General features: G+C 37.6%; 1 protein-coding gene across 1 annotated transcript; it reads right to left on the minus strand.

The window, feature by feature from the left end:
- Positions 1 to 37,343: 37,343 nt before the first annotated feature.
- On the minus strand, positions 37,344 to 59,894 carry LOC149084254 (uncharacterized). Its single transcript, XM_089235284.1, has 2 exons — positions 58,842 to 59,894; positions 37,344 to 37,415 (listed from the first exon to the last, which is right to left on the minus strand). Exons 1-2 carry the CDS (start codon positions 59,892 to 59,894, stop codon positions 37,344 to 37,346), a joined length of 1,125 nt encoding a protein of 374 aa, XP_089091410.1.
- Positions 59,895 to 60,948: the final 1,054 nt, after the last annotated feature.

Raw genomic sequence — 60,948 nt, forward strand, 5'->3', positions numbered from 1 at the left:
GATTAACTCACCTAAAATTTTTAACTGCGATTAGCAATTGATCGATTAACCGATCAGCCCTAATTAAAATACGCTATATTACCTCTCTCTCTCTCTCTCTCTCTCTCTCTCTCTCTCTACCTATACGGGGAAAAAAATCACGAACGCTTCAGAAGTATGTAGCCTATAAGAGAAATTATGAACTTGGTAAATCCTTACGCCGGCCTCTTTCTCAATGTATCAAATGCACACATCATTATTGAATCTGGAAAGTACCCATTGACGGCCCGTCAATGGGTTCCATCCTGCCCATGAAAGATTTTCCGATAGAAAAAAAAAAGTATCAATACACACACAACACAACTAGGTTTATCATTCGATGAAGGAAATATGATAAACCTAGTTGTGTTGTGTGTGTATTGATACTTTTTTTTTTCTATCGGAAAATCTTTCATGGGCAGGATGGAACCCATTGACGGGCCGTCAATGGGTACTTTCCAGATTCAATAATGATGTGTGCATTATATACATATGTGATATATATACATATATATATATATATATATGTATATATATAATATCACCAATTATCGCGAAAAAATTCTCTCTGTCAAGTAAAATTACCAATTAAAACCAAAAAAAAAAAAAAAATTGCCAAAGGCAAGTAAAGTTGTCGAAAGGCCAAAATTGCTGAAAAACCGACCATGGCGGAAAATAGAAGGCTGTAAGTCACAATGGGAAAAAATGTAATCAACCAAAAAAAAACAAGCATATATATGTTAACATTTCTTTTGCAGAAAAATAAACACTAACACGATGAAATCACATTTTACCTGATAGATTGAACGTTGTAGGCCTGTTGCTCTCTGCGGCGAGACTTTTTAACGGAGAGATCGGCTCGCATTCGCGCCCTGAAGTTGGGAACCACAGATAACCAACTACTTCAGTCGACCATCACTGTGGTGACGGTGGGGTTCGAACCTGTTCGTGAAGCTGCCAGGTGCTTGGGCTTACCACTATCCTCGATACGCAATATTCTTCATGGAATCCTTAATCTGTACCCATACAGATTGCAGTCGTGCCATGAACGTTTACCAGCGTATACCGTATACACGAAAGACCCGAGTCTCTTCTCCAGGATGTGGGGCCATGGTTATGTCCATTCAATATTCTCCAATCATTTATTATTCACGCAAATTACGTCAACGGTTGATCTTCTCCCGGTCATTTTCATTCCGAGAAAAATTTAAACTATTTTCTTTTGGTGAGATGATCTTTGGCGTTAATGTGAACGTAAGGCGAAAAAAGCCATCTTATTTCCCGATAAAACAAACGAATGCATAGTACATAGACGTAATGTAAGTGTATGGTAATAGAGAGATCTTGTGCCATTGTTCGAATCGTATTATTGAATATCTCAGTTTTACGAAAACCGAGCACGTTATGAATCTTTGAATGGCGAGATTTCGGTAAAGTTGAACGTAAAAAATAGGAAATCGATAGGCGCAGATCAGAATATGAATACGTTTTGAAAATTTCTCTGGAGTGAAAAAGTAAGTTTCGTTGTATATAGTATTGTCTTTAAAAACGTATCACTTTAAAATGAACATAATTATCATATGGAAACGGCTGTTTCATCAAAGATTTAGCAGATTACGGTGCCGCACACTCGTGCACGTACATCAGAGATTGAATGTGCGCAGTATGGACGTTATTGACATGCACAAAGGAATGTATCAAACGATAGCAAACAGGATGTTGAAAAATGTTTTAATAGCATCAGAGAGCGATATATCAGAACGTAGTTCTGCACTAAGAGAGAGTTCATTGAATATATTCAATGAACTTGATTTTTTTTTTTTCGTTTACTCCTATATTAAAATTAACTTACTCTTTTTTTGTTCTGATATCCGAGATCGTTCCTATAAAACAGTGTGTTTATCTAAAGATGAGTTTTGTTAATAGAGAAAGCATAATATATATATATATATAGAGAGAGAGAGAGAAAAGCGCAGGTTGAACAAACTCGTTGGTTCTTCGTTCACTGAACGCGTCGTTGACTGCATTCCTATCGTTTTACACTGACATTTTTAATAAATAGTTCCGATATCTTCTCTTGTTGTCCTTTTTTTTTTCAATCGAGTCAGTGCTGATTGTGATCTAGAAAGGATGGGGACGTCTGCTTTAGGGGGTGATAATCAGAGGGAAGTGAATTTATGGCTTCCCGTCTGCTAAATTATTCAAGTTTTGTCACTCTTTTACATCGTTCTAGTTTAATGTTTTTTACCAACAAATTACTTAAATTTGCCGCCCTTTCGAACCTACCTCCCTGGACTATTGCCCTCCCTCCCTATGAATGTGCCTCTGATGGGAATCACTACAGAAAATGCGACATTTCTCGTGAATTGTAACAGATCTCTTTGTGTCGATGGGGTCTTGCATAACACGAACATTCAGGCATCGGTCATTTCACTTCAAATTATGGAGGCCAGATAGCAGCACCAATCGAACAAGAAACGTACATAGCTCTGACAACAAAAATATGTTAGGTCTACTATAACACATGTTCCGGCATGTAGTAACTCGTTAGAAATTCTGAAGAACAATGTTTACGAGTTGCATGTACGGTAAAGTAGTGGTAGTCTCGGTAGGGCCTCTTCGAACTTCGATACGCGTTCGGCATTGGCTCTCCACAAAACTCTTCAGATAAGGCTGCGGTGGTCAAGCTCGTGTGTCGGATGTCATATATTTTGAAATATATGACATTCATATTTGTTATGGGCATCTTTTTCTCAGCCACCTCGTTGGGCATTTTGCCTGTTGTGGCCTTTTATTTGTATTGTATTGTATCGAGTGGTCATAGTGACGCACTCGCATCGCGAGGTCCCGGGTTCGAACCCCACGTTCACCACAGTTGGTTTTCTGTGGTTCCCAACTTCAAGGTGCGAATGCGAGTCGATCTCCCCTTTAAAAAGTCTCGCCACAGAGAGCAACAGACCTACAAATGTGATTCAATCACTTCACTTCTGAAATATAGATGGCAGCACTAAAAATTCACGCAAAACATTGGATAAGCACTCAAGACTGCTAGGTTCACATGCACACTTCCGGCGCAACAAATTCGGTAGTAAATTGCTCATGGCGATAGACCGGAGTTGTGTTTGATTTAGAAGAAAGGAAAAAATGAGTCTTTTCATGAAATTTTTCCATTGTTCCTGCATATTCTGGGGTAGTGTTTGCCGTCTACAGAGGACGTCACAAAAGCATTTCCGATAAATTTGAGGAGCGGTAAAAATGCAGGCCATACCCCTAAAATGCCGTACAATCACTTTCCAATTCACGCCATTGCTTTGTGTAGGCTAGCTTAGATTTTCATCCTTACACATCGTAAAATGGCTTTTACGACACAAATCCGCTGTTCCTTAGCAATCGTCAAACAGTGTAAGCGCATAAATGAGAAAATCAGTTATAAAAACATTGTGTGCCCTGGGACCTAATGTGGTTGTATTTGTGTTCATGTCTTGTCTTTTCTATGTGGTTCTTCTTTTCGTGTTTAGAGTGTATTTTGTGTTTGTTTTTGAAAAAAAAATACATTCATCAGAATTATATGCATACTCTATACATGAAATGTTATTGTTTTGGCAGCTCATATCGAAGGAAATACCATGGCCAAAGGGAAGAAGAAAGGTAAGAAAAAGGGCAAGAAAAGAAAGAAAGCCGGGAAGGTGCAGCGCCCGGAGCCCAACCTGATGTCCGATGACGTCGTGCATGTTACCTACTACATGTGTTCGAATGCCGCTGCCTTCCTAACCATAAGAGATTGCCCGTGGCCTTTAGCTAAGAAAGGCAAGAAGAAGAAGAAGAAATGAATCTTCCCATAAGTGGGCTAATTAAACTTTAATTGGCCATGGGTTTTGACTTGTTTTCGCTTTTGTTTTGTTCCATCACTTATCTCTAACAGCAGTTACCTATGTAAAAGTAGGTGAGGGTAGTCTTTATAATTTTGGTAAATGGCTTCATTCCGGCCACAAGTCATTTTCAACCAAATGTTTTTTTTTTTTTTTGTAACGTGATGACCATGAGCACAAATTTTAAATTAAATGTAAACTAATTTTCAACCAAAGAATATACGGACTAAGGAGAGCACAAAATAAGTTGGCCTATCCACAGCCTTCTGCGGCTTTAACCAATATTTACGTCGCGAATGCGAGCCAATTTCCTATTTTGAAAAGTCTCTCCTCAGAGAGCAATCTTACCGACAATATTATAAAAATTCACGCATAATACAACACAAGTAATAACTGCCGAGTTGTTCACTTCCGAATTCGGAAGCCAGATGGTACATTCTGACATTTACCAATTCATTAGAAGTTCTACATGACGAGGTGCATGTGCGGTATAGTAGTAGTATTAGCTTTTTAACCAATAGTTGGATCGACACAAAAAATCTGTTCACGTGCCTAATATAGATGCTGTTTAACGATTCTTCATTTTAAAAAAATCATCGGGTAGAGCATGGGGTGGCCCATCTATGTGCGACACGAAGAGACTTTTTCCAAAAATTAAAGACCATCAATTTTTGAGTCGAAGAAATTCTCTGCGGTGGGGCATGCCATATATATATATATTGAAAAGTTTATTTAACATGAAAAGAGAGATAGAGAGAGAGAGAGAGAGAAATGGTACATGAGATGTGAGAAACAAATTCATCAAGAGATCTCGCTGCAGGGACCCTATAATATTGGATCCTATGTGATCACTCAGGAGGGGGGGGGGGCGATAAGAAAACAGTTTTTATTAGCGATGAACAAAAAATTTGGAAAACTCTGAGGGTAGGCCTTCCAAACAATAAGTAGACAACTTTTTTTCCACCCTTTGCGGTCCTATGTAAAGATGGACTCGGCATCAGGAAAAAACGGTACTTCATTGTTATAATGCACCCGTACACTTACAGAAAGGCCCCTGCAAATTCGGTGTTTCACATCAAAACTCATAAGTTCTTCAAAAAAAAGGCCAAAGTTATCATCCAAGGGTCTTTCTGTAATTGTGATTGCGAGGGGGAGGGATGAACTATAAATGACAAGCTATTATGTACCAATGAAGTACCGAAAAACCTTTATCGCAAAGGGCTAGTGGATTTCCAATTAGAGGCACTGACATCGAGGGAAAACTTCGAAAGAGGGGGAAGGGGAGGATTGATTGCCAAAAAAATAAAGTCCCAAGATAAATGTGGATGTGAACCCACACCATCAAATGCCCTCTATCGTGTGATTTTGGTAGAATTTTTTTTCATTTCGCAGAGCTGTCACATAATTCAAACGGTATGTGCACAAATTTTAGTATCTATCAAATACGTAGAACGTATTTAAATAGACCAACTTATTTCATGGTCACTGTGGATGACAAAGGGTACGTAATTTGTATGCACCTTTGAACTATACGCATCACCGAAGTCATTGTCATCAGGAGATGATTCGCAATTATCAATCCTGTCGATTGAAAAAGTGAAAATCGTTTTTACTAATGTGTGGCCAGTATTCTTGTAATAAATGGTTCGGGATCTCGATTGGATAGTTGTAGGTTATCGTCGCGAATCAGTTTCGTGACCAACTCCCACTCAATGATGACATGTCTCTATTCCTCCAGTGAGAGAGGTTGAAAACAAAGATGGTTAGTACGATAAGATTCGACAAAATCCTGACGATTGTAGTATTAGCCGTATGAAAAATGTTCCACTGCAATAGTCCTAATGTTGTTGAGTGGAAGCAGAAAGTGACATTAGTAATAGGCCTAATCTTTAAATCGACGATAAGAAAGAAGCAAAAACCTCAATCTTAAATACTTGGGAGATAAATTATTCCCGAAACAAGTGGCAGATTCATCATGATTATCGGTGATGAAATCTCGCCGTAGCATATAGTCACGTAGCACATTCGTTCGTATAACATATTCACTGATTATGGGATTATGGGGGGGGGGATTAAGTAAATTTGCCACCAAAGAGGAAAATTAGGGGTTTCCGCAACGTTCTGTGAACAAAGAAAATGAAATAAACACGTCTTTAAATCAAAATATTGTAACATCACCATTTTCTCCACCATCACTCACTTTTGATAATTACTTGTGACCGGGGCGTGAACCCCAAAAAGAAATTTCTTCACGTGCATAACATCCACGCGAAATATGCAGAATGGACGTATTTTCAGAAAACAATAGTGACTTACATTAATCTCCAGGTGACCCTGATTGTGACCAAAATCCCTACAAGACTTTTTAAAACTTCATAAAAATCGAACAAATTATCATTGGAACATGAGGTTCGTGTAAAAATTCGTCGTGAATTCGAATGTCAATTGATGAAAGAAAATTACTGTAATTTCTGGGGAAAAAAACATCAGTCGGGACAACTTAATTTCATGAAGTCAGTGACAGCCCAACCAACCAACTCTTTCATTTCAGCTGTTGAAGAATATGATAAGTTCATTTCGGGTAACAAGATCCAACACCGGAACAAAACTCGATGAAAACCGGGACATAATGCTAATTTCTTGATAATAACTGGTACATCTTGAAAAAATATTTCTCAGAGAGAAAATACAATGACGAATTACACGGCAATGGGTAAAATTGCCTATTGGTGATGAAGCCTGATCCTTGTAACACGCATATACAGCACCCACGGTAAATAATATCTACTCTATAGGAGGTGTTGGTCTAGTACGCGCGGTTTATTCAGTTCAGTGTCGAATTGCAAACCCACAATGCAATAGAAATATTGTGCAATTGTATGGGCATAAGATTATAATGTTCAGACGAATAAAAAACCCTACCTTGTGATTAGTGCTAGAGTTTGGACAAAGCCTAATAGAAAATATGAATTGAAAAATTGAAAAATAATTTTGTACAACAAACAAGGTGGTTGCTCTAAAACCACGAAATGTTCCGAATATTTTGAATAATATAACAAACTATCAAAAATAATTTTTTCTAAGAAGGAATCCGAGATTATATTTTCGCACTGGGTCCCCCGCGTCTCATAGGAGCAGCCCTGAGTTTGAGTACCAAGTTGGCCACTCTGTACCATTACGATGCGTAACGTGAACTCGTTTCCGTCGTCAAAACTTGCGAATGCGTTGATGACATTCCACTAGATTCAAAGCTAAAAAAAAATGAGTAATTTGACATTTTCGAACACGAAACAGTTCTGTCAACTAAATATTAAAAAATAATATAATTTATTGAATCTTAGAACATGTAAACTGAAAACCGGGACAAACAGGCGTCCCGAAAGCACTTCGGGACAGTGCACTTTTTAGCAAAAAAACCGGGACATCTGGCCACCGTAAGTCCATTGAATGAAAGAAAGAGATCACTCATCTTTGATACAAATTCTTACACACATTTCTCACCACTACTCTGGTGGACAAAAAAAAAAAATGAACGAAATCGATAGACTTTGATTATTAATCGATTATTATTAACTATCTTAGCAGTAGGCCTATCGGATTCAAATTATTGATAGTTTTCTATTTTTTTCTACGAACTTAAGGAGAAAATAACAATGATGAATGTGCGAACCAAAAACTAAAAAAAGAAAGATCGAAATGAATTGCAATAATTACGTATGACTTATGTTTCAAGATAGTAAAACACCCGATTTAACATGATTCCCACGAATCGGAAAGAGCATCTTCCGGGTGAGGAAGAGGACGCCTCACTTGTAGAATGAAAAGAGACAATTCAAAAGACTCGCGTTTCTTACCTACCGCCGCGTTATACGTATCCGAATGTGGTTACGCTGAGGTAAGCGTAAAGCAAGCGTTTCCGAATCGTAAATAAACCTCGGTATTCGATTTCCGACATTCGTAACTGCGTCGTCGTCGTCGTCCCCCCAAAAAATTTGCGGCAATTTGAGATTGTTCTTCTGTAACCAATAACGCACCTCCTTCGGAATCGATGTGAATGCAGGAATAAGCTAAAATAGAAAGAAAAATTTACGGAGGAAATCGATTTTGAAGGGCTTCGGCCTTGACCTCAAACTCTCGTATTCGTTTGAGAGGCTTAAACGAAACAACACGACATGATTTCTGGAAAATCCCACAGACATCTGTAATTCATGCGTGACATTCGCGATCGACGAGAATCGATGGAAAAGTCGACCGTTTTGCTCAAGGAAATGAACTTAATCCGAATATATGCCGCGCGACCTGAACTCAGAAAGAAAAGTCTACTGGTCTCCGCTGGGAATCGAGCCCCCAGTCCTCTTCCCGTCTTAACCTCGGCAAAATATCTTCAAAAAGTTGATGTATTAGGATGAAAATCTCACTCTGTCTTCTGCTGTCACCTGGGAGGGCGGGAGGCATTTGCTGAAGTTAAGGAAGGTTGTTTAGTCTATATTTCAGCGCATCACGCCACAGTGTGTGTGTGTGTGTGTGTTAGAAAGCGAAGTCGTATTTCCAGTGTATGAAAACGTGCTTGTGCCCGGATTGCGAGAGGACTGAGGAAGGCCAGGACAAATCTATTTCCCGACATACCCGGAGCATGTAAAAATTGACCGGGCACGTATTTTTTTTTTTACTACATGCCCGACGTGGGCATACACATATAAATTTAAACACGTTCGTTTCTTTAATTTTAAGATTACTCTTGACCATTTCTATGTGTCAGGAGATTGAATTTGTGACCTTGAACATTGATGATAAAAATTTTGTACCGATTGTGCCGACAAAAAATTATGTATAGAAGAGAATACTGCATGTATATTGCTCTAAATAGATAAATTTTACGCTGGTTGGTTGATTTTTTTAATTAATTTTTGTGTGTCGACGACTTTTGGCCCACCCTGTATATCAAATTTGACAAAGTTTTTGCCAAAAAATGTTGATGACTGAGTCAGGACACGTTTTTTCCACTTACGGGCTAAAAATGTTTTGTTGCGTCAACAACTTGTAGGTTTCTGTTGTTGCTGTTTGTTTGAGTGAGAACTTGGAGCCATATCGTACCTCGGCCGACCTACGCGGCTTATCAATTCACAATCTACTTTTCAACAGGTGGGTTGTTAGCACTTCGTTTGCGGAAAAAAAACAACTGCTTAACCCATATATGTACTATACATGCATATTGTAAAAGTTGTCGTCTCCTGAAATAACGATTGCATCGTCGATGTCAATCCCCACAATAGAATTGGCGATCAGAAACGGATATTTCAGTTACCGGAGAGGTGATTAAGGTTATCGCCATCATTATTATTATTATTTTTTCATCACCCTATGAGCTGTCGGTGATGACAGCTTCGGATGCCAACGAGCTAAAGAAAAAAAAAATCGTTGTGATTATTATACAGGCAAAACAGACAAAAGCGGCTCCTTGTATGAAGAATGTATTTAATCCGCTGATCTTTATTTATTTATTTATACGAAATGTATTTTCTGGCAAACTTCAATTAATGACGTTTGACGAAGCGGAACCGCAACAAATGAAATAACGTTTCTAATAATAATGAATGCGTTTGTCACTGATCGTGTGGGCGAAACTTCAAGACGTGAGATGTGATGCTATCTCTATCTTTTGTTGCACCAACACCACCAATATTGATGTGGTGGTCCTTGGGAAAAGTCTTTCCTTTTCTATTTTTTTTTAATGTACAAGCTAGCTTTTCTTATCTCCGGAGGGAAAAAATGATAGTTTAATGCGGCGTTTCTCAACCTAGGTTCCCCGAAATATATTTGGAGCTTCCGCGAGAATGGTAGATGTAAATACTGCAGTTATATAGTGTTTTCCAAAGTAGGTATAGAATGTACTGAAACAGAGGCCAAGAGAGGGGCGGTGGAAGCTGTAGACATAAATTGATCTAATGTCGTAATTGATCTAATGAAGTATTTATATGAATTGGCATCATTATCATCCTGCTTCCCTCGACTTTGAAGTTTTGAATTTTCATAATTTGTGAATTGCGTAAAAATGTATATGACTATATATATAAACACTCACTTTCCACGCGCAATTTTTTTCTCTCCATGAAATACATTTAAATTATTGCAGACTTGCTACAGCACGATATTTTTCATCAATTTCTCTTATTTATAAGCAGTATTTGTCAATTTTTCCTGACAATGATACCTTTTTTTGACGAGAATTGACGACTTCACGTACATACGTTTACAAATGTTTAGGCTGACGAAGATTTTTTTTTGTGATTTTTCTGCCTCGACTAACGAACGTTTTCGTTGATATGGATGCACAAAACAGCCGGTAGTGTGAGCTGAATTTTCACGCCAGTCATCATCAGAATTGCTCTTGCTCGAGCCCGATTAACTCACGTTCACCTCAGAATCCTTTTCCAGATGTACCTACAGTTCTCTTTCTGAAAATTTTTGAACCATTTCATGTAAAATGAAAGATTCATCCAATAGAAAATACATTGAAAGAAAAAAAATTGGGGCAGGCAGTGTCACATAGGCACGGCCGCCAGATTTGTCGGAATATGTTTTTGAGTCTAGCCTCGCGTGGTAGGTACTGACTTAATGCCTCGCGAGGGTTGGGCTGACAGAGCTCCAACCTGGGAGCCTGGGATAATTCTTGAATGTTTTGTTTTTCCACACTATAAATTACGAATCAAGGCAACGAGCCTGATGCCCAGAAGGGATTATATATCGGATTTGTCTTTGCAATGTGCATATGACGATACTATTGCTTTGACGTGCGTTGCGTACTTCCTGAGATATGAGCGTTGAAAGAATTTCGTCACGCAACTTTTTGCGAATGCTCCCAGTTCGTCAGAGGATTTAAATACGTATTCACGTCAAAAAAGAGCCTATGTTTTCAGAACGCGTTTTCCTTCAGTGCAGGACTGAGCATCAAACTGAACAGTGTGCATATTCTAGGTAGAAGTTTATCTTTTCCATCTGCAATGTATCAGACGCAGCAATGAAATTAGCAAATGGATGGGGACACCTACAAATTCGACGGGGTTGTATCAACACTAGCTTTAGTAGACTGAAAACTGATGTTGGTTGTGTGTGCATGTACATTAGTGTAAAATAAAAAGATGTTCAATATCTCTCATCTTCCTGTAGATTATCATTTATTCAATTTTAAAGCTGTTCTTCCCCCCCCCCCCAGGCTTCAATCAGTTTTTTTTTAAACTTATTGCCTTGGTGTTTTAAAAACCTTATCTTTAAATTTTGGGCAGAAGCTGAAACGAATCAAACGATTTTCAATACTAACCTATGGGATAACGAACGTGATTGCAGAACGAATCATCTTCGTTAGCCAAGCAGTGCCGTCTTAACGCATGGGGCCCACCCGTGCACGCCCAAAAGAAGAGGGGCCTCACAAAAATAAGAAGTGGTTAAAATTTTCTGGAATTTACCTGGTAGGGCCTAAAAAAAACCACTTGGCCCGGGGGGCCCATGATGCTTCTAAGACGGGCCGGTATCACTGTATTCCAATTTTTCGTATTTTTCTCAATCCCTAATCCTAATTAAATACAATTTCATTGCATCTGATTCTATTTTCCGTGAAAATATTCTTGAAAACGTCAACCTCGGTTACAATGACAAATTTTCTTGACATGTTGTTATTAGTTTTCTCGTTTCGTTATGTTATTTGATGTCATCAAGCTAATGTTGACACACACACTTCATTGCATAAACATTTCAATACAAGATTTTCGGAAGACTGGTAATATCTGTAGATGATGTTGATTTAGGAAAGAAAATTCACCTCTGCCTCCACGGGGACACGAATCCCGGTCTCTAGAAAATTCCGCGTAGACGCAGAGATGAATTTTCTTTCCTAAATCTCATCATCATCTCCAGACATAACGAGTCTTCGAAAATCTTGTATTAATAAGTGGAGAAGAAAAGATACCTTTCTCTGCAAAAACATTTTATTTTCTAATTGTAAAAATCTATTTTCCTCTTCAAAAGGTGACACGAAATGAAGCGAATCTATTTTTTATTTTATCATTAGCAATGAAAGCGTGCTAAGAACATTCTAGATGCCATTTTAGCCGAGTTTTACTGTATGTATAAATTGAAACGCTTCGTCTATTATTAATCGAATGACGCCATCTTTGAATTTTATTCAGCCTCAGAAATGATTCGCATCTAGAGGGAATTCATATATAATGAGTGTCTCCCTTCTAATTTATTACGTTTGATTCCGGGCCTGACTTTTCCATTTACGTAATCATTACGCAGCTAATTAAAATCAACGTGATCGATCAAACAAACGGAACATTTAATCGCGACGTCATTAGTCCAAACGTCCAACTGATTTGTTTTTCTGTACGCGATGAAATGCATAGAGTGATTCCGATGAAGCAATTCTTGTGAAATCGACCGAGACGAACGCGAATCGGATTTCATCTATCTCAGTCGACAAATTAATGATTAAAATGCGTTTTAAAAACAAAAACATAAATTCCGACGATTACATCAAGAATCGAAATAAATTGAATCGATTCTTTCGACTTCTTGTGACTTCCTGTGACTCACTGCCAGGGTCTATTACACCGCGGTGCCACAAAAATTTTAAGTGGTAGAAAATACTTGAATACAGAAAAATTCTTCTATGGCGCTGTTATTCCTTATTGTGAGAAAGAATGTTTTGCTCTTAATGCACTACCTTATCATCAGAGGTTAATTCTGTGTACATGTTCCGGTAAAAGTGATATTATATCCCGGGAGGGACAGAGCCCGGGTCGTGTCCGGTCTGTCGGTAAAAGTGATAAATTCAGTTAAATTATGCATAATCACCGACCATTTTGGTGAGTTTGATAAATTTCACTAAATTTGTCACTTTTACCGACGATTATGAACAATACCCCGAACGTCGTTGGTAAATTTCATAAGTGCTGGAAAAATTGACACTTTTACCGGAGATTTTGCATAATATCCAAGCGTTGGTGAACATGATAAATCGCACTAAATTCATCACATTTACCAAGTTATTATGCATAATAATCGACATTTCGTGTATTCAAATATGATAAATCGGTCCCATATGCGTGATAAAATTTAACATTTAGAATGACCGCACTTGTGAGCCAGTGTCTGAACCGGATATAATAAACTCTGATTTAATGAATTTTTCCTAACATCCCCAAAATAACTCTTCCTTGACGAATTCTGAAATCGGACCTCGATATAGCTAGTTTTCGTTCAACAAATTTTACGATCGTACCTCAATACTGTATAATGGACTCTAATTTAAAAACTTAAGGTATAATAAACTCCTAATTAAGAAATTTTAGGATCTTATACCCCAATATAACGAACTCCCATTCACAAATTCTTTGATTTAAGGAATTTTTAATAATGAAATCCCGATTTTAATCGTTAAAACTCTAAAATTCCTTAAATGGGAGTTCGTTATATCGGGGTCAGACCATGTTTATAACGCATACGAAACTCATTTTGGATTGGGATTTTTTTTTTCATTTTTATCAAATTCATCAATTAAACTACGGTATGATCACTGGTAAAAGTGATAAATTTCAGGTATTTATCACCAAGCTACCACGCACGCGTGGGTATTATGTAGGGTGTCTCATGGTAATAATGCCGGTCACCAGTATTTCCCCAATATGCAATGAAGGACAGAGTATCCCTGACAAGTGCTACAATCTCGCGGCCGTGGCCGCGCGGACCAAAAAATACATTTCCGTAAAAGTAAATTTTCTAACGGGGAAAAAAAGTTCACTCTCTTTTCAAACATGATGAATATGTTTTATATTTTTTTAACCCGATAAAAATATTTTTGACTGCTACCGGCAAATTGACTTGCCTTTGACAATGGCCAGCATAAACACCTGACACCTTTCACAGGCCGGATGAAATTGCTTGGCGGGCCGTAGTTGTCCCACGGGTCGAATATTGTGCACCCATATTTTAGCGCAAACCACATTTTTTATGTCAATTGGTTGATTTGTTATTAATTTTCAGGATGTGTCCAGGACTTCTCGTCCACTTTGTATAAAGTTGCATAGCTAAGAATTAATTATCAAACAAACTATCTTTTTATCACACATGCACACAGAGTAATGCACATGCATAGTGCAACTATTGTGCTTACACAGTGTGTGAGAAGGGAGAAGTTTCTGATTGATCCCACGTTAGAAGACTTTTGGTGTTGTCCGGACGTTATATTGGTCAAAATCTCCCTCTTTTATAATTTAAGATAATACAGTAGTGGTTTTGGTGAGAAAATCTCTTCAATCGGTCATTTGCCGTAGACTATCGCAAATCCAATGATGAATGAGTTGGTTTTATCACCAGGAAATCGAAAGAAAAAAAAAGTAACCATGTAAAATGTTCATTCGGTATTTATACTACAAACACACACTGTTTGTTAATCGCATCGGAAATCGAGTTGAACTTGTTCTGATTTCACGCCTTGACCTCAAACAAGTGGAGAGAAGAGGATTCCAGAGCAATTACAAACGAGTTAAGACCTTCAAAATTAAGATCCGAGGGAATTTTATGAGGGTTTCTAGACCGACCAGCTGTCAATCTTACAGACATCAAGCCTATTCAAATATTCACCCTAATCCTTTTTTTTTTTTGCTCTGGAACCATTTTCATTTGATAACGATTTTTAGATCTGGGCATCATTTTCTCGAGCTAGAAGAAAGAGAGAGAGAGAGAGAGAGAGAGAAGAAAATTCATTCATATATTAAAGCTCTCCATTATCTTCATAAAATGAGCTTGCCTACTGTGGTGGTTTTCAAGAGGTAGTCCACGCGCGCGCCCGCGTAAGTTGTGCTAAGGGGGTTTGCGGAATGCTTTAGAACAAATATGAAATTAGAATGGAAATATAGCGACTTTGGCAGGAGATTCTTCACCTTTTTCGTTCCACGGACCTCTTGCACTGATAAAATGGAAGATATTGACCACTTTCACCGATGAAATGAAGGATACGGTCCCCTTGTACGAACAGGATGAAAGCCACCGATCCGTTATACTCATAAAATGAAGGCCACGCACCCCCTGTAACAATAAAAAAGAAGGCCGCGGACCTCCTTGTAATGAAATTCACGAACCATTTTTAGGATAATCAGGATAAAGTTTGGAAGAAAGAACGAGTTAATTCTCTGTCAAACTCGCGGACGCTCTGAAGACTTCTCAAGGTTTTCTTCTGTTAATTCTGAATTTTCATCAATGCCGGAATTTTTGTCTTCCGTTAATTCTGAATTTTCTTCAATTCTAGTACTTTATTGTTCCATTAATTCTGAATTTTCATATATATTCTGGATTTTTCTTCCTTCAGTGATTCTGGATTTTCACGCATATTCTAGAATTTCTTTTCTTCGTTAATTCTGGAATTTTCATATCAATTCTGGAATCTTCTTGCGTCGATTCCGAATTTGCATTGGTGCCAAAATTATTTCTTTCTTTCAGTTATTTTTAAATCAAGTAGGTCTACTAATTTTCATTAATTTCGAGAACTGTTTCTCTCAGTTTGAAATTACTTTCGGGCTAAATTTTCATCGATTTCTGTGTTAACGTAATTGTGTGTTTAAAATGTTTTGTATGGATATTTCTCCATACATTCTTTTTCCTGTATATTCTGAAGTGCTAGATGCCGATTCCCCTCCCCCACAAAATATATAACATCGGGGTAAAGGGGGGTTCCTGAATATTTTTGGTGACCCATAATTGTTGAAACGCACCCAGCCCCACTATTATTTTCGCATCTGATAAGTGCCCCCTCCCCGCATCTGGCGGCCGTGCCGGAGAACCACCTACAATTTGAATATATGCGATAAGACGACCAAAGGATATGGTTATCACGAAAATTCTGAGCAGTTAATGAGCAGTTCGTTGAGAAACACGAAAGGAAAGCCATCCGGGGGATCTTTAACAAACTTTTGATCTTACCCGAATCGACCGTCGTGTACATAAAGTGCGACAAAAAATGTGAGACAAAATTATCCAACTTCAATCGATTCAAAATATTTGTCTTCTTATAATGTGATAAGATGAATCACATTTGTCAGGGGTTTTCCAGCTTCGGTTTAACAGACTGAATAATAATAAGAATGGCAATATTTTTTAAATTTTCTTATTTTATTCAAATTCATCTTTCGCTGCCGGTCGGGACAAAAAAGTAAGAGAAAAGCCAGTTCCTTGAAACATGCAGAAGGTCACTTGTGCCCACTTCTCTGACATTCTGTGCAATGAATGACCTTGACGAGCTCCAGATATTTTTTATCAAATTCTTTTCTTCTTTCTCATCAAAGCGAACATTTCTTTTTTGTTATCGTTGTTATTTGATTTGTTTCAAAATTTAATTATTTTATTCTCTGGTACACGAGTATACCACTCTCGCGATTGCAGTTTTCAACGTTTTGGGTGTGTGGCTCTCACAACTAACTTCAGAAGCGTTTCTCAACCTATGGTCCGCGACGATGGCACAGGTAGATTTGATGATTCAATTTATACAAATACTACTACACCAAACACCAACTTTGGCTATATCGCAAATTTACTGCCATTAATGAGATGGGTTGGAAATCAAGGTCCTGTCTATCGGTAGTTGCTTTAACGTTAGGGAAAACATCTTATCTATATCCTCCCTCGGGTTTGAACCTGGGACCGTGACAGCAATCTTCACGGTGGCATACAGTCATCTTATCACCGCGCCACTCAGGCGCCAATTCATACAAATAGATATTTATAATGCCTTTATGGCTTCAAACAAAAAAAATGGATTCGATAATATTAAAAAAAAAAGCACCTTTATACACTATGGGGAATCATCAAGAAAATTGCGTAAAATTGCAATCCTAAATGCAGGATATCGTTAATTATTGCCCAAAAAGTGCAATTTTCGACCATCTGCTAATCATGCTGAGATTTCTAAACCAGAAAAATGAAGAGCCACTACAAATCGCGGTAAAAAAACATTTGTGAAAAAAATGTTCATCATGACGTAATGACCATATTTCATTCGAAAGAAAAAACTAAAAATTCGGCTCTTGTATTCGAGAAAATACGAGATACACATCTTCAATTGTCACCGTAAACTTTGTCATAAATCGGCAAAATCACCTACATTGTTGCAGAAATTACTGAAAAATAACTAATCGATGCAAAATGTAGTGCTATTGGAAATCGAATGAACAAAAATTGAGTTTACGGAATTATCACAATAAGTTGTGAAAATTACCTCATTCATAATGCTAGTACATATCATAAATTTAAATATGCTTCGTCGAAAAAAAAAACGGGACAATTTGGCATGAAGTCGGCCAAAAATACATGAAAGTATATTGCTGGTCTTTGGGTAGGCAAAGGCCTTGAGACGCTGCACTATACTAATGGTTAAAAAGTAAGAGAAACTTAATCAAGAGACAGACCCACAAAGAATACCAAGATAATACTGTAAATTAGAAAGCACAATATTTAAAAACTTATATTCGAATAACTAAGGTCAACCCTCTATTCAACGCGCATCATTGTTTTTTTCACTAGAACCCAAAGGGACAAAAAAAAAAATTATGCGAAATAGTGTATTTATACACTTTAAACGTGAGGGGAGTTTTATCATATAGTTCTTTTTCTTCTACTCTCTTGAACCGCTTCTACGATGTAGATCGACTCCGCCTTTTGTAGATTCTTATATCAATACATGTATGTAAATAGAATATAAATTACGTCAATGGTATCGAGTCAGTTGCGTAAATTATACGCTCGTGTATGTTTGATCACCTATATAAATACCTAAGTGCAAAATACAGTTCTCAGAATCCCACTTTATAGTTTTCCCGAATTAAGAACCTCATCTTGAAAAACAAAAATGCGATAAATTAATACGTACAACATTTATCGAGAAATTTCTTGGTCTCGTAAAACAAAGACAAAAATTCTTCGAAGTGATGTCATATTTAACACTGTTGTGAGAAAAAAAGATGATTCGATTTTTGGGAAGATCACGGATCTTTCACCTTCACAAATCTATCTATAAATAGAAAAGGTATACGGAAGACTGGATGTTGTGAAGATATTTATTATTTGAGATGTTAATTTTTTTTTAAAGAAGGAAAAACTCATCTCTGCCTCTACCGGGAGTCAAACCAGGGCCCCTCATTTGCCGGACGAGTGCTCTGACCACTAAGCTACAGAGGAGATATAAATCTATCTATCTATATATATGAAATTGATTTTCTGTGTGTGTGTCTGTGTGTGTGTGTGTGTATGTTCTCTATACAAATCTACAATTTTAGATCGATCGTCGCCAAATTTTGCATATATACCAAATGGGACCCGGCTTGAACGATAGGCTACTTTAAAAGTTCGTCAGACCAGGGCAAATGCCCCAAATGGGCAAAAAACCGAAGGGCAACAATGGTTTTTGGGACTCAACAATCACTTTCCGAACGTTTACTTTGGTTACCGTGGTTCCCTAGCAATGCGTTTAAGACGTGTATATGCCTTTACAATGGTTTGTCGTTTCTTTAATGCTGTACGTATATGTATAATATTTATGCCTTTATAATGGTTTGCCACTTTATTCAATCCTCCCAGTAATGAGAGATTTTTGAATAGACACCATCATCAGCATCACTTTGAGGGTAAGGCAAAGGATGATGCCCCATAGAAATCAGTGTTAAAATTGCCGATTTTACTGTAGAAATGCTGAAATTTTGTGGAGTTTCCTGTCACATACATAATTTTAAAAATTGTATTGAATTCTAGATTTCTGAAATATTGAGTTCGATTAGAGATATACGAAGCCCAGGAGATCAAATATGAAGTAATTAGCCAAACCTATACTTTTGAGTTGGATATCCATGCAATAACATTGATTTCAACTTTTTATTTATATCTTCTCAAGCATGAAAATTAATGTCTCCGTATTGTCTTTTGATATTCAACTGCATAAATTCATAGTTTAGGATGTCTTAAAATTAATTATGGGCCCGTAAAGTACATCGAAGAAATTCCACAGCTTTAATTAAGCATTGTTGGAAGCAGAAACAGGCAGAGATGGATAACTTGAAGTTCGGGGGGGGGGGATCGAAATACCTAGCACCCCTTAAAAAAGAAAAAAATATATATTCGTTTCTATGTTCCTTTAAATCTAGATTTGTTTATTTCATGAAGTCGCGCAGGAAGTCGCCATATTGGTTAACTTAGACATGGTTTGCATGTCCCTCAAAGAAAGAGGGAGATATCACGTGATCCAAAAAAGCCTCATTGAAGAAAACCCGGGCAGCGCCGGGTATTATAGCTAGTATAAATATAAAATTGATTTTCTGTCTGTCTGTGTGTGTGTGTATGTTCTCTATATACAAATCTACAATTTTAGATCGATCGTTGCCAAATTTTGCATATGTACCAAATGAGACCCGACTTGAACGATAGCTACTTTAAAATTTCGTCGGAGCAGGGCAAATGCCCCAAATGGGCAAAAAACTGTTGGGCAACAATGGTTTTGAGATCTCAACAATCATTTTCGGAACGTTTACTTTGGTTACCGTGGTTAACTAGCAATGCGTTTCAGACGTGTATATGGCTTTACAATGGTTTGTCACTTCTTTAACGCTGCACGTGTGCATGTATAATAATTTATGACTTTATAATGGTTGGCCACTTTTTCAATCCTCCTATAATGAAGTAAGGAGAGCTTTTTGAATAGACTTTAGAATCATCATCACTTTGAGGGTCAGGAAAAGGGTGATCCTCATAGCAATCAATGTTAAAATCGCCGATTTTACTGTAGAAATGCGGAAATTTGGTGGGGGTTTTCTGTCAAATCAATAAATAATTTTATCCACATCATTTTAAAAATTGTATTAAATTCGCGATTTTTGAAATACTGAGTTCACTTTAGAGATAGATATACGAAGCCCAGCAGATTAAATATGAAGTAATTAGCCAGGCCTACTTTTGAGTTGGATATCCATGCAATAACATTGATTTACATTTATTTACATCTTCTCAAGCATGAAAATTAATGTCTCAATATTGTCTTTTAATATTCAACTGAATAAATTCACACGTAGTTTAGGTTGTTTTAAAATTAATTATGAGCCCATAAAGTACATCGAAGACATTCCACAGCTTTAACTAAGCATTTTTGGAAGCTGAAACAGGCAGATAGATAACTTGTAGTTCGGGGGGGGGGGGGCCAGCACCCCTTGAAAAGGAAAAAGAATTCATTTCTACGTTTCTTTAAATCTAGATTTGTTTATTTCACGAGTAGCGCAGGAAGTCGAAATATTGGTTAACTTAGACACGGTTTGTATGTCCCTCAAAGAAAGAGGGAGATATCACGTGATCCAAAAGCCTCATTGAAGAGTATTATGTATTAAGAGTATTACGTATATTTACAGTGCCGGGTATTATAGCTAGTAAATAAATAAAAGTAATAACACACGCACATACAGGGTGAATAGGTAACGGCGTATGGTATTTTACCGGTGAACCGTTGAGCTAGAAAAAGTATCCAAATAACGTGTAGTATATAGATATGTTATTCATATTGCAAAGGCTTGTATAGTTATTACAATAAAAATGTTGACACTTTATACCGTCCCCGTGTGCCCAAAAAAAAAAAAATTAGAAAGTTCTTGCCCTGTCTCCCCTAGTGCCAAAAAAAATTACATGTTTCCAAGTGCAATATTCACTGAGATAGATATTCGAATTCGTAAATGGAGGAAAGTTGGGAAAAAAACCAGCGTTATACATTTATATATAAATGCGTGTAAAACGATTTATCCTTATTTAACGCTGCTTTTTCCTAACTTTCCTCCGTTTTTTTTATTCCAATATCTCAGCGATTATTGCAATTAAAAACGTGGAATTTTTTTTGTTGCCATTGGGAGAGACAGGGCAACAACTTTCTAATTGGGTTCTTGAGCACAGGGTGTCCGTATAAAAAAAATAACATTTTATTATGATAGCTATAACATCAATTACATGTATTATATATACAGTTTTCTAAATGCTAGACGTTATTTGGAAACTGTCTTATTGGAAATATGTCTCTAGGATTAATGGTTAGTCAGTAAAATACCATACGCCCTGTTACTTATGCACCCATACTGATAAGATTTTAAAAAAAATGTCTGGAAATTCCCGACACACGCATAGTATTCACATGTGTGGATAAATGCGAGAGCACCACCGTAGTTTCCGTCATCGTCGCAGAATTTCGAAATATAGTCTTTTAAATAAAAGTATACAGTCAAACACAGTTACAACTAACTAACTAACCGTGTGATGACTCGATCCATATCATACCGGACTTCTAACCGAAAAGCCATCACCGAGAAACATATTTTCAATATGTTTAAAATGCAAAATGAAATAATACATATGATCATCCCATACGCATTCCACAATTTCCAAACATTTCAGAAATAGTTATACATACAAGCACAGTAAAATAACGAGCAAAATAAAATAGTACATATGTGTATATCCCATTCACATTCCACAATTCCTAAACGTTTGAGATAGAAATACAAACAAAAATGTGCTCATCAGATAACTCAATCACATATGGCTGGTCATCAGAGATGCAATACGCTACCAGAGGGTGTACTATCGTAGGCGTAAGCAGAATTTTTTTCCTTTTGAGGGGTTTTACTTTTTTTTCCTGCAAAATAACACTATAATCTTGGCTCGGGAGGGGGGGTTAGAACACCAGAACCCCCCCCCCCCCTTGCGTACGCCAATGTGTACTATAATATAGAGGTTATTGAATTCTGATCACATTGTTAGTCTATTCCGTAGCAGGGATTTGCTTCGAGTAATAGGCGGCGAGTAATCTGGTAGGATTGAAGTCGTGGATGTGTCCGAGTCTGGAGGTAGGCTAGCAGAAGGTCTAGCCTTGGTGTGCCATATATGCATATGGGTCTCCATGGAATTTATAAGGTTTTCAATCTTTTTAATGAGGACTTACGACCTAATGATTTTTTTCTTCCATATGTTTATGTAAGATGGATTTACTTGTGGAAAATGAGCATCGCTGGTATATGGACACTGCGTGAAATAGTGCAGTAGGTCTCCTTTACCGCCACAGTTACAGAATTTTTTGTTGGAGAGGCCGAAGCGTTTTATATAAGTTGGCAATGGACCGTGTTCTGAAAGAAAAATTGTCTTCTGACGTGACCAGACTTTATTTATAGTCTGAACTTGTGGAACTACCTTTTTATCCTCTGCTCGAGTGTCCGAATCATTTCATTCCCTTTGCATCTGTTGCTAAGCCAATGTTTTAATATTTTTTGGAAAAGAATTTCGGTAATGGAAAGTCTGTTAGCAATGGATGCTTAGTCGCATCCTTAGCTGCAGCGTCGGACATCATTAAAGTTGTTCTGATGAGATTTTATCCAGGCAGCATGAAAGTAGGAGTTGTTAATCAACGGGTTTCGGAATTGGTGTACTAATTGATGCCGGGATTTACTGTTACGAAGTGCTCTGATTTCCTGCTCTGAGCTCCTGGCTGTCGGAGAATACTGTAATGTGAGATTGTGTGTTTCTGAATCTGTCGAGAGCGTGCAAGATGGCAATGAGTTCTACTGGAAAAACAGAATTACTATCATTCAGTCTGATGCTCCAAGTGTAGAGGATCTTGTTGCTCTGCCGCTGTACCAGTGTCCATTTTAGATCCATCAGAAAAGATCGCTTGCTCGTCTTAATTTTTCTTCAAGCGAGATTTGATGCAGATGAAAATTGATTGCTGGATGTTTCTGAAATCCGTAGGAGGTATTTTCGAAAGGTGCCCTGAACATAGCAAAAAATCCTCGTTTACCACATCTTAGTTGAGTCTTGTGATAAGAGCCAAATTGCATTCATAAGAAAGAAAAAGATTAAGTGGAGGGTTGCCAGAAGCAACCTGAAATACAGACGATGCTGTCGTTCGATAGGCTCCTACAACATATAGCAAGAAAGGCCGTTGAATCAAGTTAACCTTCCTGATTGCTCTAGCCTTAGGATTTTGTAGAAACAGACAGCAGCATTATACGCTATAACTTTATATAGTACGGACCTGTATAATATGTTTCTAAATGTACGTTTAGTTCCCTACTTTGGGGCAGCCGTACAATGAAGTTTATTTAATATGTTGTTTGCTTTAACTGCTAGATTCATTGAATGTTGAATAAAATTAAATTTCTCATTCAATGGTATCCTCAGAATTTTTAATATAGGGGTATGCCGAAGTATCTGGCCACTCGTGGAAATCTTCGGTAGTTTGCGTTTCTTATCAGGCCAGATATAGCTAGTCTTGCTCCACTCTATCTCTAGTCCGTGTTTGGTGACCCAGTAGTTTATTGAGTTCAAGATTTCGCCGGTTCGATCGTTCATATCTTTTACTGACTTATCAGCAATGAATAATACTAAATTATCAGCATACGCCTGTAGGTGGACTCTTGCCGGTCGAATCTAGCCCAACAGTTGGTTGATGGCTAAGTTCCAAAGGGTTGGTCCTCCGAACCATCCCTGTGGAGTGCCACGTCTCATCGAGTGTTGCGCCATTCCTCCATCGAATGTTAGACAGATTTTCCTATCAAATAAAAAGTTCTCGAGTGTTCGGCTTAGATCATCAGGGATTTGTAGTTCCCTCAGTATATTTATGATATACCGTATATACTCGTGAATAAGCCGAGTTTTTTTGTGGAAAAATTCTTTCCTCAAGTGGGGAGGTCGGCTTATACTCGGGTCAGTTTTTGATGAGAAAATTTCAACCCCACAATCAGTAGTCATTTTTGTAGCAGTGTTCGAGAAACTGGCATTATTGGTATGGGATATGTTCAAAACCCCGATAATGTCAAAGACGAGGCAAAGAAATCGAAACATCATTGGCTTTGATACCAAGTGGGCTAACGTCGATTGTAATGTGAGCATCAAGTCTTTCAAAGACTATTTAAAGAATTTGTGGATCGAATAGATGAGTTCCGATGATAAAGAAACTACAAAAAAGTACTGCATTGAAGAAACCTGACATTGGCCTAGTGTGCCATTGGGTACATGAGGCGTGGAATTCTGTTTCCACCGAAATTATCATCCGATCCTTCAAAAAGTGTTTCATCAGCAATGCGATAGACGGAAATGAAGATGATATCCTCTTTGAAAGTGGCAATGGCGATGGTAGCCCAGATGAAGATAAAAACGAAGATGCCGCACCCCTTATGGTGATCTGATAGATTACGATAAGACTCAGAAGAAACGGAATAAAAAGTTTGAATCGTTTTCTATTGTAAATTTCCGTAAAAACTATTAATTTTGCATGAAAATATAAGCATTTTTTTTCTCTGAAATGTATGGTTTTTTTAGGGGTCGGCTTATACACGGGTTTTCAATTTATTGAGATTTTGGTGGTCCTGAAATGGGGGGTCGGCTTATATACGAGTCGGCTTATACATGAGTATATACGGTAGTTGTGAAGCAAATCTAATGCTTTCCTAATATCGAGCGTGATCACCGCTACAAGAAAGTCTTCCTGTATGTATTGTTGTATAGTTTTCGTTAAGTCAAGCAGAGCGCCATTTCACAAGATCTTCCACAGCAGAAGCCGTATTGATAACGACTTACCACATTACTTCATTTCAATGAAGTAAGTAAGCCTCTGGATTAATATTTTTTTTCAAAAGTTTACCAAACACAGGTAAAAGCTTGATTGTGCGATATGAGTCCAAAACCGTTGGATTTCGTTCTTTCTTTAAGAAAAGAAGAAGTATTAAAACGACCTTAAAACGATTAGGAAAGGCTCGAGACACTTATTGAAGAAGTCCCTAGTTAGTGAAGGGCAAGCTTGGTATACAGTTTTCATTATTGGCTAAGTAATGAAGTCGTTCCCTGGTGCTTTTCTAGGATTAAGTTCGTGAAGAATTTTCTCTATTTCAGCGAATGAAATTGTACCATCTGAGATGTTTGTGTAATTAACAGAGGAGGAATCAACTCTCCGTTATTGCAGGGAAATAATTGCTTCAATTGCACTTCTGCAGCTTGACCAATGGAAATATTGGTTCCAGAAATGTTTTGCAGAATGATTTGCGTGTGGTGAATCTTTTCTTTTTTAAAGTAGCTTTGTAAGTTTTAACAAATGCTTCTGTCTGTTCTTCACAATATTTTATTCATGACCAAGGGGATTTCTTTTCGTTTTTTTTTTGGCACAGAAGAAAATAGTCAAAATTTTGTCAATAGAAGGCGCTTTATGAAAGCAAATCACGGAAAATATGCAAATCAGAGTCCCATAAAATGAACGGTATGCGATTTTAACAGCTTATTTCTGAATTTTTCTGTCACTGGCGCTTCCATAAGGTTTTCATTGTGATGCTTACATTGGTAGGCAAAGTTGATGAAGTTGTTTTACCTCAGCTACGAATCGTTGGCTTAGTCTTTACGAACGTTTAGGACACAGAAGGAATTGAAGAAAGGTTTGGGTCCAATCAACAATGATTTGCTTTCGTGTAGAGCCAACACCTTCTAGAGCAAGATTTCGCCCGCGATTTTTCAATGCTGTGACGTCATCACGCTCCGGCCTGTTTTTTCCCCGTCGGTAGCTGTTTGTCCCTGATCGCCATATTGACAGCAGTTAGCACGCACGTGCGCGCAGTTTTTAATGATAAATTTCTATTTTAAACATTTATTTTATTCATTTCTTGGCAAGGCAATAAACAATATTGTTGCCCAAGTCATTTAAAAAGAATAGTTGAAGAAAACGCCAATAGCTAATCCGGCCATCAGCGAGCTTCGGGGAAGGAAGTATATATAGGCCTATCTGTACAGCTGTATATAAAATCACACGGGTTAGTTCATTTTTTACTATTACAAGAAATGCATTGATGAATATTCTGTAATATTATTATTGCAAACATAGTTAACCTAATAATCCCAATTTCCATAAACTCAGTGCATAGGGATATAGGATATACATAGTGCATAGGATATACGTAGGGATAGGGCTTTATTAAGTTAATTGATAACATTGGCACTGTGCTACTTGAATAATTTTTTAATGTTATCCTTCAACGAAAAATGTTTACCAAATAAACAGTTGGAGGGAATTTAAAATAATTACAGAAAACATATTTCATGCCCCCCCCCCCCTCCTGAAACTGGGTGCCTTGGTAAGAGCTGTGGAGATCTTGGTAAGACCTGCGAGGGTCGAAGTAATGAAAATCCTAAATTTTTTTAATGTTACAATTTCAACTTAATACATTCACAAATTTTGAAAAAATTCAAAAGTCTAATGATGCTTTTATTTCATGTCAATAGGTGTGTATGACTTGGACAGTATCATGGGATCATGGAACCACACAAGAATCATGAATCATGTGAATTTGCTGAACACCCAAAGCTTGCATTGATTGTGACTACCAAAAAATGACAAAACACATCTAGCCCAGGCAACCGTCTTGAATGATATGTCTTCCATTGGACTTGCCTCGTGCCATATTGCGACCAACCAAGTCAAGATGTATGTGTGTGTGTGTGTGGGGGGGGGGGCATAAACAGTGTGTGTTGTGGAACATTTTAATTAGATAAAATTAACAATATGTAGTAGTACATGTTTGAAATACAGTGAGGTGAACAGCGTTTCGCCGCCTCCAAATATCTAATGAGTCTTTTGGTAGACTATTTGTGCTTTACGATCTGTCAGTGCAGGTGCATTCTTATCTCCAGATTTTATTCACAGTAAATGTGAGTGATAATGTGATAATGTTTCTGCATATTTTGGAAGTACAGTTGAACCCCGTTATAGCCCCCCCCCCTGTTGTAGTGCCAACCCCGCTTGCCGCCAGAAATTTTCAGTGAATGCATCTTCCATATTGGGATTACAGTCGAATATATAACACATCGGCGTTAGTATGTGGTGCTGCTGGAAAACGATCTTACAGGGAAGATGAATTTCGTAGTACGGATCTCGATGACGTCACGAATCTCGGGGTCAGGCTTTTTCCTTTAGAAGGTGTTAGCAGAGCCCCGTATCGACAAAAATTTGTTCTAAATTTTTCCCTGTACCAGGAGAAAATCCCTCTTTTTCAAAAATTACTTTTTTTCGCAAACCGCACGCAAACATACAGGAATTCCTTCAATTTTCATGAATTTTTAAAAAATTGAAAATTTAGAAAATAATCGATCAGGAAATTTGGACGGAGCTATGCTTATCTTCATGATGCGATCTTCATCTGTCTATCTCGTATACACGAATACGTGAATACGTACGTATACGTGAATATTTTATGAAAAATTCAAACTTGTGGGACACTTTATAAAAGCTCATACATAGAAGAATGAACTTCAAGGCGTTGGTAAAATTATGAATAACTTATATAGAACATATAATCTTATCCATTAAACACGGCGTAAAAATGCTGCTTTCAAATCAAATATATTTAAAAAGAATAAATTTAAACGGAAATGTTTTTCGGTGAATAACTGAATAAATTAGGATTTTTTTTTCAGGAATTTTTGTGGTAACTAATTAATGTATGAAATCGGTCGAATGCGGTATAAACCGAAATTCTAGTCCTAAACTCATTCGAAAAACGGAACGAAATAGGAAAAAAACCTGTATAAAGAAATCAACCCTTCCCTTTTTCTTACTACAGTATTAGATAGGATGTGTGGCACCTTGTTGTTAGCAATAGCGACCTCAACTTGTTTGAGTGGGGAGAGGCAACTCGTTCAACGGCCCAGGTCGCCCCGTAGGACAAGGGCCAATTTGTGGGTGGGACACGTAGGTGGAATATGCAAATAACATCTCGCAAGGACGTCGTCCCAACTCAACACACTTTTCCACAACCCAGAGTCTCTTCACCCTCTCTTTTATATGTATCGTCCTCTTATTTTTGTTCTCAGAAAGCCGTTGACGTTTGATACTTAAAGCCTCTCGATCACGTTTTCATACGTCGAGACCGAATCACCGGGCCTCATTGTGATTCATGCCGTGCCGTATAAAAACGTTCTCTCGCCACGTATGGCAGTAAATCCCTAATTTCTGCTTTTTTTATTCCACCCTAAAATTTTCAATTTGATAAGATCCGAGACATCTCGGATCTTCTTGTAAGGATCGAAATGTAATAAAAAAAAAAATGGAGGTAAATTTCGATTTACGACTCAGTTCATCATAAATTTTAGAAGCAAAAAAGATCAGTGGTGTCTTCTCATATCCCTTTTGTTAGCTCTTAAAAATCGAACGATTTGTAGAATACATCTTCTGTTTAGTAATTTTTTTAGATGGCGTTAGACCTTCACCCTCGCTTAAAGCAACGATTGAATACAAATTTTTCTTACGTCAATCCTTCATTAAGTTCACGCTCTTGCAACGATACTGCTTCTATAGGAGCTATAAATTTTCTGAATTTATATTTGCAGTTATAAAGCCATGCGCACACATGATACATCTACCATTATAGCCCCAGGGTATAAATATTCTTCACCCGCTGCTCCGCGAAATATTTCGCCCAATTTATTTAGCCTTTACATAATTTTTATTTAATAAAATTCACCTGAGCCGTCAAAAAATCTGAGAAGTATTTTTCCCATTTATAAATTTTTCACCGGCCCATAAATTATTTCTCCGATCCACTTCTCTTTATTTTGCTGGTCAAATTTTTCTCACATTGATCTTCTATTGTTCCGCAAATGTTTTCTCCCGTTCATATTTTGTTACCCCCGCAAGTTATTTCTCCCATTTATTCATTTTTGGCTGGTCCTTCAATTATTTCTGCTATTTATTTATTTTTTTCTGCTGATTTTCAAACCTTATAACTCCTATTTGATTTTTTGCAGGTCCGCATATTATTTCTCCCCTTCTTTTTTTTCCTTTTCTTTTTTGCCATTCCGCAAAATATTTTCCCAATTTATCTATTTTTTGCTTGTTTTTTCGAATTATTTCTTCTATTTAAATCCGTTTGCGAAATTGTTCAACTACTTTCACTGGTCTGCAGTTGAATAACGTTGAAGAAAACTTATATAATCGTACAAAGCGTTTATACAAAATGCATCATCCACATTAGTTCTGATTGCTTACATCTGGTTTTGTTACCAAAATTGGTCTATAATCTTCACTAAAAAAGGGAAAATTCCACATTTCTGGTGTGGTGGAATATTATTCATACGATTTTAGTCGTTTTTTCAATTGAACATCATATTATACTTCCTCATATCTCAGGTGACGTCTTTGTTTCCAGATAATTTTTGCATATTTCCGTACATCTAAATTACATCTTAAACGGCACATAAGTGAATATACAGTATATAAATGTGTAATTGTTTTTTCCGTTCTTTATTAATATCCTCACTCACGCACGTGACAAATTTCGAGTTCGCGTTAAAAAAAGGTCTCGTTCTTCCCACAAGTGAGAGCAAACATAAGTTTTATAATAAGAAGGATTGAAGTTGCTTCCGTATTTGTTGGGTGACCGAGTGAGAGTCTTTTTTTTACGGATGGCGCGGAGACGAAAAATGCCAACGAGCAACACTAAAGCGGCACTTTCGCCAGTCGCGATGCCACTGAATGTGAAACAGGAATATAAAAAGAAAAAAATGCCACTTTTTTTTTTGTTTCAATAGCCTCCAGCTGAGAATTAATGAGAAGATTTTCTTGTGGCAGTTACGGGTCATTAACCTCTTATGGCGTTTTTCAACGAGTTCTTCTCTGTTCTCTTTTAAACGATGAATTCCAACTTTCCATGCTTTTCGAATACTTAAGGATAAATCGTTTCATCACTAGCGTAAAATTATGCTCGCAATACAAAGAACGATAACGGGCAATTGAGTCGGCGAAGTGATCGAAAAAGAAAAGAAGAATGGGAAAAAGAGATTTGCTGCCAACAACGCTCGGGGTCATGACAAATTGGCTTGACAAAATCCAAATTTAATACCGCAAGGATTCACGGATTCATCCGCTTAGTGGAGTTACACTTTCAATACACAATAACGAGCCAATCCCTACAGAGAAGTTCTCAGACCTTGAACTTCATGCCTAAGTTAATGATTATTGATCTCAAAAATCCAGGTGCCTTTTCAAAAACCAAAATCGATAACAAAAAGAAATAACATAACTGAACAAAAGCAAAATATGAAATTATTTTTTTTGTTTAATGATAATAAATTTAGAATTATGATTGCTCTGTTTTTTTTCTAGTTATATTAGCTACAGTAAAACTTCTCTTTTGTGGACACTGGTGGGACAAAAAAATTCGTCCGTAAAAGAGGGGTGACCGTTACTCAGGGGTTTGAAAAGCATGCTTTTATTATACACGGGGAAATTATTATTTGGCCGTAAAAGAGGGGTGACCGCAACTGAGTAGTGTCCGTTAAGAGGGGTTTTACTGTATTAAAAAATATCCAACTACAGTGTATAGTATGATTTTTACTCTAAAACAAAATGAAAACAAAACCTCAGGTGTTTTTATATTTTCAAGTTCTCGAAGGGAATCGGCGGAGAAAAAGAAATGGATGAAAAAAGAAAATCAAATATATCCATCAATATATGAACGAGCACATATACAATATGGCTTACGAATTTCAAGTAAGAACTTTTAAATAAAGGAAGAAGATACTCATAATCGAATACGAATTTATTATCATCAACCAGTCTATGATATTAAAATGCGTCCAATAGGCACGTAGAGAATGATAATGAATTACAGGCGATGCGATAAAATACCCTTGTTTGGTTGTAGCATTAAAAACACTTTTTGGTGGGTACCTAGATAAAGAATGTATTTCTCTTTATAATGCCGTCGTAGATGAAATATTTTCTTTATATTTCATTGCGTGTTTAAAATAATTGTTATTATCAAAAAAAGAAGATAAATACTGTAGTCGTTATTTTCGGAAAAATATGTTTGTCGCTCAGGTCAAAGGCTCTCTATCTCTAGGTCACGACCCATACACATTCGGAGATCATACGTTACCTCAGATACGGCCAAGGTTAAGTAAAAAACCTCGATGAAATAACCTCATAAAATTAGATTTCTCCTTATCAAGGGATCTCATAAAAGTAACCTGTAAAAAGTAACATGCAAATAAAGTAACCTGTAAAAAGTCTGAAAAATCTCTGCTCCAGTAGAAACTTTATTAAAAACACTATTTATCCTTTGATTTGTTTCAAATTTGCTGCTCATATATTCAATCGTATACGGACGCTATGCTTATATTGACACAATTATGCATAAATATCTCTTCAGTACTTTTTTTTTTCCCGCAAATTTTCAAACATTGAAAAAAATATACCATATATTGTTCAATATTGCATCAACACATTGCGCTGATGATAAAATTGCATGAAATCAATACTGTATAATTAAACGCAAATTGATTCGAAATAAAGAAAAATTAATAACATATATTAGAAAATCGTTTAGTTCACCAAATGCAGCAAAATATTTGAGATCCATTTCATAAATATTAGTAAAATAGTCGAGTTTAGGAAAAATTTGAATTTTAAATTTTATTTTATAATGAATCAATAAAATTACAATATTCTTTTTTTTTTTGCGTATATTGAGTCAGTTTTGTTCGATTATATTGGTTTCACGCTACTTTATTATGTGCGCAAGGTGTTGATGTAATACTGTACATAGAACAATACACTTTTTCTCAAGGTTTGAAAACTAGCAAAAAAATTAAGTATTGAAGATATGTAAATAATTATTGTCTTCATATATCATTGCACATACAATAGAGAGAACTGCGTTCTTCACTCCTTTAATAGCTCTGCCCCATTGAAAGTAGTTGAAAAATTTTGCGGGCCGGCGGAAATGGGAGAATAATTTATTTAACAATTAACTAATATTAATTAACAGGGAAAATAATTTGTGCACGAACAGCAAAAAAAAAGTAAATGAGGGAAATGATTTCTCTGTTCTGGAGCGACAACAAATAAAAAAATGGGAAAAATAGTTTGTGGACGAGGAAAATAAATAAATAGGAGAAATAATTTGCTGATACACAAAAAATATGAGAGAAACAGTTTACAGTCCAGCAAAAAACAAATAAATAGCAGACATAATTTGAGGGCCGACAAAAAATAAATAAATATGAGAATTAATTCATGGACTGGCAAAAAAATGAATAAGAGAAATAGTTCGCAGACCTTCTGATGGGCTAGGGCAGAAATAAAAATCAATATATAGAAAAAGTATAATAGGTATATTTAATAAATCTAAAATTATGTAGTGGCTATATGAATTTGTCGAAATGCCTCGCAGACCAGCACTGGTCCGCGGAAGAGCGGTTGAAAAACGCTGTAAATAGAATATATGTCTGTGCCGAATTTCAAATAAATCGAAGGATAAATAATATTTTTAATAACTGCTGCAGCATAGTTTTTGGGGACTTTTGTCCATGTTATAAGGCAGCGTATGGTACGCAACGATGGCATAGGTGGTCCACAGGCAGACTTGATAATTCGATTCTCTGAATGAAAATTATTCATTTGTTGTAATTGTTATTAATAAAGTCCATATTGGGTTAAAATAACAACTGCGTAACTTCATATTATTAGGTTCACCATACGTCACCAAGAAAAATGCGGGAAATTTGCTATCTTAAATACAAGATACATATCACTAATTGTAGTCAAAAAATGCAGTTTACGACAAGGCGGCTAATTACTGCAAAAATAGATGAAGGGTGAGGAAATAAAAGGCTGCTACAAATCGCGTAAACAAAAATTTATTATTTACGGTTATCTATTCAAATGGCCAGATGACCATATTTCATTGAGAAAAGTAAAGGAACTTGGAGACTAATACGAGACGCCGATTGCTATCTGAAACGTTGAAATAAGTTCACAAAATTTCCTATTGTTAATAAAATCGCTGAAAAATTGAGGAAAAAATGTTGAACCTAACAAATATGTGAGATGAATGTTTATATTTAAAGCTATAATTATCATAATAAGTTATGAAAACGGCGTTTATTCACGACTAGCTATAATACCCGGCGCTGCCCGGGTTTTCTTCAATGAGGCTTTTTGGATCACGTGATATCTCCCTGATTTATTGAGGGATAGCAAACCGTGTTCACGTTAACCAATATGGCCCGCCATTGTTGTACGACTTAATAAAATAAACAAATCAAGATTTAAAGAAACATAGAAATGAATACATATTTTTTTCATTTTTTAAGGCGCACTAGTTATTTCGAACCCCCCCTCCCCCCGAACTGCCTTTTTCTGCTTCCAAAAATGCTTAGTTAAAGCTGTGGAATTTTCTCGACGTACTTTATGGGCCCATAATTACTTTTAAAACAACCTAAACTATATGAATTTATGCAATTGAATATCAAAAGACAATACGGGGACATTAATTTTCATGCCTGAGAAGATATAAATAAAAAGTTTAAATCAATGTTATTGCATGGATATCCAACTGAAAAGCAGGTCCGGCTAATTACTTCATATTTAATTTTCTGAACTTCGTATCTAAGCGAACTCAATATTTCGAAAAACTATTGATGTGGTGGACCCACTAAATTTCCGCCTTTCTACAGTAAAATCGGCAATTTTAAACACTGATTTCTATGGGGATCATCATTTGCCTGTCCCTCAAAGTGATGCTGATGATAATTCTGACGCCTATTCAAAAAGCTCTCGTTACTGGGAGGATTAAAAATGTGGCAAGCCATTATAAAAGCATATACACGTCTGAAACGCATTGCTAGGGAACCACGGTAATCAAAGTAAACGTTCCGAAAGTGGTTATCGAAAAACCATTGTTGCCCGACAGTTTTTGCCCATTTGGGGCATTTGCCCTGCTCTGACGAAATTTTAAAGTAGCCTATCGTTCAAGTCGGGTCCCATTTGGTATATATGCAAAATTTGGCGACGATCGATCTAAAATTGTAGATTTGTATATAGAGAACATACACTCACACAGACAGACAGAAAATCAATTTTATATTTATATTAGCTATAATACCCGGCGCTGCCCGGGTTTCCAATGAGGCTTTTTTGGATCACGTGATATCTCGCTCTCTTTTTCTTGAGGGACATACAAACCGTGTCCAAGTTAACCAATATGGCGACCTGCGCGATTCATGAAATAAACAAATATAGATTTACACAGAAACGTAGAAATGAATATATATTTTTCTTTTTTTAAGGGGCGCTAGGTATTTCGATTCCCCTCCCCCCTCTGAACTTCAAGTTATTCATCTGTCTGTTCCAGCTTCCAAAAATCCTTAGTTAAAGCTGTGGAATTTTTTCGACACACACACAGTGTCGCACACAATTATTCACACACACAAACGGAAAATCAATTTTGTATATATGGATTACAAATTCAAGTAAGCTAAGCATCGTTAAAAAACGGGACAAATGTATAAAACAATTCGGAACAACTAAAAATAAAAGCATGTAAGCAACACACGTGGTTCGTCGAATCGCTTCAGATCGTTACTGGTGCTTGGGTTCAAAAAGGTTTTAGAGACGATCTGTTATAAGATACGAGTTCCCTACTGGATTATACAATTATACATGTCTAATCCGTATTGAAGGATCGAGTATCGCACATATAAACATCGTTATCCTTGCGTAAGGTTGAATAAATTACACGGGGTAAAAAGTCTTTGAATATACTCAAATTAAGGGAAGTATAATAACAATAATAACGTATCATCATCATCATCATTGTTATTTTCAAGAAAAGTTTTCGAGATTTTGTTCGGGGAATTGATAATGGTGTTTGCGTTGCTCAGAGTGATAGGGAGTAAGAACAGCATGATTCTTTTTTCCAGATGGTATATATACTATTAAGGAAGAGGTGTATCCAGCTCTTATTTTCATTGAGTGAGGTATATTCCCACATGGTAGGCATACGAGAGAGTCAGGTGCCTACTGTGGGCGGTTGGCCGCCGGTCAAAATGAGACAAGTTAAAAGAAAAATCACCTCCGTGCAACAAAAATGCCGCCCCATTTTTTATATTGTATTTTACTTCGCGGCCGTTCATTAGTCATTTCCCCTATTCATAATGTTCACTAAAAAAGACGGGTCATGAAAAATAAGGATGTATTGGACGAATCCAATAGAAGAATAATTTTTGCCCCCCACCGCCACCTCGGAAGAAGACGCGTTGAAAATTACTCTACGAAAGTTTTTAAGAATCGTAATTATGGCACTTTGAGGTTTGCCTCCATTATTCCGGGGGTAACTCCTCTTTTTGGCACAAGTGTGAGTTAAATTTATGGTCGACGTTTCACATTCATCATTCCCCCTCTTCTTTTATCCTTCTTCATTCATTTCTCCCCGTACATAACATTCTTCAAGAGTAGACATATTCTTTTTGTCCATTTCTTTTCACTATCAAAGGAATGCCCTTATTTTCATACACGTGTGAACACACATACCGACTTTTATAATTCGATACGAACGGAACTGTGAAGTCTTTGAAAGCCTTTTCGAAGGGTGCTCAACCTTTTGCAGAGTGCAGGCCACTTCATTGGTTTGAAAACATGTCGCGGGCCACTTAATGATCAGGAACAGCACCTCAAGCCACTCAAGTGAACCGCAGATGTGCCGCAAACCACTAAATTGAAGTTAGACTGTGGCGCGGGCCACTTTAATGATCTGGACTACCACCCCAGGTTACTTAGGTGACCTGTAAATGTGCCACGGGCAACTCTTAAGGAATCTGGCAATGTGCCGCTCAGTTTATTTATAACGCCCCTTCCCCTGTAATGTTTAAGGAGAGATTAGAGGGTGAAACCCCCCGTGAAATATAGTTTGGAAAAGGTGAGGCTATACTTTCAGAATCCAGAAGAACTGCCCATGAAACCAGGGCCATCTTAACCCATAGGTCCACGGGGAGCCTGGAGCTTACATGATAAGATCTGGTGCTATGACTTTCGAGAGTATGTGTGTATGGTATCTGCAAGCTGTTACAGGGAACTGAACTCTAACCCCAGTGGTCCTGAGACACCAACACCTTATTCATAAAATATTTTTTCGCTATAAATTTACTTAAAAAAATTAACTCAATTAGTAGATAGGGTCTCGCTTCTGTATGAGGGTGTGTGTCTCCTCGTTAAGATATAACGGACCGAGCACGACCAGGCTCTGCCGCTTACGCGATATAAGCTCGTTGCCCGGAGGGCGTGGTCATGCTGGAAACAATTCTGAGTTACAAGTGGGAGAGTGTTTCTTAACCGCCGGGCCGCGGCCCAGTAACGGGTCCTGCTGTTAGTCAAACAGGGCCGCGAAGATTCAGTGTTTCATTTTACCTGATTTATTTTCCATTAGTCGTGCGCATGACCGGTCCTTTCACTCACAAAAATGCAATCAACCGGGCAGCGGGCTTCCAAAGGTTGAGAACCGCTGAGATAAAGGACCGTAGTATGTGCATTCAGGGAAAATTTCAAAAAGCATATGCGAGGTTAGACATATGAAAAAAATCCGCTCTCCCGAGTGGGTACTTGATAGGATCGAGAACCCGCTATGATAAATATATATATAGGTATATATAAGAGGGCCATGGGCCAAAAAAAAGGTCAAGAAACATTTTATTAGCCAACTGATAGGATGCATCATAGATGCATAAGCAGAATCCGTCACTTCCCGTTACTCATGTAAGCAAAAACATTATTTAAAATTGATATGGAAAAAACAGAGGCCTCGGGAACGAGCCTCTTTCTAGTCTTCTTTATCAATTCAGTCGCGGTGCCAGAATGATGTGTCAGAAATGACAACTTCTGTGCGTGTGGTGTAGCAATGGTCACTGCGTTCCGTATTTTACGGGACAGACCAATTCTTCCCCCCCCCCCAATTTAATCCTGCTCTGGGAGTGCCTGTATCAATTACATGCCGATTGAGACAAATATTGGGCGTGAATGAAGGTGTCTCAGACCCATGGGCTCGATACAAGTTTGCGCCTATGGCAAACTAAATATCTTAGTTTTGGTTATGCTCATGGTCGGTAAAAAAATTATAAATTGCTAAAGACTTCTCTTTGAATTACCGAATTCCTGAGGCGATATTTCGAAAAGTTTACGAGCGTAACTAGTAGTCTCTCCTCAAAATACCTCAAAAAGATGAAATTGTTTGTGGAAAGAGATAAGTAACAGGGCTATGAACCAACCATACGTTTCGAAGACTCGAAAGATGGCGTGCGTGAAATGAACGTGAGCGTATTTACCGAAAATAATTTTTCTTAAAAATAGCCAATGAAAGAGAAAGTGTGTTTTGTGCTCATTTATTCGCATTTTTTATATTTGAGTACCCGACATGATGATGATGATGATGATGACCAAAAATAATCCACCCTTCACTTGACATACGAGCCATGAAACAGGAAAAAGCTATTCCTTAACATTCGCAGCGACCAGAGAGGGGACGGAGGGTGGCGATGATCATGATGATGATGATGCGTACGCATGTGAAACGAGTCTCGCTGTTAAGCCAAGAATTCATGTGAATCAAGCATTTCTCTGCTGCTACTGCTCACTGTTGCGAGATTACCTACATACTAAAATATAAGAAGAAGAATAAACAACATAAGATTTAATGCACAGACGTCGCCACCGAATGTTTTTTCTCATGGCGCTCAATGTTACATACAGGAAAGAAAAAAGGTGTGCGCAACTTGACACTCTGGTTTTCTCAATGCTTTTAAAACAATTTTTTTTACTGTTTTGCGGCTTTTGAGAAAGTAAATAAAATGCTCTTGGAGGTTTTTTGATCATCACGTTCCAACGATTCATGTTCGATTTTCATCACTTCGTTGTTGATTTTCAAGCATGAGATATTCCTAGGCATCCGGGTTTAGGAATTATGCGGCATGTTTGCTAAAAACTATTTGGTGCTCTCTAGAATGTGCGTGCCCTCCAATATGCCCCACAAGTGTAAGGCTGGCAAGGATCCAGCCCTTATCTCTGGACAATTACCATAATTTTTCATTTTTTCATGCTATAAACTCACTATAAAAGAGCCCGTGGAAAGTCTGGCTTAGAGACCAGCCAGAGATCTGAACCTAAGGGCCATGCTCCTGGGTTTTTTTTGACATTTCCTCAGTATTTTTTTGACATTTTCCCGTGAGGGAGAACGGGCATCTCGAGTCGTCCAGTCATCCTGGATCTTAGTGTCTAGGCTACTGGAGATCTATTCGAATATCCCCGTGTGTGGAGGGCTTTATACGTTACATCAGGGCTTCAACTTGGGGGGATGTGCAGACATATCTGGCTTCCTGAGCACCGGACCGAAAGAAGGGGGGGGGGGCACAAATTTCATCCTTTAACCTCTCGCTCAACATTACAAGTGGGAGCCAAAATGCGTGCTTTTCCCTGATTACCGAGCATCCAGTTGCGGCTCAGTCAAACCTCAGTCATATACAGTCAAACCTCGTTAATGAGTCACTCTTGGGAGAGCAAAAATATGACTTAGTAGGCGGAGTGACTCGTTAAACGGAGTAAACCATAGCTGTGCCTGAGGACAATCGGGACTTCCAAAAAGTGACCCGGTAAGCGGAGTGACGGACTAACGAGGTTTGACTGTATTATATGCATATACAGTTACAGTAAAACCTCGATACAACGATAATCCGCAGACCAAGAAAATATATCTTTGTAGAGGGGTTATTGTTATATCGAGAGGTAGCATTACTATCAGACGCCGTCAAAACCATGATGTTGTTGGCATCTCTCCTGCATTGGCGTTGCTTATTATTCCATAGAATAATATAATACTCGGTTAGTTATGTGTGCTCCATGCTATAAAGTAGTTTACTGCCTATCACTTGAGTGTACTGCACAGAAAAAAGCTTCACTACAAACTTCATTAAATTCGTAGTGAAGTTAAATTTTTTTCCCCCTTAAGTTCCTACCTTCGGAGGGTTTGATAGCGCACAATACCGATGTTATGGACCATCCTTGAAAGAACAAAAACTGATTTGGAATTTAAAATTATATTGAAGGTAGATTTTGAGTAAAAACATAAAGAATATCGTTGTAGCAGTTTTAAATTTTCTGAAAAAATATCGTTAGAGAGAGGGTTTATCGTAGTAATTGGGGGTGTTATAACATTAGACTAAAGGCAATTTCAAACTAGATTCGAAAAAACTTTCGTTGTAGAGGAATTTATCGTTATATCGAGTATCGTTGTTGCGAGGTTTCACTGTGCATTATATATTGTTGAGATGTGAGCGTTCACCAACCGTTACACCAACGTTTTTAGAAATGCAGCTGGTTCGATCAGATTTACAAGACGTATTCGTGTAGAACAAAAATTATAAGATTATTTACTTTCCCCCCCCCTTCCCCCAGGAATAGAGGAAACCCAGGACCGTCATTTAGGGGGGGGGGCAGGGGCTGGCTTTTGAAAATACACTAAAAATGGTATACATATATACAAATATATATATATATATATATATATATATATATATATACATTCATACATTGAGTACATGTGCTTTGCCCCCCCCCCTGGAAAAGTTGAAATGACGGTCCTGAGAAAGGAAACCCACTCTCTCTATTGAGAAGGTGATAAGGGGGGGGGGAGGAAGTTGGGCACATAAGAGTAATATAATTCTTAGGTGCAAATATTTGGAAACCAAAATCCTGCGTAAAATTCCACAGATGCGTTTCATAACCAGAATTTTTTCGAAAAAAAGAGAGCTCGCATTCGTGACGAAACACATTTCGTAACAAAATGGCCGCAGAAGATTCTCTGTGCGTTGGAAATGAAAAAGCAAATAGACTTCAGTGGAATGCAAATGAATGCCACCGCTGCTCTTACTCTTATAAGGGAATACTATTACATATATAATACGAGTCAGTCGGGGAATTATTAAGTCTCGGCGGCTGAAACCACTCGTTGTTTTTATGAAAAAAAAAAAAAATGTAAATTATTACAGCTGTTCCGTGCTCGGCAAATAATAATAACACAGCCGATGACTTTCACCAATTACGCTATTAAAATAATTTTTTCCTCTTCTTTTTCAAGGCAAATACGCGAAGCGGGGGGGGGGGGTCGAAGAAAAAATGCTATTTTATCATGTCCACATAGAAGAGAACAGAAATAACAATGTAAGAGGAGAGAGAAAAATATATATATATATGCCAGAGAAGGTTAAAGGGTGAGACAGGAAAGCAAAAGAAGACGACGAACGAGCCACGAGCATGTTTTGGAAGTAGCCTGTTAACCTCTCATTTTACTCAGTGGGTTCCCAATTAGTCTTTTGATGTGACAGGACAATTAATTTGACAAAAATGCAAACATGAATGTGCGAAGTACTTCTGCATATCCGAGGCCTTTTGAGGATAATAAAAAAAGGGTGGAATGAGTAAAATCATCGATGAGGGGATCATGCGATAACGACACGACTTATGACACAGGGTTCGTAAATATCGTGATATTTTCGAAAATATCCGATATTTTGATACATATCGAGTAGTTTGATACATATAACAGATATTTTCGATGGAATAGTCAGCATATCGTTGATAATGAACGTTTTCGGGTTTGATTTAAACTAAGAGTTAGAACATATCCCTTTACCTAAAAACATTCATCTGATATTTTATAAATGATTTTATGTTTTAACATAACTTTTTTGCCTTTAATATCAAAATTGTGATCTGATATTTTCGATAGAATAGTCGAGCTACTGTAGGTTATAAATGTGTTCACAAATGGTGTAAACTATAATTTAGAACTCGACGTAAAGCATTTATATAATTAAGATATTTTAAATCCTTTTCCACATTTAACTGGAAAAGCAGGCAAAATATGATATTTTTGAAAATATCGATACTTTTTCTTGACAGAAAATATTAGTTGATTGTCGACTGAAAATACCAGTTGATTGTCGACTGAAAATACCAGTTGATTGTCGACTGAAAATACCAGTTGAATCTCAAATAAAAAATAGAAAACCATCCCTGATTGAAAATATCAGCCCACTTGTGGCTGAAAATATCAAAACATCCTTGACTGAAAATATCAAGCCATTTACAATTAAAAACATCATCCCATTCGTGGCTGAAAATGTAGCCATCCTCGACTGAAAATATCAGCTCATTCTCCACTGAATATTTTTATGTTTGACCAAATCTGTTTATTTATTTACACATGAACTAATTTATGATTGATAAACTCATTTATCGATGAAAACACCAAATCCTTTTTGAATGAAAATATCGAAAATATCATACGTCATGATATTTTGAAAATAAACATCGGATGTACATCAGGATATATACAGGGTGATTCAGAAAAGATGGGAAAAACTTTAAGAGGTGATAGTACATATACCAATACAAACAATTGTCATCAAAGAATGCATCGTCTAACATGAAACGCAAATACGCTGGCGCGTTTCGAAACGGCCGCTCCGCAAACGTTAAAACGGGATTCCTGTTGAAATTTATCGGGAGCAAAAGAACACCATGTATGCAAATGCAGCCTGGGGAAGAAGAAGAAACCGTATGCAAATCTGCGTCACAGTGAATAAAAGGTGCGGATGCCAGTCCTGTGAAGTTATTCCAGCGTGCAACCGTTCTAACATACAAGATAACGGCGCACTTTAGTAATACTGAAAAAGCAGACATGCCTTTCATTTACAGAGCTGCAAGCAGAAGTACCACAGAGACAGCACATGCATGCATACTACAGAGTAATGCCTGTCTGCTTTTTCAGTATTACTAAAGTGCGCCATTATCCCGTACGTTACAACTGTTCGAACGATTGCCCGCTGGAATAACTTCACAGGGCTGGCGTCCGCGCCTTTTATTCACTGTGAGAGCAGATTTGCATACGGTTTCTTCTTCTTCCCCAGGTTGCATTTCATGCATGGTGTTCTTTTTCTCCCGATAAATTTAAACAGGAATGCCGTTTCAACGTTTGCGAAGCGGTCGTTGTTAGACGTTGCATTCTTTGGTGCCAATGGTTTGTATTGGCGTGTACTATCCCATCTTAAAGTTTTTCCCATCTTTTCTGAATTACCCTGTATATATCATGATACATATCAACGTACTACTCCAAAATGAAACGTTGATTTTCCACACGAAGTTTTTTTTTTTTAAATGGACTGATCGGACCAGAGAGTCATCAATCAATAAAACTCGGCTATAACGTCAATAATTTGTGATCCCAGATGATTCCTATGGAGAATAATGCTCATGAATCTTGGCTTATGACATCGATACACAACGAACTTGGATATAACGACACTAATTTTTTAACGCAGGACAGGAACAACCCAAATAAGGTTGATGTTCAACACGCGACGTCTTTTCAAAATCGAGAAATCGGACCATTCATTTATCCAGTCAAATTCACTTGTAACGACGGCTATAGCGTCATAATTTCTGGTTCTGATTCCGATAGAGAATGATGCAATGAACTTTGCCTATAACGTCGATGAAAACGCAACGAACTCAGATATATATATATATATATATATATATATATATATATATATATATATATATATATATATATATATATATATATATATATATATATAACGAAAAGTTTTTCATCGTTTTCGCTTCCGTTTTAATGACGTTTTCTCTAGAAGCATCTGGAATTAGAGCTCAATGCCAATTGTTCTATTGATACTTTATGCTGAAAAAAAGATTTACTTCATTTTGACGCTCCGACTTGCTCACTCACATAATTACTGTACACACACATTCGCGTATTTTCCTGTTATTTCATCTTTCCAACTTTTGGAATGTCCGTTTAATAATTAGTCTCCCGTTTTTCCTAATCTCTACTAAAACTCCAGGGATGTTGTTTTATAAGGAATGCACTGGTCTGCGGAGAAGACTGTTGTCGGTGCGTGAGAATTTCCTGCTGATTCGCAACACGTTCCCTCCAATTCATGAAACTTTCACACAATTTCAGATTTAATAAGTATAATATAGTCTATATATATTTTGGTTTCTATTTCTGTCTTATGCACCATCAGGTCTGCGAATTATTTCTCCTATCAATTCATTTTTTTGCCGGTCCACAAATTATTTCTACCAATACTTATTTTTCGCCGACCCTCCTATTCATTCATTTTTTGTCAGTCAGCAAATTTATTTCCTTTATTCATTTATTTTTTGGACATTAATTGAACAACAACGAGTAATGGCACGCATCCTCGCAAAGGAAGGTTGGCTTGTGGAATCGAAAATATATTGAAGGCTTTATTTAATTTTTATTCGCTCATCAAATGACAATCACAAATGGACACGGCACTTTTCTACCCTTATTTATAGAATCATGTACAAATGGATGCCGCTGGTTTTACGCGTTATTGAATTTTTTTTCCCCCCTATTCTCAACAATCATAGGAAAGTGATTTTTTTGGCTGTATTTCCTCGTATGCAAATGATTTACAGGAACGAAAGGTATATAAAGGGGGCTATTTTGTCGTCATAGAAGTTTGCGTCTTGTTCAATCACTCGTCGACCGTGAACCTTGCTGTTGTTTTTTACCACGACGAATAATGGCGAGTGATGAGCAGCTGTTCTTGCCAAAGATCAATTTTTCCTCTTCGTTGGCGATTTCACTAAAAATATCTCTTTTTCCCCGTTTAAAACAGTGTTTTTCTTTTAATTACCTCGTGGTTTTTTTTTTTTCGGAAAAAACAGTTGCAGAAATATGACACTGTTATGGGATTCAGAACGTCACGAATTGCATCCGTACAGACACGATTATCCATTTATGACGACTCATGCGATTACAGCTCATGATATGTTAGGTGAATTAATTATTTGGTAGTTATTTCAGTTCTTTGGGCTGACGTAATGAATAAATATCCAAACGATACCAATATTAAAAATATATTTCAAGAAGGAAGCATCACGAATTATGGAATTAATGATGATTTATGCTGTGGGGGTAACTCTCGATCGAAACCCTCAGGTTGAAAATAGTGTGAAAAAAAAATCTCTTTCAACGAAAACTCGATCCATCTGATATACTGGGGTTTTCACGCTTAAATAAAAAAAGGACCCATATGACATTTTACAGTGCCCACTGAATATTATTCTGAAAATGTGGCCTTAATTATATTGGTACATGGGTTAATTAAAGTTCCTCTGTTCTGAGTGGTCTACTAGCCATCAGAAAATTATGAAACTTTATAAAAGTCTTAATAAAGGTGCAGCCCCCTTCTGAGCACCAAAAATTCCTTCGTAACTTTCGATGCGAAATTACCGGATTTGTGAACACGTTGTTTTACTGTAATACACGCTCTTGCAAATTCAACATTATAATTACTCTTTGAAGAAAGAAGAATGAAAATGGCTTCCGCTGGAGATGTTTAGCTATCCTTTTCCTGAGCAGTTTGAGCTCCCATGTTCGAAAAAAAATCTGCATGTGTATATTTGCATACTCTCCAAATTCGGGAAAGGACAACGTTAAATCATTTAACGTTTTAATCCCAAATTTCCTCCTTAGTTAGAGTTGGGATCATGCAAACAAGTCATACTAAACGAGGAAACGTTATTAAAAAAGGTGAACTATATAAGCGGGATTGAATGTATTAACAGTCATAAATATCATCATATAAAGTCAGAACGACAAAAAATACAGGGAAATCATTTAAAATACGGGACATTCTTGTAAAATATCTATTTCATTCTTGGATTTAAATGTCCCGTATGTATTTTATGCAACACATCGTCACCGCACTCATGCTTTAGTTAATTGTCCATCGAATTGTTTCGAGCATTTCACTAGTCCTCGAGTCCAGAAAGGTTAAGGAAACGCTTCTCCAGAGATAAATCGAATGCTGAATTTTCAATATAATACGACGGACGACAGGTTCGTCGTCCTTAGTTCATTGAGCGTTCGTTCGTTCATAGCTATTCGTCTCTATGAGTTTATCTCAATGTCTACATTACGTAGTAAAACAAATAAAAAAAAAGACTAAAAAAAGCGAAGTAAAATGCGAAATCGATAAAATTCGTAACCAGAAAAGAAAAGAAAAGCCAAGTATATCCAATTTCATATCAGAAAATGATTTCTGTGTATTTTTTCCCCCTCTAAAAATTATCGATTTGATTATGATTCGAGTACCCGGAACACAACCAGAGGTATTTCTCATTTTTTTTCTTCTCAAATTTGTATTTTCCAAGGAGGGCAACGACACTGACTTACTTCAATTGTGCGAAGAGAGAAAAGAGTTCTATTTTAACATATAAATTTACTCTTTTCATGTGTTTCATTCATTCGTATTCAGCCAAAGAGATCGCGAATCTCTACCAAACAATAAATACTTTCGAATAATGGAAATATGAACTTGGGCGTGGTCATGGTCTTTGACGATCGGTGCCGCATTCAGTCCTTAGTATTTGAAATGAGCCAATCCGGAATGTATCTATTTTATCTTAAAAATTGCGTCTTCACATTGGGACAATATTGAACGCTTTCTTTCTCTTCATTTATGCGAATCTCGTCGGATCTGAGAGATATTCCATTGCCACCTCGGAAAAAATAGAAATCGAACCTGTCGACAAGGCCACCATTCACTGTGCATTCAAATGATTAAAAATATTTTCTCAACAAAATGTTTTTGAACTTGGAAACGGCAAGTTCTTTGAAGTTATTTCTTTAGGGCCGTCTTATACCGGCGCTCCCAGGCCCAAGTAATGTTCTGAGACCACTACTTAAATGAAAATTCCAAGTTACTTGCCTACCAACTCATATACTTACTCTCAAAAATCGTTGCACCAAATTCATGGTCCCCACATTGCAGCAAAGCTCCTAAGCAGATACAGAGTTAAGTGCTCTTTCTCCTCTTCCTCCGTTCAGTAAAAAAAAAATATATTTTTTTTAATATAGGCGGACGGGTGGAGGTGCACGATCGCCCCTTTCCCGTTCAATATACATTCACTCGGTTATACATCCACACTCTCTATGCCGGGTTCATATTGTGGGCCCCTCTAAAGTGATATGGCACTTTAAATTTCGAAAATAAGTATTTCTGCTGTCATTAAAAACGATACTGGGCAGTGGGCCTAGTTATTGTATAATGTTGCATCATTTCTCATGTGCATTATAAACAACAATTATAGCCAATGTTTTCGGTATGGTAACGTGCTCTGTGCGACCGTGCTCCGAGCGACCAAATCCTTCTCCGTTCTTCTCAAATCCTTTCTTTTGTGATATCTTGTTGAATAGAGTAATCTTTCGATTAGATTTCCCTTTTCCTTTGTATTGAAACTTCCCCCATATCACCAATATAGGTGGAACTATAGGAATACAGTAGATACCGTTTATACGACCTTCTTGAATTTCTCTTTTATGGTATTCTCGCATTTGGGGTATTTTACCCGAAAACCTAGCCAAAATTATTTTTACATTTTCAGCGTACTATTTTGAGCTGATATGTCGACTAATTTACCGTTAAAATACTAAAAGAAATAGTTTTGCAGAATAAATAACATAAACCATGAGCATATGGCAATATATTTTGACATAAATTATATAGTTTCCTATGAGGGAAATTCCTCAATGAAGAAGAAAAAATCCAATCGATGTAAGAGAAATTCGCGTATATTGTTGGACTCTTCAACGTTGTGAAGATAAATTATTTCATTGTTGAGTTCAGTTTTATTATTAAGTTCAATTATTATTGAGTCCAACAATATATGCGAATTTCTCTTACATCGATTGGATTTTTTCTTCTTCATTGAGGAATTTCCCTCATCACTGAGGAAATTATATAATTTATGTCAAAATATGTTGCCATATATATGTTAATATTTTACATAATTTATAACGCAAAACTATTTCTTTTGGTACTTTAACGACAAATTAGTCGACATTTCAGCTCCAAATAGTGCATTGAAAATGTATATTTATAATTTTTGGCCAGGTTTTCGAGTAAAATAAACAATTATGCGTCGTATAAATGTGAAAATCCCATAGAAGAGAAATTCAACAAGGTCGTTTAAACGGTATCTACTGTATTCCTATGGTTCCACCTATATTGGTGATATGGGGGAAGTTTCAATACAAAGGAAGAAAGGAAATCTAATCGAAAGATTTACTTATTAAAATGGGCTTCCCAAACTTTTTTGTTCCATCGCCCCCTTCTTCAGAAACTTCATCTTCCCATCATTCTTCTTTCTCTCATCGCCCCCCAACTCAAGCAAACCTATAGGATCCTATGCATAGGAAACACTGGATTACTCTATTCAACAAAATATCACAAAAGAAAGGACTTGCCCAAGTAAAGAATCGAGAATCGAAAGAATCTTCGGGGGGGGGGGGGGGGGGGTGCGGACCAATAGGAAACCTGAAAGTGGATTTTCTACCTCTACTCCCCCGCTAATAACAGAGCAGTGAATCCTCGTTTATGCGACGTTCAAGAGGCCGGATCAAAACGTCGTATAAGCGCATAAGTCGTATAACTGAGACTAATTGGAAAACAAATATATATTTCCCCTATTAACAGACATAAAAAATATACATTGAATTTATTTGAATATTTTCAGATAAATTCAATGTGTTTGATTGCATCTTGCGTTTTCAATGTCTGCAGCTTATATGCTCAACCCATGGCATGCGGGCCAAATGTGACGCACCCGCGATCTCAAACCTAATTTTGTAAAAATTAACTAGGTGACACATTTCCAGATCACAGTGTCCCGTGGCACATTTTCTGACCACTTAAGTGACCGGTGGCATATTTACAGATCACTTCAATGACTGGCGGTGGTTCCAGATCATTTAAGTGATCCGCGTCACAGTTCCAGATCACTTAAGTAACCCACGGCCTATTTACAGATCACCGTAGCACAGTTCCAAAGCACAAAAGCCATTCGTGGCACATGTAAAGACCATTTAGTGACCCGCGGCACGTTTCCAGGTCACCCAAGTGGTCCGTGGTACATTCCCAGATTACTGAAGCGGCACATTTACAAATCACTCAAGTGATCCAGATTTTCCAGTTGGAAGGTTTCCATTTAATTCGTTTTATTGATTCGCGGGGGGGGGGGGCGAGGATTTAATTTTATTGGTGAAAATGGCGCGTGGCATTCATTTTAGTCGTACAAGGGGTTCGTGGATTGTGAAAGGTTAAGAACCTCTGGTTTAAAGGAACGATGGAAATGGAAAAATAGCATTAAAAAAATATCGGTATCTAAATTACAGACATTTATCGCATCTAGAATCGTGCCATGTTTCAAAATGGTGGTCAGCTGAGTGTGACTATGAATTACGCTTGGAGAACAGCCATGTCGTATACGAGCGTAAGCTGTTTCGCGGCGTCACGTTTTCCATTTTGTACAAGGTTTCGTCTTCGTTTACGAAGTTGTCGAGTTTCTCATTTTAATCGGTCATTATACAGAAGAAATCATTTCCTTTTCTTATACATACCGTTTATGAAAGAGAAATTCATTTTCTATTTCGTATACATGTAGATTCTTTTCTTCCATCATCAACGCACACCAACTTCGGTCGTTTTCATTGTTTCTTTCTCTTTCATGTAAACAACTCGACTTTTTTTTTTGTCTTAGGTACGTATTATTTTTTACGAAACAGTATTTCATGTATACAGTATGTACGTAGATACCCATATTAAAAAGGGAGGCTTGTAATCGCGCATACCGGAAGTTCACTCATTCCCTTATGATGAAAAGAGCTTCTTGGAAAGTCATGGACGCTATCGGTACGAGAAGAATCTATTGCTCATGAGCGAACGCATTGTTTATTCGATGGCCACAAGGCTTAGAAAAACACACATTTTTTTCTCTCGTTGTTTTCTTCCTTTTTCGTTACTTTCATATTCTATCGAACATCATCCCACAGACGTCCTTGGCTGCAACAGCCGAGAAGAGTAAAAAAAGAAAACGCCGTAAACGCAAGGTCATATCTCATACGCAGAAAATGCATACATGCTACGTGGAAAACTGTTCGACCGCGATGCACTCGCTTATAACGTTTATTCTTTGTACGAATCAATCGACTAATTGCCAAACTGTATAAGAGAATGTAATGATGATGATATAACGCTTTCGCTGTGCAATAATACCTTTCTATTGGTCAGTTCTCAATTTAGGATTCACAATTGGGCTACTTACTGGTCCCGAAGATTACTACGGTGAAACCTCGCTACAACGGTACTCGATATAACGATAAATTTCAACGTATTTTTCAAATCTTGTTTGGAATTGCTTACAATCTGATGTTGAACTCCATCTCGATACAACGATATCCTTTGCTATAATAAAGTCATTTTTTCAAGATATTTTGAAACCACTCTAGAGAACGATATTCTTTAAATTTCACTCAAAATTACCTTCAATATATTTTTAAATTCCTCACCAGTGTTTGTTCTTTCGAGGGTGTTTCATAACATTGATGTTTTAGGCTGTCTATCCTCTGGAAGTGTGAACGAAGTTGCTGTGAAGCTACTTTCTACAAAATGCAAAAAAGTGTTGAGCAAAAAACTACTTTGCAGGGTGAAATAACCAACTGAATTTTATCCATCAACTAATCAATTATAATATTTCATATTATACCATTCTCACAAATCTCTCCCACTTCAACATGCCAGCTTTTTTTTCTTCTTTCTTGCCCACAAATCTTTTCCACACTTCTTTCAAAATTCCAGGCTGTGGTCTCCGGTCCTTATGTGCCACTGGGCGCACGTGCAATTTTTCTCCCCAGGCATTGGATTCAGTCACCCATTTTTGTCAAATGGCTTATATGTTGCATTGAGTTGATGGCTGTCTTCATGGGAAGAACGACGCGAGTAATTCGAAACTTGCGAGCACGGGGCAAGAGGAGCCACCACTATAAATCTTTGCTAACTTTTCCGACACAACTCTACCTCTTTTGAGGTAACGGAAGTAAGGTGCTTTGCATCAGTCCGGGGCTGTGAGCGGTTCTATCTATCTATCTATCTATTTCATATTATAATTATATTATAATGTTTTGCCGCGAGTAAATACTAAAAAATGCATTTTATGGTGGTACTAACAACGTCAATTTAGAAGAGAGGACCAACAACATAAAGTTGGTGAAGCCTTATGATATAATGCTACCTCTCAATGTAACGATAATCCCTCTACGACGATATTTTTTTGTAGGTCACAGAGTATCGTTATATCAAGGTTTCACTGTACACCAAATCTAAGCTCGATAAAATCTAATCGCTAACCGTGATACGTTACAGCTGTCGGGAAGTTTTCATATTTTAGTTAAACTGTAACATTGTCCGGACAAATTTTGTTAAACTAAAACTGTAAGACATACGTGTTTAACCCATGGCCCGCGTGCCAAGTATGACCCTCGGAGTCATCTCAAGTAGCCTGCTACAAATAGCCAAACCACTCAAGTTATTCTCGAAAGATTATAAAATCTCTTCTGATATTGCTCCATTTGATTTCTTGATTTTTCACTCCATTTCTCAATTTTTTTTATCATGGGACTACACACTTAAGGTCGAAACACACCACATTGACGTGACGTGATTTTCGGCCTTTACTCGATGTTCTTCTCTTGGGCACTTGTTTTTTGATGTCCCTGTCTTGATGCCCTCTTCTTGTCTATGAATAAATGACGGTCTTCTTTGAAGCGCCGACATCACTCAAAAAACAGCCCTTATTGGCCATGTATGCAGGCTGAACCGTAGGTTATTTTCATCAACTTATTAGGAAAGTTGTGAGAAAAATATATATAATAAAAAAAAAAGAAAATTTGATGGCAGTTCTTCTCATATTGAAAAAAATTATAACGCGCACAAAAAAATCTCAAGAAGAATGAACATCGTTAACTTAACACAAAATTCAAACATCAACAATGCTAATATTTTGGAGGGGGGGGGGGGTCAGTTCAAATTCCATTTCACGGTCATGGTTTGAAACTTTCGTCACGCACTGCTCTCTTGCCCTACACCACGTTCAAATGCGGCTGCCCCAAAATAGTCAAACGAAGAACTGCCTTAACGCACGTAGCAGGTACACATCAATATCACCAGCTCTTCGCGACGCCCCTAAAAAAAATTTACGATAACCATAGGGGCCACGGCGCACCCTTTGAGAACCACTGCTTTATGGTATTAAATACCACCAACGATGGCATACCCCCCTTCAATGGTTTGCCAGAAGATATTACGAGAATTTTTGTCAGGAAAACCCACGACTGAAGGGGTTCCTAACCTTCTTTTAGCCACGTCCCATGGTTTGTTTGTATTTCGAAATTAGAGAAACCAGTAACTTGATAAGTACATTTATAGAACGTGCACGTGTGTAAGTGGATTTGTGCGACCAATCTCGAAAGCCCCACGACCCATCAGTCAAGAACCCGCCGGGTTAATAGGTAGCTTAATAAACACGGACATTTAAAACCAAGTCCAGGAAATTCAGCGAAGACATGCGCATAACTCGCAGTGATTGCATCAAATTAACATAGTTGAAATAGAAATTCAACGAAATAAATTATGAATTAAAGAAACGAAACTGGAAATCGATGGAGAGGTACGAAGAAAGAGTGAGTTTCATCTACTCCTATGTGAAATCGATTCTGAAATTTAATGACGATCGAATTAGAACTCTCTCATGTATGACAAAGATAACGAGAGACAATGAGAAAAGTATCGAGTTAAATGTCTCAGTTATCTACGAGGTACACGTTCGAAGTTATTTGATCAGAATCTTGGAAAACTTCACGAGTAGGCGCTGCTCTTGAGAATTAGCTCTTCACTCGTCAACTCCATGTTGAAGAATCGCATTCAAATATTCAACAATTTGGAATCTCTTTTCCGTTGATTTCAAATTCTTTTAGTTGATGCTGTTCCTTTCGCATACTCTCCAGGAGATTCCATTGTAGCCTGTCTTCTATTGCTTCCTCCTCATCTCATTTGGCTTCTTTCTCTTTCGCAGGCTGTTGTTCATTCTCTATTTTTTTTCTTTTTCAACACCCGTCACATTCTTATTTTTTTGTGCCTTCACGAATACATCATGACATGTTTTAGAAAGCTGGAAAAAAAAATCTATCACCTTACTAGTGACCACCTTATGTAGTGCACAACCTCTGGCCCGCGGGTAAAACGCAGCCCGCCAAGGGGTTCCGTCCGGCCGAATTTTGTTCCGGTAGAAATATATCGATACACACAACACGGTAAATGCCTAGGCTGACCATATTTCTTTTATAAAAATACGGAATATTGGCAAAAAAGTTGTCAAGGCTAGTAAAGTTGCAATTTAAATCCCGGACATTTTTTTTCAAAGGCAAGAAAAGTTGCTAGAAGCAGTCAAAAGTAAAATTATCGAAGCAAAGTAAATTTGCCTACTACTGCTAAAATTGCTAAAAAATCACCAATCGCGGGAAAATGATGGTTACTGCAAGTAAAAATACAACTCACCAAAAGAACGTATAAGTTTGACAAATATGTAAGATAAATGGAAAATTTAATTTATTTGACTACAATTAATTATGCTAGGGTCATAATTATCATACTATAATTTATAAGTCATGTAAATAATCTTGGCTCTTGATTTCAAAAATTTGACTAAGCTTCTTTGAAAATAAGAGAAATAACGGGACATTTTTTATAAAAATAGTTGGGATGGCCAGAATTACGGGAATGTTTTGTAAAATGCAGTTCATATGGTTACCCTACGTATAGGGAAGACCGTTATATCTTAGCACATTATTTTTCAAACTTCATTTTTCTGTCAACTTTTACCGTAAAAATTTCACTAAATTCATTTTTAGTATCTGTATACTGTTTGAAGCATCATATATATTTTAAATTGTCTTTCTTGCTTACTGTAATCATCAAACATCGATTTTTGAAAAGGCAAAAATGCTCTGAGGTAGAACAAAGGGTACCTTTGCACTCGTACTTTTAAGCCTGCACTGTTGTACCTTGAAACAGGGTAAAATTACAAAGACAAAAAAATACAAATATTGCTGGAAAAATAATATGAGTTCCTTTTAATGGAAATCATATAATGAAACGTAAAATATCAAAATAATGACACAAATATGATTGTTAATATATATTTAAACAAAAGTAACAATAATGAAGGTAGAAACGTATTTATATACCGATGAAATGCATATCTATCGTACGTTATACTCATGGCCCCCACAAGGGGTGGGCTGACAAGGCTCCAGCCCTGGGGCCCGGGACGATTTTCAATTTTTTTGCTTTTCACGCTATAAATTCATCATAAAGGAGCCCGTGAAAGTGTGGTCGGGGGCCCCGCAAAAGATCCCAGCCTAGGGGCCCCTGCTCCAGGATGTGGGGGCCATGGGTATACTTGTAGAAAGAAAAATTGAATATTTTTACATCTTTAGTTCTAGGTGATGCTAGGTTCTTTAGATGCAATGCTATTGATTGCATTAGAGATACCATATCCGTGATGCAGATGATCCGTCAACATTTGCTGTATGAATAATATAATATTTTCTCGCCTCTCCTCCTGGGGTTGAGGTTTTTGTTGAACGCTTCCCCCGCTATAAACTTTGTTTTTTCATCAAATTCGACCAGGAAATAACCGAAGGGACGAAATGGAAGAAAAGAAATGGATATAGCTGAAATTTTTGTAGGGAAAAAATTATAGAACTAAAATTTATAAAATATAAATTGCATTTAAAAGCAAAAGAAAAAGGGTTGAAAATTAGTGAGTATTCCAAGGTAAACTAGGAAAATTTCAAGTTTTATACTGTTCCAAGAGGCTCCATCATTCGTGAAAAATATTAATAACTTTATTCACAGTGCTTGGTACGATTGAGCACTTGGTTCATCGGTGATAGCATAGATTTTAATTTATAAATATAGCTCACTATACTAGCGATATTGAGATGGAACGCGGCAAAAACAAGAGCACAATTCTTTTACTAAAATGTTCCAATTGCAATATCTCTGTTAAGTTCACAGACAAATAGCTGAAAAAACATTCAGTTGTGAGCTGATGTATTTCCAAAACGCTCAGAAAACACCAGCTAAAATACAATATTATTAAAACTATTTCAAATGTTTCAAGCTTTACTATGGTCAAGGTACAAAAGTCGCCCTTGCGAGTTTCTGGACTAAAAAGGCTGTACACATCCTACTATAGACGGAAAGTTTCTGTATAACGTTGCTGTTTTTCGATCGCCAAAACAAAAAATAATAAATGCATCAACAAATGTCACACAAGCGTCCCTCATCAGCATCCAACACGTTTTGCCAACGTGTCTGCAGATGCTAGTAAAAATTGGTGGTGGTATTGGATGTGCAAAGAAGTCCGTATACGTGCCTGCCACGGGTCTGTCTCATTTGCAAAGAATTTTCCCAGACGACGGTCTTGAAATTTGTTGTGTAAAACACTAAAAAATATAAGGTCACGATACTCGGACCTTTTGCCCCTCAGACTAGGGCCCCGATAGCCTTCCACTTGTGGGCTCACAGTAGACCTCCGTCTTCTACTGTCGACGATCCGAATGGCTAATGTACCAAACTCCGGTTCCAACCATGCTGATATAAAGCGTGGAATTCGTGCCCTTCAAAATTTAAGGTCCGATCTGATTTGTCTACACGTTCATAAATGACAGTTATGCAACAGAAACAGTCATTTTGAGAGCCAAGGAATGAATTTTCATCAAACAAATACGTAGTCGGCTATAGTAGTGTTGTTCTCAACTCCCTTGCAATCCTGGGTTACTCTAAGGCAGCGGTTCTCAACTGGTGCTCCGCGGAGCCCTTGGGGCTTCTTGTGCACTGTCCAGGGGCTCCGCGGCCGCTCCAGGAAAATAAAAAAAACTAAAATAAAAAAAATAATAATTATAAATATTTTAAAATAGTAAAAATAAATCTGTAACTTTGATGAATAATTAAAAAATTGGCCTATACGGGGCTCCTCCATAGAATTTTTTTATTTAAAAGGGCTCCGCGATTCAAAAAAGGTTGAGAACCGCTGCTCTAAGGAATAACGAGTAAAAATCAAGTAAACAGATTACCATGACAGATGGTGAAGGTGGGGGGGGGGGGGCACAGAGAGCTGTGACGAAAAAATCGAATGGAAAGAACTAATGCTTTTAAGTTAAACATGGTTAGAGAAATTGTGAATTTTTCCCAAACCCAACAGAACTGTCCATAGAACCGCGGCCATCTAAGCACATGGGGTTCATTCAGGCTTGGCCCTGGGATCCCATGTTCATGGGGAGCCTACATGGTATGTCTAGTTCAATGATTTCCAAGTGTAAGGACGTGAACACAGTGCAGGCTGGTTTCTGATTTTGCGAGTCGGCGCCTTTACGTATTGGTTAAAAACTTGAATTTCAGGTTCTTTAACCAATCCGTAGTAAGCGCGTAGACTGTGGGAATAGGAAAATCTGCTTACTCTATATGTTTGTATTCTTAGTAATATAAATCTGTAAGCTCCTCTAGTTAACCCCCAGAACATCACTTTTCCAGAGAGCCTATAATGTTAAGACGGCCTCCCCACATAGAACCGCTCAAGAGAGATACTCACTGACTAGGGATCCGGTTCTCCGGAGTAATTTTATCAATAGAATTTTTTTTGTTCTTTATAAGTTTATTCAAAAAATGAATTGAGTAAGCGCAGAAATGAGCTAATCACTCACAGATGAGGGAAGGGACACGAGAAGAAAATATGCTACGGAGTAGGGGGAAGGGGTAACAGCAGCATATCCATCCTCTAGTCGGACTATGTTAGGGACGAAGAGCGCTTGCACATGAAAAAAATTTTAATTTAGAGATCTAGACTTTTTCAGTCTTTAAGATGTAACGTAGGGAGTGTGTCTTCAACCTTTCTCGAGTCGTGCGCTCGCGCGAACCAGTCTACAATCATCATCATAAAATGAGCACCCAAATGAAAATGACGTACTCTTTGGAGTCGTCATAGTCATCATCATTCTCAGAAGTAGGTGTTGAATGGCGCATGGTGCTCACGCTCAACGGGTTTAAGAAATGCCTGATGCAAGGAGTAAACGTCGCGACATGAAATTCCAAACTCCCTCCAATGCGAGGAACGGTATTGGTTTAATCCCGTTTTGTAGCAGTGAGGGTCAATCGATCAGATTTTAATTTATACGACTGAGATCGAAAATAAAGTTTGCCAGGAAGTAAATTTGTCAGTGCATCAGACCGTGTCTTTGTCTGTAGCGAATCGAATTCAATAACATTCTTGCAATTCGAGCCATGCTGTTTCAAAACGCTTTAAATACGCGTTTTCCTCCTTAATAGGAGGTGAGCTCGACTCTCTCTTTCTTGGGCTCGCTACCGTTAGTTACCGAGAGTGAGTGGAATATGCTAGTTGTACGTAATGTGTGCGACTATTACTCGAATTGTGCCAATCATTCATTTCCCCCGAGCAGGTCTGGCGAGCGAACATCGAATGTTACACACAGTCAGGTCGAAAGAGTTCAAGGCCTCCTGCGCAGTTTCGACCTGCGCGTTTTTCCTTTAACAAGCAGACGTTGTGATGAGGGTCATTTAAATGAATCTTCGCGCATCTAAAAAGGCTAACAATAAAAAGATGAGGGTTATGATGATGTGAAAACAGCTGCACATCGCAAATACACAGATGAGATTTTCTTCTTTTCTCCTACCTTAGCTGTTGCGTTTATTCTAATCGCTGTTTTTTGGAATCGTTTCATGATGTTTGAAATCCGTCTTTGATTCCCAATACGGAATTCGCTGGTCTCTTATACACTGCTTTCCAGAAGTTTAGCAAGTAAATTAGACGCAATTGTAAAAGTATTGCTTCGATATATTATCTCACACAATAAATCAACTTATTTCATTTGGAGGCATGCGGTGCTTCTGCGGATGCAGTGTTTATGCTTGAAAACATACATTATACACGTAGTTTAAACTAGTTCATACTAGTTTAAGTTAACTCCTCTATTTTCCTCGTGCGAGTTTAATCCCTTCACGTACAAACTTTTGGCAAGAAATTCTGACGATCTGAATTTGAAGTATCGACGATAAATTTAAAAAAATCTGGTTTCCTTGTTCACATGTTTAAGAGTAGAAGGGGAAAAAGTGTATGGTACAGATTTCCCTTTCGCTCTCACCATCTCGTTCTTATCCTCCCTTATTTCTTTCTCTCTCTCTCTCTCTCTCTTATAAAGAAATACATTATATGCTGGGGGGGTCCCCTAACGGGCGTATAGAAAGAACGGGATGGGGGGGGGACTTCCGTTCATAGGGTTAAAATGAAGCTTCGGGAGTTACAATGATTATGAGAAGAGAGATAAAAAAATGGCTGCTGGAATGAATTTCTTCCATTTGCGTTAGGACGAGATATCTCGTCTCAGATCATTCAGAAGTTAATGTATCCGACTTTGTATAAAACGTCATTTTGGAAAAATATCGTTGTTTTTTCTGGTTTTTTTTTTTCATTTTTTATGGAAACCACATTTCTTGAAATACCGAAAGAGACCTTGTTTCGTTTATATGATGCTTAGAACCGAAGTTACGTTCACTAGCGTTTTTACATGCAAGTAATCTCTGTGAACAAAATTTTTCAACGTGTTTTACGAAGAATGCTGTTTCTCTCTCAGACATTTCACTTGAGTTTGAAGCATGATTTCAAAAAATATTATTAATTGTATCATTACAAAACTTTAATATGATATTCTGCCATACATTGTTAAGCTTATGAACCAGAATCTGTCCTATGTATTTCTCCAATTAAACATAACCGATAAGTAAAATGGAATTTTAAAAATATTTACACGTACATCGACAGATTTGGGCGTGACTTATGAGCATACCATACAATTCTTTGAATTTTTACATCGTCACCAGCTGAATGTAGTAGGAAAACATTTCATCCATAGAATTTTTTTGCAACCGTGTTTCGAATATTCCGTGAATTTTGCCTGAAATTTGACAAAAAAATGATTTTTCGTAGAAAATGACATACAGTAGGTAGTCTGAAATTTATTATCCTATAAATCCTATCATAAAATGTTATTAAAGTTCACTCCACCACCATTTTATAGAAAAGTAAACAAGATAGGTACGCCTCCCCTAACCACTGGCAGCCTGGTAGTCCAGTGGCTAGGGAGCAAGCTTCTGACTGAGCAGGTCTGGATTCGGGTGTGGATGTCTACTAACACTAGCAAATTCCCTGGACAGATCGTAAAGATCTCTTGGGAATACGTGCTGATCACATTAAGGTAGTCGGATACATTAAGATAAAATGAAGAAGCAGGTTTCACAAAAAGAAACCATTTGTCACTAAAAAAACTAATTTCATATCTTTACAGGAAATATTTCACGAGTGCCGATTTATATGCGCGATGCGTCATTTCTCCTCAGTTTCAGATTTTATATATTAGGCAATTTTTCGCTAACGCTGCATTTTCGATTATGAGGTTTTCAGAAATTACGGGATTTCCCATTTACACACTCTTCATACAGTAGTGATAGTGATAGGAACCGAGAGACACCCAGGCTCTGTCACACTCAGTGATATAAGCACATTGTCCCTGGGGACTCGGGTGCCTCCGGGGAAACCTAACCATTTATTGATCTTGAGAAAGATATATTACATACATGGGCAGGTGCCATTACGCACCCCGCCAGTAAACAAGTATAAAATTTGTAATCGAAAAATGGTGATTCTGTAAATAAATCACAATTGTAAATCACAGGTTATAAATCTCATAATAATCGTCATAATCGGGAATAGTTCTTGATAAAATTGATCTGCTTCTCTTCAGGGATTTTCATTGGATCAGTAACTATCACATCAATGAAAGCTACTGCTGGGTTGATCTAATCGCTGCACCGTGTGGTTTGATTTGGTCCAAAGACATTCGTCAGTAATTGCTGCCTATATCCAGCTTTTCGATAAGCCAGTTTGGATCAAACTATTCTCGACTACTCAGGCTCCTCTTCTTCTTCCTCTTCTCTAAACAGATGTACGAGATCGCTGTCTGGGTGTAGTTGACGTCGTAGTCTAGTGGATCTCCTAACTGGCATAGGTGGCTCTCTATCTGGTTCTGGCTCCGCGACTGTAGCTCTAATATCCTCAGGGTGCTGCTCTAGAAAGCGGACCAGTTTACGTATTTTACTTTTCGAATCTTCCCGCTTCAGGATGCACTCAAGCCAAGGTATTCGCAGATGTTCAGCTGGCTCTCTGAAGTGGAAAGCCGTTGTCTTGGGGCATAGAGTTGCGTAGTGAAGAGGCGTGCCTATGGCCAAACATGAGCATTTATCACTGGGGATTGATTTGAACCTATGAAGGTTAGCCGGAAATGGACCATGGCCCGTTACGAACATAATCATCTCACGTGACCATTTATGGTTCCGAGGCATTACATGTCGCAGGATCCTATGAGTTGATCGACCGGGCTCTGCGTTGTCATCCCACCTCTGTTGCCATTTATTCATTAGATCCTTCCATAGGATTGCTTTGGCGTGTGATGCGGGAAGCAGCAGATCACCTGTAATGATTTCGCATTCGGTAGCTTCCTTCGCCGTGGTATCCGCCAATTCATTACCCCATTGGCCTATATGTGCTTTTACCCAAGAGAGGCTTATTCTGGTGTGATTGCAGAGAAGCTTTCTTATTGTTCTAGCCATTTCATGACTAGACTGAGGATTAGAGACCGCCAGTATGCTGGAGCGGCTGTCAGATCTAATTAGGGCAGCTTTTCGATGTAAAGAAGCATCTAAGACTGCCTTGTAGATGGCGAAAAGCTCAGCCTGAAACACTGAGTTATCATCCTTTAGCTTGGCCGACCATCGGGCTATTACTTGTTTACCTTTAGTCTTAACGTATGCCGCTCCAGTCCCTTTTTCCGACTTTGACCCATCCGTGTAGTATATAAGTGTGGATGACTGAAGCAGCTCACCTTCGTTTTCTGGTTCGTCAAAACGTATTTGGCTGTTCCGCAGCTCGACTGACGGGTGGGATGACCAACCCTTTATTTTTCGTTCATATGCCTGAGGATCCAATGTATTTTCCGTCGTTGAGACTGTCTTGCGGAGCTGGAGTAGGCGAGCTGACTTAGCTAGAAACTCCATTTTCAGGCTCAACGGAGGATTCACTCAAACATTACAAGTTGTATACTGATTAATGTGGCCTTAATCCCTTAACGATCAGGGACGAGATATCTTGGTCCGAAGCAAAAAAAAAAAAGGTTCATTCCATCTCTTTTCTTTGTTTCTTTTACCTCTTTTCTCATCTCACGAATTGTAACCTTACGAACGGAGCTGTTTTTCTCCTCCCCGTTCACCTAAGAATTTTTCCCCTTTTATTGTCTTTGTTTGCATAGCTGTGTGTAAATATCTATTCTTCCAGCGTGAGAGATTTTTTTTCTAAAAAATTACGAAAGAGGAATATATATATATTAAGTTATTACAATCATGTTTCTAACATGAGATAAAGAAACCTGTTTCTGAGATTTATCGATGATACTTCAAATATAAATCGCACAAATTATTTGCCAAAAGACTGTTCGTGAAGGGGTTAAACCATATTTTCCCAACCTTTTTTGTCTCATCGCCCCCTTCTTCAGAAATGTTTTACTCCCATCGCCCCCCAACCCAATCTAACCCATAGGATCTTGTGTTATACCCGTAGATTCTACCGCCCCCTGGAACATTCCATCGCCCCTAGGGGGGCGTTAACCCCCACGTTGGAAATTACTGTGTTAAACGAACAAAACGCAAGTTTCCCCCCAATAAAAATCCCGAGCACCCAAGATGATTACTACTTAAAGGGCTTGCGCCAAAACGGGGTTAGCTCCATTTTTGGCACTTTTTGAGAAATTTAAAGAATCTACGAGGAGATACCCCCATTTCTTGCCTCAGTGCTACGATGGGTTTTATCTACACAGGAACTAAATGATGAAGTCATCTTCGTCTTGCACCAAAAGGAAAGTTTTGTTTTTAAACAAGAAAGTGGACATACTCAAAAGTCCGAAAATGGAGATGGTCCCTTTCTTGCTGTAAGCCCTTCAAGATAGGGCGCTTAATTTTTATAAAGCAGTGTATGATGTTCTTGTGTGTGAAAGGGTCGATACACTCAAATCTCATAAGAGCATTATTTTCAAAATCCAGTTGCAACTGAAAAATT

This window comes from Pholcus phalangioides, unplaced genomic scaffold, assembly GCF_987345545.1.
Source record: "Pholcus phalangioides strain wild (caught in Gottingen) unplaced genomic scaffold, Ppha-v1.0 ptg000008l_1, whole genome shotgun sequence".
Lineage (NCBI taxonomy): Eukaryota > Metazoa > Arthropoda > Arachnida > Araneae > Pholcidae > Pholcus > Pholcus phalangioides.

What these genes read in the sequence shown, in the direction of transcription:
- LOC149084254 (XM_089235284.1), bottom strand. Translation starts at nt 59,894, where the DNA reads ATGGAGTTTCTAGCTAAGTCAGCTCGCCTACTCCAGCTCCGCAAGACA. An exon ending in ATAGAGAGCCACCTATGCCA is followed by an intron (nt 37,416 to 58,841) that starts GTTAGGAGATCC and finishes CTTATATTTTAG; the next exon opens with TATGTAGGTAATCTCGCAAC.